At 31.7% G+C, this 72,089-nt stretch overlaps 3 protein-coding genes across 3 annotated transcripts; 2 read left to right on the forward strand and 1 right to left on the reverse strand.

The window, feature by feature from the left end:
* Positions 1-954: 954 nt before the first annotated feature.
* On the reverse strand, positions 955-4,283 carry LOC132758923 (uncharacterized). Its single transcript, XM_060750628.1, has 7 exons — positions 4,215-4,283; positions 3,693-3,858; positions 3,369-3,428; positions 2,864-2,995; positions 2,201-2,305; positions 1,953-2,023; positions 955-1,183 (listed from the first exon to the last, which is right to left on the reverse strand). Exons 1-6 carry the CDS (start codon positions 4,278-4,280, stop codon positions 1,962-1,964), a joined length of 591 nt encoding a protein of 196 aa, XP_060606611.1. The 5' UTR covers positions 4,281-4,283; the 3' UTR covers positions 955-1,183; positions 1,953-1,961.
* A 2,217-nt stretch (positions 4,284-6,500) lies between these two features.
* LOC132758920 (uncharacterized) lies at positions 6,501-17,338 on the forward strand. Its single transcript, XM_060750626.1, has 4 exons — positions 6,501-6,699; positions 15,383-15,429; positions 15,845-16,193; positions 16,992-17,338. The coding sequence occupies exons 1-4, from the start codon at positions 6,501-6,503 to the stop codon at positions 17,213-17,215; spliced, it is 819 nt and encodes a 272-aa protein (XP_060606609.1). The 3' UTR covers positions 17,216-17,338.
* Positions 17,339-18,925: 1,587 nt separating this feature from the next.
* LOC132758921 (uncharacterized) lies at positions 18,926-29,336 on the forward strand. The gene is made up of 6 exons (XM_060750627.1): positions 18,926-19,068; positions 20,495-20,664; positions 21,231-21,456; positions 26,485-26,636; positions 28,227-28,530; positions 29,051-29,336. Exons 1-6 carry the CDS (start codon positions 19,014-19,016, stop codon positions 29,275-29,277), a joined length of 1,134 nt encoding a protein of 377 aa, XP_060606610.1. The 5' UTR covers positions 18,926-19,013; the 3' UTR covers positions 29,278-29,336.
* The last annotated feature ends 42,753 nt before the right edge of the window (positions 29,337-72,089 follow it).

The following is a 72,089-nucleotide window of genomic DNA, read 5'->3' on the forward strand; positions in this document are numbered from 1 at the left end:
TATTTTTTTTTTTAATTGTGTACATTCTTTCTCTACATCCAGTCGAAAATTTGGGTCACACGTTCCCACATTTTTAAATAGATTTAAGGGGACCGGGTCCCAATAGCTCGTAGCCAACAAATTACATGTAATATTTGTTTTAATAATGTTTACAAACGGGCAATTTTCGACAAACAAATTTTGGCAGTTTTTTTCCCGTTCTCGAAAATTTTAAATTTTTATTTAAATTTTTCATAAAAAACATAGAAAAGACAAAATTTGCAGCAAAAAAAATTATTACACTTTTTTTATATCCATGGAACCCGTGGCCAGACATAGTACCGTTACGACTAATACTGGGCCAGATTAGTAACTCGTGGCAGGGTTAGTACTCTTTCCCAAGACTGTATTCGTTCCCCAGATTTAATTATCTGGGGCCCAAAAACTTTTTTGGCACGAGATAAATTAAAAACACACACATGTCACCTTTGTGCCACCGTAAGTACAGGAGCATATCCAGAACGAACATGCATTGCAGTGATCTTATTTCATTATTTGTGTTTAAACGTTTTTTAGTATTACAAATGTTTTGTTTTGTTGTTGTTGTTGTTGTTGTTGTTTTATCTTCTTCTTTTTTTCTTTTTTTTAAGAATAGATTGTTACAATCGGAAACAAACTCTTATAGGCTTTTGTACGTGTTTAGACAAAGATCACGCAAAAGCTTACTGCAGTATTCAAAGTTAACACACAGATTAGAATTCAAAAATCATACACAAACTTATTTAAGTTTACAGCCGTCTTTGCGCATGGTAAAAAAAGTTGTGTTGAGTTTCTATCACGCCTTAATTAATTATCATCTTTTCCTTGCAATATTGATGTGGCAGCCAAAATTATTGGAAAAGCATTAAAAACGACATGTTTCAAACTGTGACTGTTTCAATGAGAAATTTACTGGAAGATAGAAAATTATAGACAAGTGTTTGTTTCAATGGACTTTATTAGTAAAAATAAAATTCAGAAACATGTTTATGACAATAATATTTAAAGATATAAAATCGATGCCTGAGCAGAACATGAAAAGACGAAAATAATAATATAAAAAACAAACAAAGCAAAAAAACAACAACACAAGCAATCAAAACGAAACAGCAAAACAAAACAAACAAAATAGACATGCACGTGGTTTCTTTCTTCTTCTTTCAATCTGAAATTTGAAGAACAAACTAGGTAACAAAAGATATGTTTTCCAGAAATGATCAATTTTACATATTTAATATTCAATATTGCTTATTTTATGGAAATTCAGAAATTGGCGCAACTTGAACTTTAGAAAAAGGACAGGAACACAATTCTAGCTACTAGTATCTGGTATAGAGATCGCATACAACCTTTCGGTCATTTCCGTCAAACGTCGTGAATATGGGAATAATCAAGGAGGTATTCCAATGGTTAGACAAAGTGTGAAAAAGAATAATGTGGGGTAGAAGTTTCTTCAGACATGTATTTTGTATATACATGTACTTAAATTTATATTGGAATGCTGTGTTATATCAACATATTCGGACCTTTTTTCAATAACAGAATATGTCTTCATAACAAAAGAACGTTTGCGTACAGTTAACTTGGCCATTGATTTAAGATTAGGTGTTTGAAGGACTATAAAAACTTTTGTCTTTATAACAATTAGCTGAGATAGAGTACCACATGTAAGCATCACGAGCTTTTATTACAAAGTTATCTTATCATTCAACCTTCATATGTTCATTTTATATGCATTTAGCCTATTTAAAGTTAAAACAATTTCTACAATATATCGAAAGTTAAGATATTTCAACTTGTGGCTTTAGTGAGTTCTTTAAATTTGTAATAATATTGTAGAAGGCATACCTATACCTAAGTATACATACTTTACGTTTCCAAATGTTTCAACAATGGATTTGATAAAAAAATCTGAATTTATTATCAATTCTTACCTTAATCATTTAGTCACTTACAGGTGAACGACCATCATCAGTGATGTCACATCCGGTTATGCCAAATACTTCTGTAAAAGAATGAACACAATTGCTCTTTTGAAGTGTAACCAGTGCTTTAACTTGTTTAAAAGAAAGCTCGTCGGAATTTTTTTTCTTGGTCGGCTCGACGCCTATTTTTATGAAAAATTATGAATTACTGTATGTCTTTTTTGGTTTGTCACAAAATATTAAATATACATGCTTACCCTTGAATTCTTTGATAGTTCTAGGTGCTCTAAAAGCAGAGTAGTTGGTGTCGGCATCCATCACAATATTTGACAAGCTCTCTGTTACAGCCATATCAGCAATTTCTGTCAAATAAAATAATTATATCGTGTACACTAAAAAGTAACTTCTCAGAATTAAGAATTCTCTTTACAAAAAATAATCGGGTGTTTATGTGTTTCAGTCGTTGCTGAGTACCTGGGAATGGGATAGCAAATAACTCTTAAGATTACCGTGTGTCAAGGTGAAAAAACAACAGTCAGCGGTAAAAACATCCAAACTCATTGGATAAGTTTTATCTCTGCAATGTACTTAAACAAATATAAAATTTCCGTATAAAGGTACAACCTTTATTAACAGTACTTTGTTTTAGATATATGTCGTAAATAACTGTTGAAAATGTAGAATTATCAATATATCATGATTATTTAAACGCATTATTTCATGCACAGATCAGTTCTATCTTAGTAGGGCCCCACCCTGCGGAGACTGTCAGAAGGTAAAATGTTGGCTAAAAGCCGCAACCTTCGTATTTACCCGGAAGTGCGGGGCAGACAAAGTAAAAAATATCAGCTATCCTACGCATTCCCCGGGGCAATAGGGATGTTGTTACAATTAACCTTTGTAGCAACAAAATTACTTACGGCTGATGATACTGGAGGACAATGATATGTTGTCGTCTGCTGGCCTCACTGTTAAGGTCGTTGTGTTGCTAGGCAATTCCTGTCTCAGAGTGTCGGCTGCCTTGTTTATGATGCATGTCACGTATTCTTCAACTAAAAAAATGTTAAATCTTTATTTCATGTTATTATGACATAGTGTCACAAAACAAGAAGCCTTACATGATGATATCTAAATGATCAATGATCAATATAAATTTGAATGCGATCGGTTTAAAAGCACATGCATTTTTATATTGAATGCATAATTTAACAAAATATCTCGTAATCATTCTGTTTAAACTATACAGCTAATTAAATTGCGGGTTCATTAAAGATGTAGCAACGGCAATATATGCTGCACTTGATGGATTACAAAACGGACTTTTTCAACTATCTGATTAAATTTTGAAAGATATTTTTTGGAATTTCTGCTGTATTTTCAGTAATGACATTGTAAAAGTAATTGAGAAAATATACATGTATATACCAAGTTTGTCGTCTGATGTGGTCTCTTTCACTGTTGTACTTTCATTATCAACAACATCACCTGAAAAAGGAGTGTGTTTTTAAATTGTTATGTTTTATTTTTGTTACATCTTTTATTATATGAAAATTTAACAAAATCAAAGAGGAAAATGTTTTGTTTGTTGTGTTTTTTCCTTTACATTTTAGTTGTTTATATCCAGCCAATCTGCCATTCTGTACTTTGATTTTCGTTTCTGGACATTAAAACTGTAAATGTTTGTAGAAAATACTACAGTAAGAATTCTTTTATAAAACAATTTATAAATTAATGTATAAACTACCATACCAATCAAAGATGACAACCATTGAGGAGCGACTTTATTTGACTTGCTGGCAATCTTACAGACGACCATGTCGGCATTTCCTGTTTCATTTAACAGGGTTTCTGGGTCAAGGGTCTTGCCTCTTCTTGCATAGTATCTTTGGCGCATGCGGTTTCGAAATCTTGCAAACTGTTAAAGAGTCAATGTTCCTTATTTTAAGTATTAACCTGCATTCAAGTTTCAGAAGCCAATGATTTTATTGTATATTTTTTATTTGAAATGTTAATGACACTGCTCATGTTTAAATTTTTAGTTTCCACTAAAATCTTAGAATCATCTTATCATTTTATCATTGAATATATATTATTATTATTATAATAATATTTTATATATATATTATTATTATTTTATAATCATCAACATAATCGCCATCAATAAATTCCCTAAAGTAAATTATGCCGCCATTTTAAATGATTCTCAAAAAAAAACCCGTTGATTTATTATCTAAACTGAATGTTCAAAAATTCTATTTTATTTCTACTCACCCTTTCGTTGCATGACTTCTTTAAACTTATGAGCCAAACGAAACAGCCTCGATTTTCACGAGCCATTAATTTTTTTCATAATTAAAATGGTTTAGAAACAGCCTTTTGTAATCTTCCGGGTGCAATATGACGTTGCTAATGCGTAACGTCAACATTTGTGACGTCACAATGCTGCGTGTTTTAGTTACCGTTAAATTAAAACATCACCGAATGATAGTTGGCAACGGGATAATCTGGTTCCCTGTCCAATTATGGTTCCCTACCAAGCTATCAATGTCTGCCTGAAGAGCTTCTTTAAACCAATATGATTCATGAGTTAATATCAACATTGATATCTATGCGTAAGATTGATATATCAGACAAAAATAAATTTTCCATTATAAGAAAGTTTGTTGGGGACTTTTTAAAATGCTTATTCGAAAAAATCATTAAAATAGATTTTTAATTGGTTATAACTATGATAAATAAATTAAATATCCAACTTAATGTAAGTTCGAATTACTTAATTAAGCAGTCTTTTGATAAAATATGCTTTTAAAAGATTTTCTACGGGAGCCAAAAGCCTAAAACATAAAATGCATTTCTTACATGGTCAGCCTAGGTTACTGAAAACAGAAAGATTATGCAAAAGATAATTTGTAAATATACTAAGAAAAAACAAAGAAAATAGTTATTTGTGCTATTCTTTGCCCGATTTGAGTGAAAAGAGTTCCAACACTGTTCATTTTGGGGTCGTTTAATTATTCTGGAAAAATAGAGCTAATTATCTGAAATTATATGTACACACGCTATTAGTCTAAACCTTCATCAATGGAACATTATTCTCCAAAAAAAATATTTCCCGCCGTGTCAAAAGGCTTCAGTGGAGTCCCTTTAACAGCAATGATAAATGTTACAACCGGTTTTATGTTACAACCGCTTTTGTGGTATGAGCTTATTATACAATGTTGAGTACAATAATGAATTATTTTGGACGATTACATTAGCGTTTTTGACAAGGCGCTAGGTTTTACAGCCATGTATACTTGCCAAAAGAGCAATGTATTAAGTCGACTTTATTTCACACCACTAAATCTTTTACATTTTATCAGAACCTTGTTTCATCGACTACAGTTTCATCGACTAAGGTTTTGATATAAAATGAAAATAGAAACACATAAGACGTAGTACAATAGTGTTTTGATATAGATTATTTTGGACTAGGAATATAAAAAAACAGGCTAGATAGAGTACAATGGAAGGACTGGAATAAAAATGAAAAAGAGGCTAACTTGATAATATTGCATATAATTATGGTGATTTACATTGATTATTTTGTAACCGTAAATAAAAAAAAATTGTCGACAAAGTACAAAAATAAAACATGCCTTAAAAAAATGCGCGGCTTTTTTCAATATTTAAACAATAACATTTTAAACAGGATATAACATTCTCTTTCTCATTCCCTTTTCTTAAAAGATTGTAGCTTTTTGGGAAAAAACAATCCCTTACAATTTTTCAAATACCCCCAACGGGGTATATGAAGAAAAAGGGCCATATGAATATCCCCAATTTGGGGCCATTACGTCACTAAACCTTTTATTGTTAAATTTTGGGGGTTAATACATTACAAGTTTTAAACGCAAATTTTCTTCTTAATTTTTTTTTTTTTTGTAAAAATTTGTGCCACATTTGAACAAATGTTTTTAATAATATTGTAATGTATTTTTTGCGATCAAAGCCATTCCTACGAATGCCCGGGGGGACATTTCACTTTCAGCTTCCTAAAATTAAAAAGTGTTTTCTGAAAATTAAAGCTGAAATGTGAATTTAAATCAAATTCAAAAAAAATATGTTTTCGTGAATAAAAGTAAGTTAAATGGAATTAAAATTTTAAATCGTGAATTATGAATTGAAATCGTAAATTGGTAAAGCTAAAAACGTAATTCATAATTAAACCGTAATTCATAAATTTCCGATTTATAAGCGATCACGAATTAAAATTTTAATTTCCGGGAAAATAAAAAGGGGAAATTTATAAATTGAAAATTTTCCACCGGTACTTGGTCATTATTGATCTTGAAAAATTCTACCATTGATACGGGCTATATAACATTTTAAAATTGTATAGATATTGAAAATGGGCAATCCCTTCCCCGATATTTCCTGTTTTAAAGATAATTTTACTATAAAAAAATTTAAGAACGGTATTCCACGACAAAAGTCCCAAATTTAACATTTTTTCTAGTTTCATTTTGTCTTACACGAAATATCTTGCAGGATTATCTTTCCGGCGGTTATGAAGAGATGGCCCAAAATGGAAAATGGGTTATTACGAGGGTCGGTTATGGTAGTAGTTCAGGGCAACTATCTTACAATCCGGAATTTAGCTATGACGTATGGCTAGGTAAAGGAATACCCTCCGGTGACTGCTACCAATTTAGAGGCCAACAAGCGGCTGAGAACTTTGCTTACAAAGCAGAAGAACTTACGGATACACTTGCAGGTACATGTAATTTTGTAATCCTGAATAAGAAATTAGGACATTATAATGTCAGCGACATTTGTTCTCTTTAAATCTGGAAATTCCCATTACACAAAGCCTTTTTTTAAATAAGGTGTGATTCGGTTTCTAGCCATTCTCAATATATAATGATCCAGGGATAATCCTTTTTTTAAGAAGTGTTCAAATATTAATGCATCTAAGCCATAGAATTTGATTCTTTATAGGTTTCAAGTAATCAAGATGCATTCATAGTATCATGATATCCAGCATGGCCCGTCTTTAGATCAAACCCATGATCTGAAGCATTGTACACAAACACTCTAAATTAATTTCCAACTGCTTTGATATTTCCGCTATCATTTTAATGAAAAGCATCCTACCTTTGATTACAGGTACATTGATAATTACTGTAGATATATTACAAGTACATCCAACCCATTAGTCTGGTTCATTGCCTACATTTACTACGTGTAAACACAGGCGTTCGGCATATTTGTCTTGTGAACAACACAAATGTGCCGAACGCATTTGAGTGTAATGGGAAAGAACTCCAGACTACAAGTACAAATGTTGCTGCAATGCAGCAATCGAGAAGCTCCGCGCAAAAAAAAATGTGCTCATTACAGATACCTTACCCACAATTATTCCTACGTCACAGGTCATGTTTATATTCAGATTAAGGTATTTACTATTATTTAGGATTTTTTTCCGAATGTTTTGTTAAACCATTTTTTTGCATAATTATATACTTATCTTATGCACTGTCCATAATTTTAAAAAAGAGGGAAAATATTTATATATAAAAATGCTTTCACTGATGCGCTACCTGGTAAGGAAAGTAATTCCATTGAATACAAACAAGACTTACAAGACTTGTAAATGTTATGTGACACTGACTGTACTGTGTTATGTTTCAGTAACGAAGATAGATGATAGAAATATCAAAGTCTGTTATAATTGTAAACAAATATACAAAATAGTAACAAAAGGGACTAATATTATAATTATAGTAATATTACATGCATATTTTTTATGTCAAAGTTAAAAAAAAAAATGGTTTCTTTCAATACTGAAAGTAGAACACACTCTAGAATGAAAAAATGGGATGAATTTCCAAAAGAACAAATTCAGGATTATTTTTTTGTTTGTTATACACGCGTTACATGGTGATACAGTATTTATCAATATAATAGAAGACTGTTACCTGAAATTTTAGGTAGGTATGAGGAAATTCACTAATATTTCATATTCGTAAGAGACAAAGATATGAAAGCTATTTGACATTGGTAATATATAAAAAAAAACTATTGTTTAATTAATTTTAGGGAGATCAATAATATATTTTTTTGTTGAATTGCTTTAAAACCATTCATAAAAAAACATTACACTTCATGTTCAAACTGCAGATTCAACGTTTCCTGTTGTGTCCATGTCTCCTTCTCGCCTCCCCCGCCTCCCCCATCATGATATCATCATATTAGGTCGCTTATGGCTTGACGGTGATTCCGCTTTTGTACAGTTCCATGTTGTGTTTAACTAAAGTCTGTCCATCAGTGAAAGTAGGCCCCAAGAATTCATATTAACCATATCAAAGCTCTTATTGTATGAATACTGACTGAACCATTTGAAAATACACTTCCAGGTTTAATATTTAAAGTGACAATTATAACAAAAATAAAATTATAAAATAAGAATAAACTTGTCCACCGCTTGAATGTGCTACATATTCTCTTGATAGACCTCAATAAACTATTCCTGTTGGCAGAAGTTTTATTGCACATTTCATGAGCGGTTAAAATCCTTTAAAGTCTGGTTTTAAGTGCCTTAAAAAAAGCGTATTTTCTTTGCAGCAAATATAAAAAATCTTTTATAAACTTAACCTCGCAAATTATAATTACTGTATCTCTGTCTTTTAAGCAGCATGGCCTTCGCTATATATATTTTTGTTTAAAGAAAAGCAATCATGCATTTTATAGGTATTAATCTATGAACTACAATTGAATAATGAAAACACAATCAAACTTTGAGAATCTACTTTTTAATGTTCAGTGAAGTGGTGTGTCATGTAAAAAATAGTAAATATTATTTTTTGGTACTTTTTTGTATTACTTTGTTTATCACCATGTCATGTGGAGGTGATTTTTTTTCTCAAGGTAGATAAACTATCTTTCCTAGGATTTCTGTTTTTTGTTTAAATTTTTTAACAGTATTTTCTTGCAAAAAAATAGCATTTGTTTGCCTAAAATAGACCTTTAAAACTGGATTTTGACTCTCATGAAATGTGCATAATGATTTTTGCAGACTATGTCATAGCTGTATTATTTCGTGGTCTTTCGATAATTGGTAGCCCATTCCAATGTGTAACACGCTTATCTTTATTGTTATCCAGTGGTTCTTAATTTTGTTTTTAAAATAGTCCTTTAAACATAGAAATTGAGCAGAGTGTACTTGCATAGATGGTTTCATCATATTGACTTGGTGATGCTTTGTTCTGAGTTTTGAATGGTTGGCGCTACTGTCACTTGTGCAAGACTTTGTTGAAAAACAAACTTGGCTGACAATGCGGATCAACGTCTATTGAGGGTGATAACGCGCGTTAAGTTTTATTTTCAGGCTACAAATGGCATGCTTTTCGCTGTCGAGTACATGACCCCCCGAACATGTCACTCAGTTCATACCATTATCAACAAAGTGGTATGCTGTATCCCATGACGCTAATGAAATGATACATTATATATTGACATTTATCTCATATGTTATATTATTTGAGGTTCATAAAACAACCAATATAATCTAACATGTTATTATAAATCATATTTAATTCATAATATAAATTATAATAATTATCAGAAGCAAAATTGGTTAATCATCTTTTTGACACTGACTTCTCTTTATATTGACAAATTTTTCCATCACTAATAGTATACTTTGATAATGCTGTGTGTAATGTCATTTCAATAAATGTAACAAATTATTAATTTCAGTACTATACTCATATTTCTTAAGGTGAATATAATCATGTATACTTAAGTGTCTTCAAGCCTGGAATGTACTGATGGGGAGGGACGTATTGTGCTCTAATGAAGAAATGTTTACTAGACTTATAGTTTTTTCTTTATTGCTTAAAATGTGCTGTTAGATAAAAGATATGCACATTGGGCCATTTATCGTTCAGATATTGGCCATTCTATATAATGGTTAATATGGTTGATCTTATTCATTTTGTTTTACTGTCAGAACATTTTATTGGAGGCTCTACATTTCGGATTGTTAAAGGAAAACCTTAAAAACCATTCTTATCAATGACAATACCAGCAGGTATGACGACTGAGTTCATTATACGATATATAAACCATATTTATTACATACGTTGAGCAGGTTATTATCGAATAATATCTCTAGGACTGTTCATCATAATACTTATGGTCATTTTAATATCATTGATGATAATAACAACTGCAAATTAAGCACATTTTAATTGAACATAAAAATTATACATATATTACATGTAAACCATATATAATTTGAGATCAATAAGACACTGTTTTTGTTGCTTTGTGATGAATATTAATATTCAATTCTCTACCGGACAGAGACAAGTTGCCTGCTTCTCCCGAAGCAGAATCTCGATAAAATCACGGTAATTCAAGAAAATTATTCCCTAAGTTTTTCATTTTTACTTCGTACTGGCTGACTTTGAACGGCTTCGGATAATATTAAAGCTAAATATTTCTTGAAAGAAAATAATATATGCATCAAGTCTTTTTATTCTCATATTGCATTATACAACTAAGTGAAAATTGATCAGGAAGTTAATATCTTCTTTTTTTGATCTTGGGCTTTTTTTACCGTCACTACACTCAAACCAACTTTATGGATTTGCAAACGCTACTAGCTGTGAAATATAGTTATACTTTGCGGAAAATGTTTTTGTCTTAACTGAGTGTCGCGGCTTTTCCTATTTACGGCTACATTGGCGTTTCCTTGTCGTCCATTTTCCCGCAAATAAGAATGAGAATAACATTGAATAGCGTGTTAAGTCCAGTGCTATGAATGGTGTTATAACTAGCGTGTTTTTGTGTGTGTTTGAAACTCTTCTCCAAATCCCTCCAGAGGTGCACGTCGTCGAGAAGGCCACATCAGCTTTCAACTCGCGCAGGTCACAGATCAAGTCATTTCAAGTACCACGAGGTGCATTTGCGTTGACTGTCCGTAACTTACTCTGGAGGTCTTGACGCTAATGAATGCCGTATTTGTTGTTCGTCAGTGCGGGCTTCTCAGCGAAGTTAATGCCTTGACAAAAATGTCGTCTCCTTACGAACTAACTAAGAAAAGTAACTTGGGTCTGCAATGGAAGATTCTGCTTGAAAAGAACGTCCCCCGTATGCTATGTACACATATTTTATCGCGCATATGGGTTTATTCCGTGCCGAGAATGAATGAACTTAAAACACACAGTTCACTCTTGTTGAAAACTAAAACAAAAAACAACAACATATTTAATCGTTCAGCTAGTAATTTTTTCAAGTGTTTTGTTGTTACACTTATTTTACGTAACTGTGTTATGGCGTCTAATATTTCTTCTAGAACAACAAACTTTATATTTGGGCGTTCTTGGTCCTTATTTGATTGTTTATTTCTCGATTAATAAATTTAATTCACTTTAGCGCGCGCAAATATCATTTCAATTAAAATTTCAGTATAGGATGTTGAATTTTGCTCAGAATTCCCCATGCTCGAACTGTAGAGTCATTCTTATCGTATATATAATGACGTTTTGTTTAATTGTTTTTGTTTTTTAAAGTTTTCCCTCTGATTTTTAAATATTTTTTCCCGTATTTTTCATCATATCTGTATTGAAAACTTTAATCTATAATATCACGAACTACTCAAATTATGAATTCGTTGCCTAGAATTGAATAAACTTTCTAATTACACAATACGGGGTCATTCATTTGATTGAAGCTGATCTTGCGGTCTTTCTCTGAAAATAATTTAATCTATCTGTTAAAACATATTCGCGATCAATTATCTTTTTCTGTATTTATTCACTTGTGCATGTTTAACTTCGCGATTTTTGTTGTAATACTGATTTTCCGAAACACCATGTTTCTATTTGGTGTTTCTATCGAATCTATGATCAGTTTTTAAATGGGAATCACCTACCATGGGTAAACGACTACTAAGTTTTACTTTGGTGCATGTTTTTACCGCCAAAGATATTTCAGACAAGTTTCTATGGTGATTAAAATGACGTAGATAACTAAACTGCTGGTTGGTCATAAATCCCTGACCTGGTCTATATTTTCTAATTATTGAGGATGTAGGTGGATATATTAATGGATTTCACTACAAAATATTCCTAAACAAAAGAGCACATGTTTTAAATTTATTCCTTTAACAATAAAAGATCAGAGAGGGATCTGTCAATTGCCTAAGACATATTTTTAAAAGAGTACTTTTAGTAAATGTTAAAGTGCAGTTTTGTATGCGGAGCCTGGGGTGCAGTAATTGTTGGGCTGGCGTGAGTGTCTCCTCCGCTTTCCTTCTGGTCTTGGTTTTTGCTGTAGATGTCTGGCAGGGGGGTGATGTTTAAGCTCTTCGCCTGTTTTATTGTCGTCTCTTTCAATTTGATTGTTATTGACGCTTTATGGGTTTTACTTACATTTGTGTGAGCTTTTTCTTGCAGGTGGCATAAAGTGTATAGCGCTATTCTTTTTTGATGGTTTGTTTCCAATTGCTTGTCATGTGATCTGTATAGTGACTTGTTTCAAGTGACGCTTGTCATTATGCTCTTATTGATAGGTCTTGTTTGGGGCAGTGAAGCCTTGTGCATTTGGTCTTATGATGACGGCTTGTTTCAGAGTGACTTTGTCATATGGGCTTATAATTAGGCCTTGTTTAGAAGTGACTTGTATATGGTATTAAGTGGTTGTTTAATTGACTTGTGATATGGCCTCAGATTAGCGTTGTTTCAAGTGATTCGTGCATTTTAGTCTTATATTGAGTCCTGGAGATACTCATCTAAGTTTTGCACACAGTGGTCATTTGTATAGGGTTGAATTTGGAAAAGGTCAACTGATATAGAAGTGGTAGATTTTCGTATATCAGAAGGTATTTTGACAATAGTATCTTTGAAGTTTGATTATGATTATGTACGAGATGAAAATATAGTATATTGCTTGTTTCTTTTTTGGAGTGTAATATATAATGTATGTGCTTAAGTGGTGAAATTTTGGTAGGAGGGTGAATTTAAGGTATTTTGATAGTGTAAATGTGTTTTTTTTTAATTAAGGCGATAAATGGTTTAAGAATATAATGTTTTTCAATACATATATGTTTCATTCACATTAGTGAATTTTTAGTTAAATGTATGGTATTTACTAACAGCATACTGATATAGCGGGCTTTTAATAGAGGCGTTCTTCTCGCGTAGACTAGGTACCATCAACTAAGGGTGTACTTATAAGCTATTGTTGTTCCCTTAGGTTAATCAGCACGCAGCATGATCCATTTTCTGATGAGTAAGCGACAGCTTTTTGCCATATTTTGATGTGTTTATAACTAGATATTGAAGACGCATCGTATGTAATCCATGCGTTTTATAGTGAGACTATGTAAGAGGACATTGTACGATCGTATCCTGGAGCAACTACCGGTGCGTTTTGCATAACGTTTCTATTGGTCCTATTGACGCCTGCTGCATCAACACAGCTTGGTTTCGCTGTGTCAGTCATCTGGTCATTGGCCAACACTTCGCGGCGTATCTGAAATAGGAATAGATCCATCGTCTCCGCATGTTCTTCTAGAGCTCTACAACGCACTGTGTCCTTAAATTGTTTCTATGTATCGCGTTCTTTCGCTCTTTGAAGGATAATAATTATGCTGAGAAGTTATAGATTGCCAGGTAGATGAACGAGCATTTGTGAAAGACACTCCGTGGCTACCTGTTTTGTACGAGGTGGGCTGCCAGCACGTAGTAATTAATCAGAATGGTGGGTGTTTTGTGTTGACGTGTTCTGGCTTTTTCGTTTTTTGCAAGTCAGGAGTCAAACATATTAGAGATGTCAAGTTTTCTTGTTGATCAGCGGGGCTTGTCATAAATGAACACCTGCCTTGTTACCCGGCAAGATAATCATGAACTCCGCAAATGACATCTGTTCCAACATTGCTTATATATTACATTTTTGCTGGTTCCGGGCGTTCTCGTCTCTTCTCTGACTGGTCTAAAAATGGTATAAAACCAATTCAGCTAAATAGGAGTACCGCAATCAATTGGGCTATTTTTGTGCTCCTCACTGAGTGCGTGGAGACTAATACCCCACTCAGATTTAACGCGCAACGTGCGCAGCGCTAGTATGTATACTACGATTTAACCCTGAGCTAAAACATGTTTAACAGAATAAGGTCTCCAATCTACTGGATTAAGGGCTTTAATGAATTGATATACCTGCTGAAGGAGTTTTCATACAGTACCAGCAGACTTATTTATTCAAAACGTACGTATCCTAAAAAGCCTTGATTACCCTTGTTTTTACCTTCTTCGACGGTTTAATCCGACCTCATAGTGCGGCAGTATTGACGTCTTCATGGGAGTAGTTTTGATTTTTGAAAAAAATAACAACAACATTCAATGAATTTTTTCAGAGAATTATTTATCTTTTACAAAGTCAGCAGATATGACCATATCAGTGCTTCTATGATGTAGTTAATGTACTGATGAGTGATGAGTCAGCTTTATGAGAAAATCAAGGTTACATTTTTTGAACTGCTTTTGATTTATCGCTTCTATGCACTCCGGTGCGAGCGAGATAAGGATTGGACGAACGGGTTATTAACATTGGGTCGGCAAGCCTCCCCATTACATTCAAAGTTTTATGAGCTTTGATTATGCTTTCGAAATTTATTAACTAAGGATGCTTTTCCGGTTCTCATTCATTAATATGAATAATGGCTAGGATTCATTGTTCTGTGACGGGGAAACAATATAGAATCGATTAGGAGTTCTTGAATGTTTCGAAATACGATACTTTAATCAATGATTAATACGAAAGGATTTATTGTGCTGCTTCCAAACGCATCCCCTGAGGCGCATTGGACATAAAAAAAGTAAACACAAAATAGCTCCGCGCTTCATAACTCTTTGATTTAACATTAAGAATAATAAGAGAAATATCCATATTCTTTAACTTTACAGATTACATTTGATTAGTACTTGCATGCGTAGTATATGGGAAAGTACAGGCGAGGCGTCTTGTGGGCATCTTTTATCGGTATCTCGGTATGGAGCACGTGAAGCCATGCTTTTAGATATGCGCGAGTTTACAGGGTCTCCTGTGAGGCGAGTCATCAAGAGAGCGTAAGGCGAGCACAGTATTATGTATTCTTTCATTATCTGCTGGTATTTCATATATGATTCATTGGTAACTGGTTCGGCCGAAGCGTCTCGTAAGCTAGGTTTGTTAACAGATCATAAATACAGCCCAAAAGTGTAGCCTGCGGTGGTTGATAAGATTACCTGATATAATTATATTTATCCAGGTAGAGGCCGCTTCACTCAGTGTGCTATGTAATATAGGTGCCGGTCTCTGTATATTAGTTAGAAACACAAACTGGTGTTTTTCTTCTCACTTATACATAATGGAAAGACTGTCATGTTTTATCTAGTTATTTGTTATAACAGTTATTTTGAAGAATAGTGGGGCCCAGTATCTCATGTTGGAGAGAGTAGTAAATGTTCGCTTGTTGTATTATATATGATTCTACTAAGGTATTACATTTCTTACTACATTTATTTTTTAGTTTTTTGTCGGCATACTCGCACACAGACTGGTGGAGATTTGTGATTTAAATCCTTAAGTGTGGTTACTCCTCTGCGTACAGCCTTGGCGGAATGACACTCGTTAAGATAGATACTGTGGTCTGGCGCGTTAAAAACCAACATGATCCTTACACGCGGTCTCAAGCAACGTACAGTACCAGCCTGCCTTAAAATCTCTTGTGTCGCTTTATTTCCAAATATGTAGATCATGTTTTATGGATAAATTTGCATATTTTCAAGTGCAAGATCTTTATCTATTATTTCTATGTACTTTATGATTATATATGGCACTATACCGGTTTATTGTGTTTTCTTTTATAATAGGACTACTTCGGAAGCACGGTGCTTCACGTGGCGGCCGATAAAACATGGTACATCGTGAAAGATATATATTCTCGTACAAATGGCGCACTGTATACATTCAATTTTATGTTTACAACCACCGATCAAGATGTCAGCAAGGCCACATGCTCTATGTTTGTATCAGAAAGCGATGCTGTTACACATGCAGCATCTTTGAGCGGCACGACGACACAGGTTGCTGTAGCTACCACAGATGCTAAAACAACAGCGGCCCAGACAGTTACAACTAATACTCCGCCACCGTCATTCACACAAGGAAACTCCGCACGAGTCATTATACCGCATTCACCACGGACACGGGCGACATCAGGTACTTTCTCGCTTCACGTTTATTATTAATGGGGTATTCTAACATTCCTTACATATACAAAGAAGGCCGGAAGTGTGATATATTTCACAGCAGTTCTTATTTTCTCTCACCGTATTTGCAAACCAACATATTGAATTTGAAAAATCTGATCCACAAGAAACAACTTTGATTTAAATTTTGCTCTTAAACTATCTAGAAAGATTGAAAATGGTCGTTCAGATGTTCGTATTTAATTGTTCAGGCCGTAGCCTTCGGGATTATATTACTGCGCATCTGAACACTGTACCGTGCTCTATAATAACACAGATCACTAAAATCAAAATATAATTCCTAAACATTAAGTGTACATTAACTATTAATTGTATCATATTTTGAAGACCTTTTCATTGAATAAGACCCATACATGCACAGGTGCGGGATTCGAGTAATCAGACACAAGGGAGGAAATATTGACTGTGATTGTAACACAGGGATATTAAAGAAATCGTATTTCTCTCCCTTGAAATTAATTAAAAACTACCACTGTTCAAATTATTCTTAATTTCTATCTTATCTTAAAAATTATATAAATTGTAGTTTCATTGCAAAACCTGAGAGAAGTACTCTAGATAATGTTGTTAAAATTTTCTATGTACATGTATAATTTTATGATATTAATGGTGTTAATTCGTACTGTACAAAACACAATAAAATAAACTAAACATAAATTTGCCGGTCACTTCTTTCACACAAAGATCTTAAGTCTGTCAAATTCAGTTGAATGAACGTTTTTCAAGATTGTTTTCCCCCTCTTTTCAGGACACTTTGTTGAATCACAGGATATGCGTAACAAATATGTTGGCGAGAACAGACTTTGGAATATTACTGACGTCAATCTGCTGCAATGCATACGCACGTGCCTTGCAGACGACAAATGCGTGTCTGCATTTTTTCTTGAAAACAGTTCCACTTGTACAGGACATGGCGTGATTTATGGAAGTGGGGATGTATTGGCGCGAGTTTCGTATTACGTCTATTCATAGGAACATTTTTTGTACCAAAATGATTGTATTTTGTAATAGAATGAAAAATGTGATACAAAGTACACTTTACATAAAAAACAAAAATCTGCAAAATATTCATTAAAAAACACCAGCTGTAACGTAAAAAGCAAATAAAATGTTATTTGATTTCACTATTTTGTCGAGTTAATACACTGAAAATGCGTAGCATTTGAGCATTTACCGGCTGTTAAAAACAATTTTGGTCCTTTTAATGATATGGACATGTGTGTAAAAGTCTTCGGTTTCTTTTGTTAAACAATGACAAATGACAATACAATGATCAGAAAATGAAGTTCATTGTTACGACGTAGGTTTTTTAACGTTTTCGCCATTCAGCCGAGTTATCCGATTTTTGTTCGTGAAAAACTCCTTTTCCCAAACAATAAAGCTAAAGTCATATGTTTCTTCCTTTAGAAGAAATATTCCGAATATTGTTTTTCCCCGCAGGCCTAAACACTGCTTTTGAGCTTTGTACATGAAATCTTATATTAGTTCTATAAAAAAAAACATGGCGGATAGTGTACCCCATAGGTGCCTCTTTTGAGGTCTTTTGACGTCCATTTTGTTATCATGTGGTATTCAATTCACTATGCCGATTGGCTTTGGCAGGCGGTGTACGGGTAGAAATAGAAAAATCTTCTTCATTGTATATGTCGCCGTCCAGGAATTGCGACAAAATAGCGCAAATACTGTATAATGTATTTCATGATTAAGCTAGTAGCTTATATATACATGTACCATGTCTACTTTTTCTCATCTTAATGGAGGGTACATAACATAAGTTAAACCTACCAAAATTCCTTTTAGGGCAACACTTAATCTAAATGTATTAAGATAATGTAAAAAGTTGTTATAAACAGGAGTACAGTTAGAGGAACCGGAAGCAGATTTGTCTTAAAGAATATTTACTGATAATAGCTTATTAAAGTTTTTAGAAGCACATTGTCAGAAACAAAATTTTAGCATGACAAATTCTGTATAACGTCATAACCAAGACTCATTTTTACATGACGTAAACTCTGTAATAAAAACGATCATATGACATGCCGGGCCTCTCGCTGCTATTCCCCTTGGACTAGAAATTACGCGAAACAAAGTGCGTAGCAACGCGAATCAAGGGATGTTATAACGCGAACAACGGTAAAGATACATGAAGACGTTATATGAAATGAGCATCTTAAATGATCCTAATCCATTCTTATGACATCATAAAATAAATGTTTTCTCCTTTTACACAGAAAATATGTATTAATATCTGAGATTAAATGTGACTTTTTTGAAACGTAAAAACTTCCAAAATACCAATTTGTCAGGGATTAAAAACTTAAATATTTTTCATTTTATTTTGCACCTATCAATAAATGGGTTTTCAATATTTTGAACCAATATTAACGTATTTTATTTATTTGTTTCGTCTATTGTTTCACCTGGAAACAATTTTGAAAGAAAAAACTAAATCATAGCATATTTGGCAACATTTGTTGAAGCTTAATCTATATTTTACAAAGCATGATATAAATGAAAACTTCCAGTACAAATAAACTTTACATTAACGGAAGTGTCTGTTTCCGGTTAGTAAAATATTGTTTCCTGCTCGAATGTTTTTTTTTTAATCTATCACCTTTTGACGTAACGATATAAATTATAAAATAATTTTTTATTTAGCAAATGAATACCACATTTCTCTTTCGTAAGAAATTTGCAGTACCTGAAGTGTACAATTTACAGTGAGCACAGTCTGTTTTTGTTAAAGAATTAATATACAATTTGATATACAATGTTTGTTGTGTTTAAACACTTTGGACTCTTGTTGGTGTATATTGGCTTAACGGGTAGGTAGTCTTGATTTGAAATTGTAAAACTGTAAATGAAATTATTCTATGTCGCTAATTTAAAAGAAAAAACGCAGGCACTGACGATGATATTTTAACGAAGTAGTCGCAATGCGAAAGAAATTAAGTAGTAATTTAGTACATTAAAAGGCATACAAATTCGAAAAAAAAGAAAGAAAAAAAACAACACATTTTTAGTATGATATTAACTAGCGCCAAGTTAATTGTTCGTAAAGACATAATCAAGTCATCTCACTAAGAGTCGTCTGCAACCGTTCCAGCCCTTTTTCTTTCCGCTTCAATAATCAACGTTCGTGACAAAAAGAAGGAACTCATTTGGAGTGGCCTAAAAGTGCTTAATCTAGGTCCCAAAACGTTTTTATTTTTGTTAAACAAAACAAAACAAGATTTCATTTTATAATTGTATATATTTCTTTGGTTATAAGAAAAACAACACAACAATGGTACATCAACAATATCACATCAAATATGAGGGGGAGATGTGACAAGTCTTGGTAATGATCAAGGCCGGAATATTGGGCATACAAATTATTGGAACAGTTAAATTGGGGCAAATTTCTGGGACAGATTTTATGGGTCGTTTCATTGAGATTTTATACATTGGTTTAAACATATTTATTCCCAAAAGAATATATAATTTACATACAAACAACAAACAAAATATTTTTACATAATGGAAAAGGCTGAGAATGAAAGACGAGTCTTATTAGACACCGCGTGCAATTCTTTTTATCATTATCTAATTTTATTTACCTAATATCTAACGTGTCAATGAGCCAGTCTATTCTAGAAGGCAGGAACAAGGGGTATGACTAAAATACGCAACGGATATTTTTTTTTTTGCGCTACCGTCGCAACGGAAATTTTTTTTTTTTTGCAAAACAGGTAAAACGTATGCTTATTCATGAAAATAATTAAAAACAGATTAACTGAGGGAAAAAAGTAAGTTTGTTTAAAAATCATCATAAATATTTTCTATACGTTATTTTAAAGGATTCTGTGACGATTGTGCTCTTTTGCCTTGATTTTTTATTATATTTAGTGGTTCTTTACGTAAAGTAGTTCTTTCATAAATAAGTCAACAATACGTAACTAAGAATCTATTATATCTAACAATTTATTTATAACTATATTATTTTACATTACAGACATATTTTTGCTATTTGTAAAATAACAGAACAGTTTGTCCTTGATGCGTAGCATCAACATTTAACTTGTAGAATTCTGCTCCACAAGCGAACTATATGAAACTATGAACTATTTTATACTTTCCCGACCATATGTGTTAAAAATGGTTGAGCAGTTTTCTAATTGGAAAACGAATTCATAGTCTACCATGAAATTAATATATCAATAAACCTACAATGTACCAGTGATGAAATGATCATTTTTATTTTTTACCAAGATTGCGAGATGATTGCGAACAATACATTCACAGTGACAAACACATATCCGACAGGAAACGGCGTATGGAGAGCCCATGTATCTTGCTATACCAACTTTCCCGGCCATGCATATGCACCCAACAACGCATGGATAGTCACAAGATATGGTGTACAAATAACCAACTATCAGGTAGGTTGGTGGGTGGGTTGGTGGTTTGGTAGGTAAGTAAGGTAGGTGGGTGGTTTGGTGGTTTGGTAGGTAAGTAAGGTAGGTTGGTAGGGTAGGGTAGTTTTGGGTATGGTTGTTAGGTATTTGTTGATGTAGGTATTTCTTTGATATTTGCCGAACAAAAAATGACGTACGTCTGTCTTAACGATACTCAAGACGAATTTACGTTGTTTTATAAAATGACATGCGACAATATATACTTTTTAAAGTAACGGGTTGTGTAGGTAATTTTCAGTTATGGAATTCAATTAGATCAGAGATAACGTTATTTGCGTTGAACGTAGTAGGACTATAAGTAATACAATACAGGACAAACATGCATTAACGCCAGACAGTGTAAAATTTCTCATATTGGTCCTTAGGTTACTTGACATGTTAAAACCCAGCTACGACTCCGTCCGGATGTTTAGCCGTACAGTACCGGACCAGTCTTTACAGTTTTTAAATCATTGTTACATGTATGTTTTTGTATTAAATGTGTTTGGTTGTTATTATGTAGCCTGAAAACAATTGTTAAAATTATGCAGGACTACCTTAACGGAAATTCAATCGAAATTGACCCTGATGGTTTATGGGTAATTTCAAATGTCGGAAATGGGAGCAGTGGTGGAAGCCTAAGTTATAGCTTTGAATTCAGTTATGACCTATGGTTTGGCAATCGGTCACCATCAGGGGATTGTCATCAATTCACGGATATTGTCCAAGCAGAGCAATTCGCATTGAACAACTTGTATCCCCCGGATGCACCTAGCGGTAAGCTGTTTTATGCATAATCAAATCCCAGACAACAGCAAACATTTGTATGCGCTGTGCATTACATGACTCTTTTTATGCTTCTGTTTAACAGAAGCTGAGATGTTCTTTAAAGCGACGTTACAAATAACAGTATTAAAATCGTGACATTTATATAGTTTTTTTATAATTCTGCACGTTTGTAACGTCGCTTTTCATTGGATAATCGTGACGTTTATATTATTAGTTATAAAGATTATTGACAGGTTATATGGCCCTATATAAACGGCTAATTGTAAATATAACCCGAACCGCTAGGCGAGGGTTATATTGCAAATAGCCGTTTATATAGGGCCATATAACCTGTCAAAAATCTTTATAAAGAATTTTTATTACATGCTTTTCGGTGGTTTATAGAAATATATCAGTGATATAAAACTGGTAATTTCACTGTTTTAAACAGTGAAATTATCAATTTGATAATTTCAATGTTTTGAATTTAAGCCCCTTACGTTGTTTCAGTGAAATACCAGCGTGCACAGTACTAGGAACCAACTTAATGACGTGACGTCGTAAATGACGTCACGTTATATAATTATTTGGCGCGCTTTTCATTCAGTATTAGGTTTAATGTCTGTATTATTAGTTATAAAGATTGTTGACAGGTTATATGGCCCTATATTAACGGCTGTTTGTAAATATAACCCGAGCCGCTAGGCGAGTGTTATATTGCAAACAGCCGTTTATATACGGCCATATAACCTGTCAACAATCTTTATAACGAATTTATAATACAGCAAACATAATTTTTTAGAGAAAAAAAAGTAAGATTTCTTTATGAATCGACAACAGCCGTGTATATAAAACTTTATAATACTGCACGTTTGTAACGTCGCTTTTCATTGGATAATCGTGACGTTTATATAGTTCTCTAAAAATGATGTTTGCTGTATTATAAATTCGTTATAAAGATTGTTGATAAGTTATATGGCCGTATATAAATGGCTGTTTGCAATATAACCATCGCCTAGCGGCTCGGGTTATATTTACAAACAGCCGTCTATATAGGGCCATATAACCTGTCAACAATCTTTATAACTAATAATATAAACGTCACGATTGTCCAATGAAAAGCGACGTCACAAACGTGCAGTATTATAAAAACTATATACACGGTAGGGAATCACGTGACTTTTACGGTTACGCGTACAGACAATATGGCGGCCTAAAAACCTCGCTTCACATGAGTTTTTTAGGTAATTCTTTATTATATCCCTATTACTTACATACGAGACCTGTTGCAGCCTACGCGGAATAAAGAATTTTTGCCACCAATACCTTATTTTCCACCCATGTTCTCATAGCTTTTACAAACACTCAAAAATTCAGCAGAAATTTTCAATGTGGACAATTATTTTTCGGGTAACATTCACGCAAAATTTGTATTTTTTATGAATTTGATTAAACTACGTCGAGTTAGCAAAGAGAAAATGTTCATAGAATTTCTTTATTTGAAAATGTAAATATTAGGAATGTTAAATGTTGACTGGTCATTTTCTATTCCAATAGACGAGAGAAAAATGATTTGGGTAACTCCCACGCGTACTTTTATTGTTGATAACTCCCACGCAATATGTTATGTGCAAGCAATATCTATGCAGGTTATAGCCTAGATAATTATTGAAAAAAATCATGATTGATGCATTTAGCCTTAAACGTTCATAGAATTTTGATTAATATTAAAAATACCGCCAATATGTCCTTGATAGAATTAACCCAGCAGGCACATCAACGTTGAACAACGTTGAATTATGGTTAGATTTCAACGTTGGATTAAAGTTTAAAAAATGTTGAAATTCAACGTTGGCACAACGTTGAAGTTTCAATGTCATGTCAACATACTTTAATTTTAATATAAAGCAGAGTACTGTAACAGAGTTTAACAAAAAAATCAAGACACTATTAAATACTTCAGCTATTTTATTTCAAAAATACAGTTCAAGTTTAGCTTAAATTCAAACGATTTAAGAAGTCCTTTTAGTTTGACAATTTAGCTACAATCTGTTCAAATCTACATCTAGTACTTCTTCTTGATCTCTCTGGGTATGTCTTAAGTGTTTCATGATGGTGTTTGAATACTTCTACTGCTTCTGCAAATAAAATAAGAAGTTACTAGTTAAAATTGACTTGGTCAATCTCAAATTATATATATAATTAATCAACTTAGTGATATGTTTTATCTCTAAGATTTACATAATAAAACAGCATAGAAATTAAGATACAGCTGAAGTTTCATATTGACAGCAAATTATGTACATAAAACAACAAAATCTTTTTAAAAAGAAGCTATTTAAGTCTGGCCTATGATTGGTAAGAAAAACTGCTCCCATCAGTTACTTCAGCATTTTCCCAAGAAATATGCATTCAAGGCTTTAGCTAAGACCATTGTATGAAGCATCCTGTACACAACAAATATGTAAATTTTATATTAATAATGTTACAAAAGTATTCTGAAAAATAATATATTATTAATTATTATTAAAAGTCTACGCGGCACAGGACGTTATAAATGTTGTGGTAAAACATTTTATAGCTCAGCAAATCGGAAACGTTACGGGTTTTACTGTTAATATTAAGATGACATTAAATATCCAGTAGTTGAAATATATATACTTTGTAAAGAAATATAAAATATATACATATTAAATATAAGAATGTCAATTTAACAAACCTGACAGTCCTTTCCATGTTAAATTTATGGTATACAAGCTACAGCAGCAATACTCTAAATTTCAGCCAGGACCAGGATCTAGAATATTAAAGTAGATTTATTATTCCCTACAAATTCACGGCAATTAAACTGAAAATTTAACACTCAACTTTGTTATTTAATCTCAAACAGTTGAATCAATTTTTGTTTTGATAATGCAATGGATATAATGTATTTTTCAAACTAATTCACACTTAATTTTACTATCACTAAGATATAAATACAGCTAGATTGACGAATCGTCTTGGGGCGTAAATTATATGGGCCGAACAACCCTTCCTCTGCTCATAGGTTACAATAATATGATAAATAAATTTCAAAAAGGCAGGACTTGTAAAAGCATGAATTGCCAAGGAAATCAATAACTTCGCAACCCAAATCATTCAATTAGGTCGCGTTTTGATACAAAAGTCTAAAATATTAGAAGGAGGTTTTGTATTTCTGTTTTGATAGGCATAATTACAGTTGTCATTTTTCATAGTTTGCAGATATGGAAGGTTCCATCTCGGATATTGTTTGTGATAAATGTGGGAAACATTTCATTCACGGATAGGTCTCAATTATTGACCACATAAAAAAGTCTACGCGGCACAGGACGTTATAAATGTTGTGGTAAAACATTTTATAGCTCAGCAAATCGGAAACGTTACGTGTTTTACTGTTAATATTAAGATGACATTCAAACATAAGTCCTCTAGATTTTATTACCTAGTTTGTAAAATAAAAGACCCATTCTAACATTCTTTAGGTTGTTTTCTTTTTGTTTTAGATTTAAAAAAATCATAACATAATAATGTTAAATACAGACACTAATTTGAAAAATAATTGGTAACATACCTGTAAAAGACTAAGCTAGTGATTTGAATGTCTTTAAAATCTTAACATAACGAATAGCAGTAAAATGCCATACCCGTGACGTTTCGATTTGCCACAACATTTACAAGCTCCTGTGCCAAGAAGCCAGTTTATGTGGTCATTAAGACAAATGTTTTCCAACATTACCCACAAACAATATCCGAGCTGGAACCGTCCATATCTGCAAACTATGAAAAATGACAACTGTAATTGTGCTCAAACGGAAATCGACCTCCTTCTTATATTTGAGACTTTTATTTTAATTTCTGCGATTAATTCATCTATATCGAAACTTAATTTAATATATTCACGTGAGTATATATTCTGCTATCCATAGGGGCTTAATTCTATCAAGGACCTATTGGCGGTATTTTTAATATTAATCAAAATTCTATGAACGTTTAAGGCTAAATGCATCAATCATGATTTTGTTCAATCAATATCTAGACTATAACCTGCATCGATATTGCTTGCACATAAAATATTGCATGGGAGTTATCAACAATAAAAGTATGCGTGTCTGTTACCCAAATCATTTTTCTCTCGTGTATATAAAAAATGACCAGTCAACATTTAACATTCCTAATATTTACATTTTCAAATAAAGAAATTCTATGAACATTTTCTCTTTGCTAACTCGACGTAGTTTAATCAAATTCATAAAAAATACAATTTTTGCGTGAATGTTACCCGAAAAATAATTATCAACATTGAAAATTTCTGTTGAATATTTGAGTGTTTGTAAATGCCATGAGCACACGGGTGGAAAATAAGGTATAGGCGGCAACAATTCTTTATTCCGCGTAGGCTGAAATTGGTCTCGTATGTAAGTAAAAGGGATATAATAAAGAATTACCTGAAAAACACATGTGAAGCGAGGTTTTTAGGCCGCCATATTGTCTGTACGCGTAACCGTAAAAGTCACGTGATTCCCTACCGTGATATAAACGTCACGATTATCCAATGAAAAGCGACGTTACAAACATTCAGTATTATAAAGTTTTATATACACAGCTGCTGTCAATTTATAAAGAGATCTTACTTTTTTTCTCCAAAAAAGAAGCTTGCTGTATTATAGATTCGTTATAAAGATTTTTGACAGGTAAAATGGCGTATATAAACGGTTGTTTACAAAATAAATAACACTCGCCTAGCGGCTCGGGTTATTACAAAAAAAAAACATTTATATAGGGCCATATAACCTGTCAACAATCTTTATAACTAATAACATGAACCTCACGATTATTCAATAAACATGACGTTACAAACGTGCAGTATTATAAAGTTTAATATATACAGCGGCTGTCAATTTATGAACAAAACTCACTTTTTTCTCTAAGAAAGATGCTGGCTGTATTACAAATTCGTTACAGATATTTGTGATTGGTATAAAGATTGATATATTAAGATATATTTCATTTCAGATACATTAATAGCAACAGATACGTTTGAAAGAACCACCTTCACAGCTGATATCAATCAAGGCGCGTGCCATTTCTCATTTCCGGGAATCACATTCGGTGCCAATGAGGCTGTAATCCTTGTGTCGTTCACGGTTCCTATCGATTACGTAAATGTAAGTTCATTGTCAAGTAAAATATAGACCTTTTTACGACGCGGTCCGTTGCTATGAAAAACTGACCGGAAGTAGTATTTTTCGCGCATGCCCTACATAGAAATGTAGTAGAAATTCATAGACAATTCCGAGTTAGTGTAAAGTAAAAATTAGAAAATCATATAAAATAGCTTTCAAAAGAAACACAAAAGATGCCTTCAGATCTTTGTGGCCAAGATTGTCCCAAAAAGGCATGGGAAAGACGATTGTTTAAGAATTCCCCCTGACATTGAGATTAGTGTTGTAAAAAAATGTTAAAAAATATCGATCCAAGCATTTTAAAGTTTCATACAGCATGTTTTTATTTACTTTTGGGGTCATTTTATTTAAAATGTCATCAATGTAATCGGTAAAAAAATCAAGTAATCATGTTTTAATCCCCTTTTCTTGTCAAGAAAAAGCGAGAAATAATTGCTAAACATAAATTATAGCAATATCAGTCTTTTTTTTCAAGGCCGTATGACGAATTTCCGCTTTATTGATGGACATTAAATTTGATCATGATCAACACTAAAATTATAATGTTTTCTTAATCGAATGGTCGATTCCCGAAAAGTGTTCAGCACTGATTTTCTGAATGCGCCATTTTCTTTTAAGACAATTTACTATCATATGTTTTTTATACATGCATGTTCTTTTGAAAATTTAAACACTAATTTTTGTAGCAGATATAATTATATCTTTAATATGCGTTGAGCTAATTTTTTTGTGGATTTACCAACAATAATTGCGTTCCAAAAATAAACAAAATAACAGACATTGTCGAACAAATAAATACGTTAGTCACATCACTGCAAACCATGTCCAGAAAAAAAGAAAGAAAAAACAACAACAACAAAATAAAAAACAACAACAAAAACACACAACTGAAAATTTTTACACAATAGTAAGAGCGTAAATAAAGTATAATATTTTGTGCCTGTTTCACCCGAAATCATTTTAATGCGTCATCGATGAGCTTACATAACCACAAAGAATATAATAAATTATTATAAGAAATTCATTTCAACGGATTCTATGTTTGTACGACGTAAACTTCCCACCCCACCGGCGCCAAAAAGACAAAGAAACAAAACGAACAAACAAACAAAACAAACAAAAAATATACAAAGTTTCCGTTATTGTTATAACTGTAGCAAGACATCCCTTTAAACTTTTATTTATTTTATCTTCTTTTTTATTGTTGGGGGTAAATATTACGGCTTTTAAGTTGACGTTTAACACTGAGCGATTGTTTTGACCGGGTTTCGAAGCTGGTAGTTAGGTCGTCCACAAATATACTTCCAATCTAACCGTATCCGGAAAACCGAAAATTGGACTTCTGTAAATATTATTTTCAACAATGGAACTTCTATGTCCCCTTTATTCGACTATGCGTCAATCTATCATCTTTTGTAAAGGAGAAAGTTCCGTTTATGTCATTTGAATAAAAATCGAAATTTAATAGATTAACTTTTTTTTATTTCGAGTTAGTTTATTCTATGATATTTTTTATGAACAGAAATAGTTTCCCACGGTATTGAATCATTTGAAGAAATTTGTATATTTCAGGACTCCAGTGAAAACATTATTCTCGATGCAGCAGACGATCAGACTTGGTACATTATACAAGAGATGTCTTACTATAGCGATTCCTCTGACTACACCGTTCACTTCCGGTTTAAAACGGCCAATGAAGATTTAAGTTCGGCTGTTTGTTACTTGTACGTTTCGGAATCGGACGCCAGGGCTGCAGCCCAAGGACAAACATCCCCACCAACAACAAGCTCGATCAGTACGAACCCTGTCACACCGGTACCACTAAATTCATTTCCGATCATTGACCTGAATATAACACGTCATAATAAAAGCGAAGGTACGTTGCAATAACTGGGAAATAACGAGGTTTTTCGTTTTCAATTTCAAGCATTTTCAACCTAAATATTTGAATTTATTTCTGATTAGCTGGATGGGTCATTAGCTCAAAATCATTCGAACATTATGCAATAGTACCAATATTTAAATCGACATATTCTCGGCACATATTGTCTTTAATTTATTTTAGGTATACCAATCATTCCCATTTTACTAGTTATACAATTTATTTTGCTTCGACGTTTCACAATTTGTCGCAACAGACAGACATTTCAGAATTTCAGACGTGGCACCACTTTGTGAATTGATGCATTAAGTTTTACTTTTCACAAAAATATGCAACTTAATTATTACACAACGAGCACATACCAAGAACATAGAGAAAAAATTGATATGTGCTTCGGATATTCAACTGTAATAGAGAACGATTTTCAATGCTGATTGACTGTTCACATCATTTAGCGGCGTCTTTGATGTGCAGCATCAACATTTAACTTGTACTTCTTAATTTTTTATTTTAGGAAAGTTGATAGAACTTCAACAAATGCGGAACAAGTACGTGCATGAGGGACATTTATGGGAAAAAGTGGGTGTAAGTCTCGTACAATGCGGACGACTGTGCTTAGCGGACAGCAATTGCATATCTGTTTTTCATCAAGCGGATGAAGCCGCGTGTACAGCACATCACGTGGTATATTCAAATGGAATTTCAGTTCCAGGTGTTACTTACTATAAAGTATTACAATAATAAACGTAAACGTTTAAACGTATGCCTAGTTAACATGGCATTAAATAATAAAATGTTAATTAATGTCTTTATCATTTTAGAACTATGATTTAAAACACAAATTTGTATATACTTGATATATATGCATACCATACCCTTGGAAAATCATTAGATATATCCAAAATAGGTTTTACAATACTAATTATTGGTAGAAATAAAAAAATCAATAAAAAATTCAACATTTATGACTAAACATACTGATACTAGAATATACACAGGACAGAATCACCACGTGTACTTTTAAAGTTCATTCGCCGCCACCCTAATTCAAATAACCACTCATAAAATTCATAAAAAAGTATATGAATTCGCGAAAAAGTCGTGTAGACCTTTTTTCTCGAAATTTTAGGTACGCGAAAATTTCCAAAATCTATAGTATTCATTTCGGACATTTGTGTAACATAACCAGTTTTGCAATACTTTTTGTTGTCTGGAAGAAAAAAGCCATATCGGGTCCAAAACTAAAACAGGACATTTTCTACATTTTATATGGACACAATTTTGCTAGTAATGACTTTTTTAATCGAGCGTTATGCTAAACTTGATTTTTAGCATAGTATGAACAATAATGTAAAATGCATTAGTTATAAGACTGGTAAGAAAAGAAAAAAAATGAGGAAAAAAGGTCACAGTGATACGTGTATAGGATTCAGTAGTTTCAAAATAATTTTCGTATAGAAATAAGAAAAAAATCAGATTTGAGGTATGTTATGATCAAACATATCCTTATATTATATTTGTAATATTGTATTGTTGTTATTATCAGTTTTAATAAAACATAAAATGATCAAAATAATTTAGGATCAGTTTCAGGTGATAAGTGCTTGTTTCTGAAGACCATTCAATTTCAGTAGGAGAGATAGTTTACATGGGCGATTGATTCAAACCCCAAGTGAATTTAACGTTTTATTTCTACAAATATCATTACATTTTCTTTTTTAGATTGGTTCAAACACCAAAAAACAGAAAACGTTTTTTATGCCACCGCAGCATCATTATCTGCGATGCGGTGGCATATAGAGATTCACCTGTGTGTGTGTGTGTGTGTGTGCGTGCGTGTGTGCGTGCGTGCGTGTGTGTGTGTGTGTGTGTGTGTGTGTGTGCGTGCGTGCGTGTGTGTATATATAGTGAACTTCAAAAATCTTCTTGTGAAAAACCACCAGTCCAATTTCAACCAAACTTGGCAGGATTGATCCTTGGGTGAAGGGCTTCCAAAGTTGTTCAAAGAATTTTATTCCATGCAGAAATCTGGTTGCCATGGCAACCAAAAGGAATTATAAGAATAAATTTAAAAAATCTTCTTGCAAAGACCCAAAAGGCCTAAAGCTTAGATATTTTGCATAAAGCATTGTCTGGTAGACCTCTACCAAGATTGTTCAAATTACAGCCCTGAGGTCAAAATCGGCCCCGCCCCGGGGGTCATTGATTTTCACTATATGTACATATAGTAAAAACTTAAAATACCTTCATGTAAATACCCAAAAGGCCTAGAGCTTAGATATTTTGCATAAGGCATTGTCTGGTAGACCCTTACCAAGATTGTTCAAATGATAGCCCTTGGGTCAAAATCGGCCCGCCCCGGGGTCATTGATTTTCACTATATGTACATATAGTAAAAACTTAAAATACCTTATTGTAAAAACCCAAAAGGCCTTGAGCTTAGATATTTTGCATAAGGCATTGTCTGGTAGACCCTTACCAAGATTGTTCAAATGATAGCCCTGGAGTCAAAATCGGCTCGGCCCGGGGGTCATTGATTTTCACTATATGTACATACAGTAAAAACTTAAAATACCTTCTTGTAAAAACCCAAAAGGCCTAGAGCTTAGATATTTTGCATAAGGCATTGTCTGGTAGACCTCTACCCAGATTGTTCAAATTATAGCCCTTGGGTCAAAATCGGCCCCGCCCCGGGGGTCATTGGTTTTCCTTACATGTATATAGTAAAAACTTAAAAAAATTTTTTTCTAGCAATTGACAAATGCTAGAGGTTAGATATTTTGCATGAAACATTGTGTAGTGAACCTCTAGCAAGATTGTTCAAATTATAGCCCTGGGGTCAAAATTGCCCTCGCCCCGGGGGTCATTGATTTTCAATACATACATATAGTAAAAAATCTTATTGTCTGAAGGTACAAGGCATAGAGCCTTGATGTTTGCTATATAATATCATCTATAGGTCCTCTACCAAAATTTTCCCTTGGTGTCAAAATTGGTCCTGCCCGGGGGCAGTGATTCTCATTATGTACACATAGTAAAAACAGAAAATAAAATAAATGTTTTCTAAATGGAAGAAAGCTACAGCTTAGATATTTGACTTGAAATGTTGTTTAGTGGACCTGTATCAAGATTGTTTTGAATTAAACCCTTGGGTCAAAATTTTGCCGTGCCCAAGGGGAAAGTGACTTACTTTCTTGTCCTTTGATGTACAGCAATGAAATTTTGACCATGTGCACAGTTTAAGTTGTAAAATTGAACTTTGATATCAGGTGACCTAGATTTTGATGATGTGACCTACTTTCTTGTCCTTTGATGTACAGCTATGAAATTTGAACCATGTGCACAGATTAAGATGTAAAGTGAACTTTGATATCAGCTGACCTAGATTTTGACAAAGTGTCTGTGTTGTCCTTTGATGTAGTCATGAAATTTAGGCTGTGTGAAATATGACCTTCAGCACCAAATTCACCAGACTCGAGTGCATTGATATATTCCTACTCTGATCTTTTATTGGATTAACAATAGATTTAACCACTAATCTGATAATAAGAATTTGATAGGTCAGGGATCTATGCATTATGACAATCTTCAATTGCATAGAAACAAAAAAAATCTGTTCCTACACTACTATCACAGGGACTTTGGATTCTTTCATGTGAGGAAGCTATTTAGCTAGCTTACGGAACGTCTGTGGTTCTACTCAGGTGCCCGTTCGTGCCTTAAATAATGCATGGAAGGGCACCTGAGGTCTTCCTCCACAAGTAAAGCTGGAACGTCGCGATATGACCTATACTGTGTCGATGTGACGTAAAACCCAAAACAAACTAACAAACAAAACTATTTAGTGTTGTATTAATGCGGTGGCATAGCATTTTTCTCAAATGCAATCTTGTTTTAAATATCTTTACATTTTTCTTTTCAGACATGTATTTCTTTGGTTTTGTTTGATATTATTCCAAAACTATGGTTCTTTCTTAACACTAATACAATTAGATAAACATGTAATGCGTAAAAGTAATTGTAGCAACGGACGGAACACAGATTTTTTGTTGTTGGTGTTCTATATATCTAATACAAAAGCATAATTTAAACCGTCAATATTTTTTCAAAACAAGATGGTCAACTTTGTTATTTCTTTGTATTTGTGTCAAGAATATAAATAAAGTTTCATAGAAGCCTTTATTAACATTGTCAATGTGTTTAGGACGTATACTAATAGGACGTACACGTCATAGGACGTATACTAATAGGACGTACACGTCATAGGACGTATAAATATAGGACGTACACGTCATAAGACGTATAAATATAGGACGCACACGTCATAAGACGTATAAATATAGGACGTACACGTCATAGGACGTATAAATATAGGACGTACACGTCATAAGACGTATAAATATAGGACGCACACGTCATAAGACGTATAAATATAGGACGTACACGTCATAAGACGTATAAAAATAGGATTTATCCTGTCACTTGTATCAATTTCGGCCCGATAACAAGGTGCCGTATATTTTTACTGATCTACGGCACTTGATCACGTGGTATGCATGTTTGCCGGACTACTTTTCAAGAAAAAAAATATAATTATTATTATAATGTTGGACTTTATGTTTGGTGGTTAAATTTGTTTTCGCCTCAGAGTTTCCAATAGAAACGTTCTTTACAGGCCGTTCCAGTGGTATGAAAAAAACTGTCGTTAAATCTTCTGTGTGTAGAATAACGAATTTTGGAAACGTTGATAAAACTTTGTTTATTTTATTTCACTCTATAATTTTTCAAGCGAAATAAAAATTATTAAAAGTAAAATAAATGTAAAACTTAACTCGTTGGCGACATTAAAATAGCGTACTTGATTTGATTGTTTTGCACGTGCTGTTTGGCGCTACATTGTGACGTCACGTAAACAATACTTTAAACGTCTGTACAGCGTTAACGAATGAATAAAAGATATTGGTGTTCGAATTCATTTTCTTAGTTAGACCATTTTCTTTCATTCTAGATAGTTTTCACGACAAAGGTAGTTTGTCTAATAAAATTCTTTAAAAAAAAACGGTGACAGGATAAATAGAATAATAGATTGGTGCCGTGGATGGAGAAAGTTTATCTGGCTCTGCTCCGGAATTTATTGGGTTCGCCTTCGGCTCACCCAATAAATTCCTCCGCCTCGCCAGATGAACTTTCTCCATCCACGGCACCAACCTATTATTCTCTATGTACACGTCATAAGACGTTTAAAAATAGGACGTACACGTCATAAGACGTTTGTGTTATCTGCCCTGATGTTTGACAACTCTCTCGGAAGAAAGATCTTAACACAGGTCATGCGTCCCTGACGGAGTATAAGTGCGCTAAAAATGTCATTCTCCCGCGCCGTTAATCTTGAAAAAACGTACCAGTTTTCTGTCTTTGTTACATAGCGCCCATCTTAAAGATATATAAAATAAAGTGGTAGAAAACTTCTTTTTTAAACTAAAATCCAAACATAGTAAGAGCCCAACTGACCTTCCGAAATATAGATGGACATCTTTTTTTGATAATGTTTCATCTTGCTTAGATTGAATTAACATCACAGATGGAATTTGAAGCTACAGGGATGATGTTCAATGACCTGCGTCATTCGCCCAATTATATTTATAACAAATTTAAACAATCCTTAAACGAAAGCAACATTTAAAAACATATTTATACCGTGATGTGTTTGCTGCTTAGTGAGCAATTTACACGTCTAGATTGTGGTTGTCTGAAAAAGTAGAATATAAGAACTGGATAACCCATATGAGGCTTTAAACGTCCTTTTCCTACTTAAATTTATGTGTCCCTTTAAATAACATTATGCCCATTATTAAAGTAAAATTATGCTGAGTGTTCTGGTAAAATTTAAATAACTTTCCATTTCGTCACATATTTGTTTTTAAATTCATATTAAACACTACCTGAGTCCGTTACCTAAATATATACATGTGTCTATAAATATTAGAAACTATCTGCCATGTTCATTTTCTAAATGGAGTTTAGCAGATTTTCATAATATTATTATTTAGGTAGTTTTTATATTTTATCCTAAACATTTGTGATTATCATTTATTGTTCAACCGATATTAAAATAGTCAATCTTTCATTTGAAATATACAACGAACTTATATCAGCTTCAAAGTGAAAAAGAAATGAGCATAATGCCACTTTAACTTCAGAAGACTAAAGTATAAACTAATGATTCCCCCGATGCAAAATCAGGTCAGCAGCTTAAAATTATTATAGAACATATTGTTTTTTGTATAGCTATCAACGCTATTAAAGTTTGAACTTACGTATCTATGTTTAATACATTAAAGACTTAATAGGTCGAATATAGCAGACTGATATTAAATAACATGACCGTATTATTACAGTTAATCTACTCAATGTTAAATTAAACCGATACTTTATTTCTTACTTTCTTACTTAATTTCTATTCATAACTTGCATAATTGGTAAATGTTACTAATGAATTATAGCATCATAATCCAATAAGTTATATTTTATTATGCCTTATAAATAATTGTTTTGTTAAATTTACACAAACAGAAAGTGCATGATTGAAATCCATTGGGGAGAGACTTAGACCTTGTTCTTCCGGGCGCCATCCCTTTCCCCGCCGCTCGTAGAATTATACCAATATAAAAATGTGATTATAGTAATGTTGAGTTATCCCCCTTCCGCTTAAACAAAAAAAGTCGATTACGCCTATCACATAAACAGATATACCGTAAACCTTACATGATAAAGCATTTTCAAAAGAGGACAACCAGAAATCAGATTAAGATGGTAAAAATGTGGTGTTGAGAAAGATTAATCTAGTTTTTTTCAATGAACATTAATCTTTTCCACGTCGGACAAAACCGTGCTTGGGATTGAATTCTTGGCCCATTTTTTTGATGACAAAGAAGTGCGTTAGAATACCAGGAAAATTAAAGCCTAAAACCTTTTAACCTGATCAAACAATTACCGCAATAAAAGTCAAATTTAATCGAGCACATTTAAATTGAACTGTGTCAAGTTACATACAAAATCTTTTGATTAAGAGGTTTGGTTTGATTGAAAATGTGCTGGTCTCTAAATCCGGATTAAAATGGATAAATCCTAATTAAATAACACCTATATCAGACCATGACTAGAGAAAAATACGTCAGCAAAGCAAACGCAGGGTACCCTAAGACAGCAACTTATATACGTTTTGTTTAAATATCGATATATTTTTACTATAAAAGGCTGAGTAGCTTTAACATTACAGACAATTATAAATCTAGTGAAAACTTTCTATCTGGGGAAATCTTTCTATCTGGAATGCAGGACCGTATTAAAGATGACTCTATTTCACCGGATGTATCAAGACCGCGGTTTCTCCTCCAGCGTTATGACTCGTTGTCCGGATGTTCGGAGAGCAGTAGTACAAGCTCGAGCTCACGTGGTAGCTTTCTGCAAAGTCCAGGTAGACCACATGATCCGAACGGCCGGCGCACGCGTACTAACACGTTTAATGGTCATCTTTCCAAGAGGTAAACTCTTATTTTGCTTAAAACATTAAAACAATTTTTAGTAATTATTTTTATTATTATATTCAATTTTGACATTAACGGAAATATCAATACCGCACACATTTTTTTCGTTCGTTCGTTTTATTTATTTATTTTTTGATTTAAACATATTTTATTGTGGATTTTTAGAATCAATTGAACATCATATATTTTTATAATAAATACAAAAATGTTAGCAAAAAGGGTGATTAATCAGTTTTTACTGTCAAAAGAAATGGTTTCTCTCAGAAAGATTTTAAATTATCTAACTAATAATAAATAGTTAAAAAAACCATTTTTGAATGATTAATAAAAAGTTTGCGGTAATATTCAATAGGAAGAAAGCTAAGAAGAAAAAATGGTTATAGAGTCCGCTATTAAGATATACTTGAAACGTGAGGCACAGTAATTTATTTATATAGATAATATAAAAGCTTAGGATTCAAATTTTTTAATGAAGATTTTAAAAAATATTTGAACCATGGTTATTAAAAATAAATAGGAATTATTTTCATAGAGAAAATGATATTCTTAATTGGCGTCCGCACCGAATAGCGACGCCCTTTATTGAATGCAAATAGAGTTTGTATTTTCTTTTATGTGTACTTTCAATTCCGGTAAATTACCAAAAAGAGGTCAAAATATGCAAACATAATCCTTATGGTGATAAAAGTCTGCAGAATGCAAACAATCATTGATAACATGTAAATTATTTCTTGAATCTTTAAATTTTTTACTTTTCTTGCAATCTTACTACATTTTTCTCAAGTTTGATTTTGGCTCATCTGGGGGCATGTAGCTTAATTAAAATTAAACAATAATGATATTAGTTTTTGTATGTAAACACAAAGATTAAAGATTACCTTGCATTGTGCTTTACTTTCGAAAATCACTCCCTTAACGGTGTTATTATATAATTTATTATTGACTTAATTTTTAAATACATATCTGGGAACGGGTTATAGTTTCCATTAATGCTAGATTAAAGTGTAAAAAGTTTGCTTACATCATTATTTTGATAGTTTTATGACTGGTCAGCCCGGTATCAGTGAGATATTACCTATCCATAGCTTTAACTATCCCCTTTACATAGAGAACGAATTCATATATAGACACTTTTCTGATTAAAATTTTGCATGTAATCAAATTGAGTGTAAGAATCATACGTTGATTATTTTGATATTTCAGAAGTAGCGAAGATTCAACCTCAAAAACTAAACCTATAAAAGGTAGAGAGCGATCAAATGGTATTAAAAGTGACGGTTTACAAGATAATGACGATAATTGTATTTTTTGCGATACGCTTGTCAATGAGAGACAGTATTACCTATGGAATTCACAATATACAAAGTCATCTCTATGCTCGCGATGCTCGTATGATAATGACGGAATGCGATACATATCATACTGGGGTACCCCCTCCTACCAAAGTGGATCTTGGCGTAAAAGATACAATGCTGGAAGAGGCATCGATATAGATCTTACTCCCTTACTCGAAGTTTTAGAAAGAATTGATCAGATTGATACAAGTATTAGTGGTCGGAAATATCAGGCGTCAGACAAAAGTAATAATTCCTCTGAAAAAGATCTCGACTTAGACAACGCTGCTAGAAAAGAGTCATACAAAATGGCTGAAAGACGACGTAGGCGAAAAACAAATAGATCAGTAATTGGAGATACTAATGACTTTAATAACAACATTAAAACAAATGAGAACATAAACGATTCATTTGATGATAGCTTATCAAAAAGAAATAAGGAGCAAAACGAAAGAACCGATGCTCACTTGAGCATCAAAGGGGCAACCCAAGAGTTCCATGTTAGTGAAATATGTACAGATATCGAAGATGTTGATGTAATTGAGCCTCTACATGTTATAAACATTACCGAACCGTCGCCTTCTGAATCTTATTTACATCATGAAAGTATTGAAGAAGGTATTGGAAATGAAAATCTTAAAATATCACATAAGAGAAATGGATCCCTCTCACCGAATTCCATTCGGGACACTTTATCACCACAAACCTTACTAGAATATAGACAGCAACGCCGTAAAAGTAACTATGAAGAATTTTTAGCCGGCTTGGAACCATTGTCACAACTAAAACGTCGGAGCACAGCTGCAGAAGATCTCAAATTTCATAAAAGAAATACACAAAATAAAAACAATACAACGGAAATTAAGACCAAATATGATAAAAATGATAAAAACGACACAAAACCTGTAATAGAAAATAACTCCAAAAATGTTCAAGGAAAGACAAAACAGAATGAACCAGTTGTTACTGGTCAGAACGATATTTTCAAACCGGAAGAACTAGATCCTATAACCGGGAAATTTACAGATCGTAAGTCAAAAGAAAAAGTCAAACATTTCAGACCTAAATACAAACTTAAACGTAGAAATACTCCATACATGGAAGGAAACAATATATTTCTTTCAAAACCAGAAGGCTCACATGAAGAAAAGAAGAATATTTTACAAGAATTTGAAGGAAATTCATGTAACCAAGCTTTTGAAATGAAAATCATTCAAGACACATACAAAATGACAGATTGTTCAAGTGATTACGAGGAAACTTTCGCAGATATCAAAACAAGATTTGAAAAATTAAGTAATGGAACAAAGTTACAGCAAACTCAAACAAGATACCTCCCTGACAAAATATCTAAGGGACATTTTCGTTCTAGGTATATGGGATCGGCAGTGGTCGCATCTAAATGTTCTGATACTGATGATGAATACATTGAAAATGGTAATGGCAAAGACTCTAGCAATCGCAATGATGATAGTTTACACCAAAGAGAAACACCAAGTAATGCACATTACATGAAAAAATCTGAAGATGACCAGAGTTCTGAGAGCGACAGTGAAAAATTTGAATATGATTTTACAGATAATAGTAATACAAGTGATGACAATTGTGATATGAATGATCACCAAAACAAGAAAAATGATAACAGTTCTTGCCTAAAAATTGGAAAAGAAAGATTGAATCTACCATGTAATACAAAGAACATTAAATCAAATGAAACACTGAAGAAGAAGGAAAACATTGATAAGCAACAAGACTATTTTCCTTCTGATGCAGTTGACGTTCAAACACCATGCACAAAGCACCTTACAAATGTAACTGCAGTGACAGAAAAGAAAAATCAAAATACTGAAAGTAAAGAAAATGTTCCGACTGAAATAAATTCAGAAATTTTAACATGCAATGGTTGTTTTTCAGAAAGGATTGAAAAACGGTTAGAAGATCAGAATCACGAAGAAAATCATACAAATTGTAATAAAGATTCGGATGAGGACAGGTTTATGTCAAGCACAAACAGATTAAGAGATGATCGTAGTTTTACGAAAAACGTAACAGATTCCATACACATCAATCGAAGTAGTGCAGCGAAAGCAAGAGAAAGAAAATACCGGACGAGTGAAAGTGAGAAAGATGAAAACCCTCACATCGCAAGAATAAAGAAAAAGCTAAGTAGAAAACCAAAGTATGAAAATGATAATGCTCCCCCTCCTGATGAAATAGATGACGTGATAACAGAACTGAATGGCTCTGATGACGAAGAGATTGAGTTAGGTTGGAGATCCAGAGGCTACAACACTGATTTCTATATGTCAAGAAGATCAATAACAGGTGGGGAAATCATAGATAGATACAAGAGAGCAATTTCTAACAGACGCTCTAAAAACAATTCACGCAACGCGTCTAGAAGACAGAGTAAAGGTCAAAACGTGTCAAGCACGTTTAATGACATTATGACTGCTTCTGACTCTATACACGGAAGTGGACTCAAAACATCAAATTTACCTTCATCAGCACCTTTGACAAGGACAAACACACAAAAAGAAATACATTTAAGCGGAAATGTTCATGGTCATCGATCAGAATATATAAATAACGGAAGTGGTTGCACTGGAGTAAGTGCACTAGCGCTTCAGGCAGCTCTCAACCGAGCTGCTAATTGCTCAAAGAGAATGTCACAACGACTTAAGACACAGCTTTCACAGCAAAGTGATTCTTATGATTCTAGTTCATGATACACATAATTAAAACAAAGTCATAAGAACATATTTTTATACGTTTTTAAAAGTCTTCATGAGACAATCGGAATGAGCAAATTTGGCACAAAAGTTATAAATATAAATCCAATTGACTAAAAACCTCGAAAATATTTTCGTAGCGCCATGTGATTTTCGTAGCGCCAAAAAACATCTGTGATAAACAAATTTCGTTTCATCTTGATAAAAAATTGTTCAGTTTTAAATAATTTAACGTAAGCTTAGGTAGCGGGTAAATAATTTGCAAGTTCTTTATACATTTTAGCAATAATTTCTTCCTGCATTGACTTTACTCATTATCTTAATATACCTGTACTTTTATGTCTTAATGATCGCCGTTGTAATGTCTTTCATTAGTTTCATGAATATATCTTTCGTTTGAAAGGCATTCTACTTGCGGAGATAAGGACTTTCATACATAATTTCATTTTTATTCAATTTTTGACATAGATATGTTCTAAAAGACGAAATATGATTTTGTCTTTTATAACATATTTTTGTAAAAACAAATTCTGAGTTTGATTTCCTTTTCTTGTCTGTTGTTAATTAAAACACTGCACTTGCTCTTGCTTATACTTTGTACTACTTGTTTACATGTTATATCACACATTTTGTTTATTTATGATAATGCTTTTAAGGAAATATTAAAGGTAAAAAGTTATTTGCTCTCTTTATTGTTTCAATATTTCTTATTCAGCGATTATTAACTGACTGTATGTTTTGCATAGGATTGGTTTACATCTGGAGAATTCAGTCATAATTATCCCTTACCATGATTGATATCTTAAATGGATTTGTCATTCAATCTGGACAAAACCGTTAATCATTTCTAGGAAATATAGGTCCTGACTGAATAGCGAACCGTGCATACCACGAACATACGGATGAGATGCAGACAATAAACAGTTGGTTGGCAAGAATGCAGACCATCATTAAACGGCTAAGATGTTCTATTTAGGCCTCGATTATTTGATAAGAATCTATTGGATAATCCAGTAAATATTTTTTTAAATGCATACTAATTATCAATCTTATATATTTCAAAGAATAAGCGCATAACAGATTCACTAAATCACTTTTAAGCGTATACTATTATTTCCGAGGTTTTTAATTATTGTATTCCTGTTGAAATAAATAAAAGAACGAATAACCAGATTATATTTGTCATGTCTATAACAACAGTACAGTTGTGAGTTACGTAGCTGTGCATCTAGTGAAACCCATTTGAATTTTGCTGGTGCCAGTTATGCTGTCTTTGCATGCACCTTTATCCTTAGCTAAGCACATATCTTCTGAAGTGCATCTTCAGTGGCACAGGCGTCATGCAGCGATTTTGTTGCACAAGGGCTTCTTGAAAATTGGAAGCCAATTACGACAATATCAAGCACCGGGCTGTGGCTTAATTAACAAGATCATGATAGGTTTTTTTCCAATGCCGCAATTTCTTAAAACGCATTGACATGTACATGCACTTCCGATTTTACACAACCCTGTATATTGTGCAATGCATTAAAAGCGAGTTATTGCGACAAATTCGTTAAATAAGGGTGTTTTCGAAAGTTTGGTTATCTTATATGTTTCAGCAAAAGATATATTTATCACTGATTTTTTTAACGTCGTTGAAATGTAAGGTGTTTGTATCTGAAGACGCCACTTTTTCGTTTGTAATTTCTGTTCTGTGGTACTTTATGTTCAATTAAACATATTCATGTTAATATATATATACAGTTTTGAACACTGAACACGGGGTGTCATATATACATTTAGTTTCTCAGTTGTATGACAATTTGAAGCATGTAACAATATATCTAATTTATACAATGTGCATTTGTATTCGTGACATATCATTTCTTGATGATTCCGTGTTTATATTTTTATATGTATCAATTTATAAATATAACTGTAAAAACATATTCTTCCTTGGTGAATCAATGTTTGAAGTTCGTTTTAAATGCAACAACATTTATATAATATATATGAAACAGTGTACAAACGATAAGACATCTTTAAATATAAGAAGAAACAAACACTCTGGAGCATGTATGGTTACATACATTGCTGTGGTTGTATTTTTGTCTATAATGTTCTGCCTATTTTCGTGTCAAATTATGTTTATCCACCAAGGCAATATATCCATTTTTACAATATACATATAATTGTGTAAGTGACATACTCTTTCTTGATGATTACGTGTTTATATTTTATACTTTTCCATTTATACATACAATTATAAAAAACAAATTCTTCCTTGGTGAATCAATGTTTGAAGTTTGGTTTATACATGCAACAGCGTATACATGTATATAATATTTATATATCATTTTTGTGGCGTATTCTTTCTTTGGTGAAACAGTGTACAATGTTTGGATAAAAATATTTTTTATAATTCGAAATAACAGTATATACATATGCATACAATTTAATAACATGATTTTTCTTGATGAAAGAACGAACGTATAAAGTTGACATTAAACTAACAATATACTTTCCTGTTTTTATCATACTTTTTGTGTTGAAAAGTGACCAAGTTTGGATTTTTTTATTTGGTCTATATATTTAAAAGCATCAAACCATTACATTGTGTGATATTTACCATAGAATTTGGACAAATCGAACTTTCTGAACAAGTCAATCTAGTAGGGGTAAGTAACGCAGTTTTGCAAAGTTTTATATATTTATTAATGAAGAACATATGATATAAATAAAGTTGTTGTGACACAAAACATCTGTTGCCCACGACAAACTTTGCCATGTGTTACAGATAAAATGTCAGTTCATGTGATAGATATTAATCTTATATTTATATTTATCAGTAGTATCTAATATTTCGATTAATATTGTATTCTAATATCAGTGAGGGAGCTAAAATGAAAAATACCACATCAACATTGAAAAGATTTTAAAAATAATAGATAAGTCTCTTCAGAAAATATAATATCTTCCAGAACAATTTTCTTCTTTGGTTGGCTTGAGAGTATGGTGAAATTTAATATGTCTATATTCCTTGATGAATAAAAGTCTTTAACATTTCTCAACGTATATGGCCCTAACTTTGCATTAAAAGTGATAAGACATCGTTTAATAAAAGAAGAAGCAAACATTTCTATTGGACTTTCTATGATAACTTTTATTGAAGGAATCGTATATGCCTATTTGCCTATTTGCCTGTATAAGTATGCATTTATCCTAAAAGATAAAATTTTCTCATTTCTCTAACGAAAGGAAATTAGCCTTTATAGCCCATTTTTAGAACTTATATTTGCCAAAATATACATCCGCATTTCAAGAGAAAAAGTCATCAGTTATGTCGTAATGGTAGCCATCATAAACTATATGACAAGTTACTTATCATCTCAATGAGAGACAAATAGTTTGAGATTTTACAAATATTAACATTTGATTATCTCCCTTGAATATGTTTCAGTTGAAAAATGATAATAGTTAACATTGAAGTTAACATTTTAAGCATTATAAAGAGATATTTCTGTTAAGCAAACTAAAAAGTTTTATGCGTAGATCTTTATCTGGCTTTCGAATATGAGGTAGAATATGTGTGAACAGTATTTAATTTGATCATTTTCTAACATAGCACCATTTATTTAAAAACATTACAAAATAAAACAATAAATTAGGGGGAAAATTCCAACTCATAATAGCTCTATTCCAGGAGAAATGTACTGACTTTATAAGATTTAGTTTGAAGTTTTGGTTTATATTTATATGGTGTGATATGTTATCTATAAACAAATACTGTTGATGTATTGGAATCAAGCTTTGTTGAACCCAAAACCTGCTGCAGAATTCGGGAAACAAACTTGTCATACATTTAATTTTGCCACTGTCCGTAATGATCTTAAGATATTTGTATGTGAAGAAAGAAACCGTGAGAAATTGGTCGCGTTTCTTAACAAAATATAGCAACAGTGAACAAGAACTTCTAAAAACTATCAAAATCAGCGGAACCATTATGTGTAATCAATTTATTTCCATCAATTTCGTTATTGTCATGAGGAACTTACAGAAAGATGCTGTACACACAAGGTCCTTTTTCTGGCCATGTCAGTGAAATTACATACAAATTCAATTGACTGTTTTTCATTGAAAATATCTAAGGAATCAATAACAATTCTTGGCATGATAATTAAACTCTAATTGCCAAAGGCATTGGAGGAGATTTTGCGGCGCCAATTAAGTAGCTATTCTGGTAACAATTGAGCAAGAAATGCAGCTAGAATGCTACAATATCAATTGCTATCTGCTTCAATTCCAATTATATCTTATAAAACAACCTCTCACAGCAAATGTACGTAACGAAACCGTCGTTCCCTTCGGACATTTGTCACGTGTTCAATTCATTAGAAGAGAGTAAAGTAAATAATTCAGTTTGCGTCTGTTTAGAGTATTTATAGATATTATAGAAGTAACATTATGACCATTGTGGAATTACTTTATAGCATGTTATATATAGTTTTAGAAAGACAACTGGTCTGTTAGACATGAATTGTAAAGGTTTTCATATTTGGGGATACTAGACAAAGTAACAGTTGGTTACCAGAAAATATTCATGATCACATTTTGAGCTTTTCTCTGCTTTCTCCGATGCCGATGTTGACGTTGCAATATAGGAGGAAACTTTCTTGCTGGATGGTTGACTGTCAAAGACTTTGCGCATGTGTCTGAGAAACCTGTTTCTCGCTGACAGGGCCGGCAGTTAATATTTCCTTTAATGTCGAAGAACTAAGTGATATAGAGACTCCGTTGTGAACCTATCCACAAAAGTTTTTGGTTAAAGACCTGTTCATCCTTTTTTTCTAATTTTATATGCACTTTGTTGTTTTTTTTTCATTAAGAGAAATAATTTACAAATCTTACTTTTACATCGTTAGGTGGGTTACCATAAGTATTTTCTCTGTTATATTCATATCAATATTTCACGTTACCATCGACAATTTATTGATTATTCTGTTATGTGTATTTCAATATAACAATCTAGACTGAATTACTTTGCTTGTGTATTTAACAATATGTTACATTATTTTAGAACTTTTTTCTATCTTTTTATAAGGATAAATAAATATATAGTGGAAGCTGCTAAAACAGGTTTGTAGTTATTTTTGTACATCAGACGAATTCAACTCCAAGTGCCCCTTCCTTTGTAGTTTGATATTCTTAATGTAATTTAGCAGCGACAAGTTTTTGTACGTCGACATCGGCATGCTTGAAGACTTAATCAAGTGATTTATTTTGTTCTTGTGATTTAGGATTTGGCTTCTGGTTCTCTCTCTATATATACATACATATATTTGCTTATGGTTTATATTTGAATTAATACTTCATGCAGTTTTGTTAACAATTTCATATCAGTGAAGAAAACTCAAATTGTTAATGATATATATACCATTGTATAAATTCAGTTATATTTAGATGTAATGTCAGAAAACATTTAAAATTAACTCATCTTTTTTATTCAAAGTTTAAAGCAATATTTAATTCTATTTCACCTTTGTTTGCATTTCGTAAATCAAAACAGGAGCACGGTTTTTATTGTTCGCAAAGAGCCAAAATAAACACAGTTTATATATACTTACGCATTCTTCTGTTTACAGACCTGTTTTAAAACTTTACCGTTTATCCTTGATATATGTATTTGATGACTTCATGTACTGGTAATAAAAACGCATTGCTATATATATTTATGAAATAAAATCAATGTGATCTTTATTTAATCTTTGTTTGCATAGTGTTAATACTGCACAGAATAAAAATAAAGCGAAAGGATTCATATTATTTCGGCATTTTTACTAGATTGTAAAGGGCTTATTTAAGGTAAGTACCATGTAATTATAAATACTTTCTTTACATTTTGACAAGTTATTGCTTCTGAATGTCAGACATATCTCTGAATTTTAAATTTATTTAAAAAATAACCATAGAAAATACTGTTTTATTTGAAATTTGTCATCAGTATTAAAACAAGTTCTATTGGAAACAAAAGCTTTACTAGTTATACAAGAGGTTGGATAAAAGATATCCTGTCCGATAGCTTACTGCATTTCCTTATGAAATTAGGACATAAATAAGTTATAGTTATGTACAGACGCCTTGAATGTAAAAGGCAAAATAGTTGACCTTAACCTCGATCTTACGAAAGGATGGTGCAGGGGAAACACCTGCACTTCTTTAAAAGAATTGTCATGCAGGATTGATACATATACCTGTATTTATCGAGAAAACTAACGGCCTAATATCATTTTCTAAAAATCTAAACTACATATCTCTATCTAAATCTAAAAAGAAAAACATAGTTTTGTTTGTTTTAAATCATATAGTCAGTTTTTTTGACATACTCGCGCCGATTTTGCGACTCCGTAAAAATGGTATTGCACGACCGTGTATATATTTTCAGGTGAAGTCATTTGCGTTATACAAATAGTGTAGAGAAGCAAAATATTAGCGTTATGCTTTAGGCGCGTCAATGAAAAATTATTCTTTTTTCACTTACAACGGCCTTTATTTTTGTATTTGATAAATGGAATCTCGCATTGTATAACAACTCGTTCAATAAAATTAGTATTAGACTTACACTTATTCCATATTCTCTATTCCTTCGTACTTTAAGAGTCTTTAAGAACCTACAAAAATGGTGCTTCTGTTTAATAAATAACAGTTCTAAGATAGTTTTTCTGCCTTTGCAATGTGGAAAGTCTGTGACCTATGACAGGAAAAATAATATTATGTATGTGATAATCCTATTTGAACTTTATTTTGGTACTGTTTAATGATTTGATATGAAATGTTTTAGTGACTTTATTCGAGTGTCAATGGATTTTAAGAACGAGTTACGAAAAATTGATTGAGAGTTCTTGCGACGTTATCCTGTTGCGTTTTCGAGTTTGATTTTATGGCGTTGTAGAATGCATTTGCTGCGGTTTGTAGAATGCGAATTTCATCTGATTGTGATTTTTTTATCTGAAATTAAAAGTGTTTTTGGTTGAGATTTAAGATATTTTACTTACTTGTGAACTATTAGAGTAGTTTGGATGTCTTCTAGGTAATTGACTGATTGATGTGTATCAAAAATAAGATAAAATGCATTATTGTTAAATTTTGTGACACCGTTTTTAACCTTCTTCAAACTAGACCTAAAGTGATATGACATGTCTGTGAAACACAAGATGGGGTAACTTTTATTGTCTTGATTCAGCTGTTTCTTGATGATGTGACTTGATTTGGTTCTGTCATTTCCTATTTAGCTGACTTGGTTTCTTGTTGAATAAAACGAATCTCTGGCTTTATAGCTGCTGAACGTGGCAACTGACAGTTGAAAGTTACAAAAGAAGTTCTGCATTGATTACTGTTATCTATCATACATATACATTCATTATATACTGGTATAAAATAGGTTTTACCTATACGTCCTGTCATAAATTTAATATATACTCGTATTTCATGATATTAAGATTTTGAAACAACTTTACATTTAAGATTGATTATTCGAGACAGCAAATACAATTCATTTTCTAACTGAATACAAGTTTAATCTATTTGACATTCTCTTATTTCAAGTTCATGATTGAAAATGGTTTATTAAATAGTATGTATTCAAAAGAAGAAACACAATTACAGTAAATAACACGTTTTGTTTACTTTATTTAAGATTTGAAAGTCTGGAGTAGTTTGTTTTATGTATATTCTATTTAATCTTGTATATGTTTTAAATGGCGCAGGTATTAAAACTTGTGAAGAGCATGTTAATAAACAAATATGGTTTGTCCCATGTTATATTTACTGAAAAGCTTTACGAATACGTTAATACTTTGACGTTAAAATATAACTGCAAGTAGCTCATATTGTCATATATTTTATCATCATTAGCATGTCAAGTCTGTAACTTAAAGTAAATATCGTAAGCTAGAAGAACCATTTTAGGAATAAATCGAGTCATGTATCGAGGAGAATAAATGTCGAAAGTTGATAAATCGCGACAGATAAATATCGGGATAGATATTGAAAAGTTTGATAGAATATTTCCATTTATTATACTCGTCTGTTAAAATATTTATCACTATGGCCTTCTGGCATTATTATGATAAAATAGCTATTTAGATTGAAATTTCAAAATTACCCTAACATTTGTCTAAAAATATTTCTTTATTTCGGAAATCACAGGTCTGTTAAAAACATTTTGTTTTGATGTTCGTAAGAAAAAAAGAACATTTTCGGTTCTTTCAAAATGACTTTGTTCGAAATAATAAAATAAGAGGTCCTTTGCGCTACGGTGGCTTCGGTACACATAATCTTGCATTGGTAAACATATCATACTAGCAGAATTAGAGGGATCTGGTATTTACATACATGCACTATAATGATAGGGGATTCAAGCCTTCGTTAATTAATATGCGGGATAACAAATATATCAAGCTTTGCCAGAAACCTAACGTTGATTTACGTTTAAGTCGTGACAAAGCGAATGGTCGGAAGCACGACTAAACTTATCGCTTTAGAACAAAAAAAAACATACCCCTAATGGCATGACACTTATCGGATTCCATACCTTTACTTTGGGTAGGAAGAAAACGCCTGAAAGGAAAACTTTTTTTGCATTCTTACATATCAAAGCCATAAATTTAATTTGACTTCAGAAAACCAAATTTTTTAATGTAATGACGATTTTTGTTTGACATATTTTGTAACAACTTGTTACATTTAAAATGTTTTCAATCTTCACATTATCTGTTTTAAAGAATCTATTAACAAAATGTGAATTTATAAAGGCTGGAGTGTTATAATCTCGTGTCCTTTATAAGCTAGTGAGTGGCATTAAGTTTTTTCTTTTACACTTGAAGCCAGCTACTGGATGTGCCAAAGAAAAGGTTCACATAACCTTATCAAATCAGTCTCGGAAGAGATACTTGAAAACAAACAAAAAAGAACCAAGCGCTAATCAGATACAAAAATGTGTAAAAAGAATGTATTATTATTAATGATGATTGGTGAAAAATTAATTAATTGGCATAATATAAATAATACAGGTAAACGTGAATTAACTGGCATAATATCAACAATACAGGTGTATATATTTTCTTGTATAATGTTTTAACGATGTAGCACTTTTGTTAAATGACAATGTATATCGTTGACTTTACAGTTTCTTGTAATATAATTTCAATGAAAAAAGAAACATTGCGAATATTGTTAATTTCTGAAAATATGACATTTTCATTATATCATTTAAAAAGTATCAACACCAAAGATATATTATTGATAACAACAAAAACATACATAACAAAACAAAAGTACGGGAGACCCATCTCCATTGCCACTACAACTATCCAAAATATAATTCACTTAAGATTTGCCTGAGTCAAAATGCTAAAATAAACAAACAGGTTTTCAATGTTATTAAATCGCTCGAGTATAAGTAAATTTGTTTTATATATCTTGTTCCGGATTTTAATTGCTTAAGCATTCGTAAAGAAAATTATTTAAAAAATAATAAAAAATAAATAAAAATAAATCAGATTATATTAGCCTATTTTATAATAGGTCTGTAAATTTAACTACTGCTGTGTTCGAATTTGATAATAGCATTATTCTCTGTTATAATTTGTTTCATTTTATTGTTTGGTTAAAATATTTAAATATTCGTACCTGTACATTTTGGTGAAATAATTCGAATTAAAGCATATCTATTACAAATGAATGAATAAAAAATTCTTTTATAAAAGATGTGTAATATCAGTATAATCATAATTTTATTTGTCCAAAGTAAACAATTCTGGAAGTGGAATTTTATTAATTGTATTTAACTGATGTGTTCAAATTTTATAATAGCATTATTCTGTGTTATAATTCGTTTCCATTTTTTGTTTGGTTTAAATATTTGAATAATTGTTCCAATACATTTCACGAGTTGAAAACATCAACCATTACGATATTTTCTTTTTTAAAAGATGTGTAAAAGTATATTATTAACTTGAAGTGGATTTTTTTATTGACAATTTGATTCAATATTAATTTAGTTTGCTAACTTAAATTCACTTGGTCATCACTGCTGAAGGTCTATAAATCTACATCTAATGACTTTTTTCATTCTAGAATGTGCCCGAAATTATAATATGTGTGGGGTACAAACAGTTGAGCAGCACTTTCAAATTAGAAACTGTGCTCACATACATTTAGCTTTAAATTACAAGAATAAGGTCGTCATATAAGATCATTTTCAACTTTTGACAGCCGTAAGACATTAACAGTGTCATTGTGACCTATAACTTAAAGCAACTAAAAGGAAATGTATGTGCAAAAATATTTTTGTCTACATGCAAAAAATAGGGAATGTTATCCTTAAATCTTAATCTTTACAGACGTTAACAATTTCTTTAGGTTTACATGCGTAAAGCTTGCTTCGAATCGCGAGTTTCAACAGAAATAAAATCAACTTGTTGTTTCATCGTTACATTGTACTTAGATTAAATAATTAAAAACCATTAAACATTTCATGATCTTAAGGTTTAAACATGATTATCACAAAAACTAGATGTCACCACGACCAAAGATATTTTACTTATTTTAAATTATTCACCTTCAACTTTTCTCCACCTAAAAGTTTTTTATAATAATAATGGTTGTTATAATACTACTACTACTACTACTAATAATAATAATAATAATAAAGATAATAATAATAATAATAATATGCTATATATTATGCGACAAAAAGCATTTGTTCGATGTATATTATATCTTAAGGGAGAGATGGCTTAATGGTTAGGGTGTTCAATTACATACCAGTGGATGTCGGGTTTGAACTAATCAGTCATGACCAGAAGGGAAAATTCAAAATAATTGACCTGTGTGTTGTTCAAATAAAATATGATCTAAGCAATCATAATACCAGAACAGAACAGAAATCTGGGACTTAAAATTGTTTGATTAACAAACTTTATGCCCGTTTTGGAAAATGTAGAGGAAATGTTTCCATAAACTTACCAAAACATTAACCAAAAATGTGCTTATTGAATTTAAATAGAAACTTTTATTTTGATACAGGTACTACTTTTAATATATATGTGTGTATATATTACACATGTGTATATCATTTATTTTAAATTAAGTTGTTGACATAACATAAATTGTTCCCTTTTAGAAAAAGTATCCATTTCTCCGGCATATTATCATTTAAAACATTCAAACAAAAATGAAGTGTAAAACAGACTTTCATTATGATACTAAATTCACTCTTTATAAAGAAACTAACTACATTTCTAGTGATCTTTAAAAAATTTATTTAACATTTTAAAAATCTAACAGTTATAAACACACTTCGATTACGAAATAAATGCATAAAACAACACGGACGCTCTGCCTACTGCGCTATAAAGGCACATGAAAATATGGGTTTTAATTTGTGTTTCATTTATTAGGCTTCAGTCTGCTTTACCTATTTTTTTCGCATTGTTATTAATTTTTATGTAAACATAGGCTCAAGTTATCGTCCTTGGACAGTACTTCGGCAAAAATGCCCCCAGGTTAATATTTGAAAACAACGTGTGAAATATATCTCCAATATTTAATGCATATAAAACGTTTTTGAAACGTTCATGTTTTGCAAAATTAAAATAATTCTGTTATATACATAGAATGAAAAGTAGAAAAAACTTTAAACTCAAAATTTTCCAAGAAGTTATATATTATCCTTTTAAAATTTCATAGCGGACTTAAAAAGACGTAAACTGATAACCCTTCAGTTTGCGTTACTATTGTTGTATATAAACCAATTCAAGACATGTCTGTGAAAAATAGCCTCCTTATCAATAGAATAAGGCAATGGCAATTTTTTTTAAGTCTGCCCTTTAATATAAGGGCGGACAACTCTTTGTCCCTTTATCATAAGAGAAGGGGAATCTTGTGATGCGTGTATGTGGTCGCACGGTCACTTTCTTTCAAACATGTCCTCGATGCATGTATGTGGTCGCATGGTCGAAAATCTCTAAAGTATTGACAATGTTAACAAAGGCGTTTTGTTCCATATTTTAAAATCCTAATTAAGAGAAATAAATTATTAATAGCGAGCTCGACGAGCTGGCCCGAAGGGCCTGCTCGCAAAGCGAGCTTTACGGTAACGCGAGTACCTGCTAAGTGATGGTTTTGAAAACTTTCGTCCGAAGTACCGAATTGGACACATCGCAACTTTTCGAATTTAAAGATAACGATAAAAACTGAGGAATTCTGACTGAAAACGGATGTGTAGACTGGTCACCCGCGCACGTCTATGGGAACCATAATAGGGAACCAGAATAACGGAAGCTGTGTATAAAATATCGAATGACAGTTTTAAAACGGAACGTTTAAAGTATTGTTTACGTGACGTCACAATGTAGCGCCAAACAGCACGTGCAAAACAATCAAATCAAGTACGCTATTTTAATGTCGCAAACGTTTTAAGTTTAACATTTATTTCACTTTTAATAATCTTTATTTCGCTTGAAAAATTATAGAGTGAAAACAAAATAAACAAACAAAGTTTTATCAACGTTTTCAAAACTCGATATTCATTTAACGACAGGGGCGGAGCCATTTTAAGCACAGTACGTGTGACGTCACACGCACTCGTCACTGCATTTGAAATAAAAATGAGCAATTATTTCATACTATTTCACGTAAAAAGTACATCGAGCTCGCTTTGAGGCTTTGCCTTTTTCATATTATGAGTTGAGAAAAAAAATCGTATTTAGGAGGAGCTTCAAAAGACTAAATACAGAATAATAAAGATTTTAAAACTTCGTACAGGCAATCATGCAAAGTTCTTTTAAACCCTTACGTCATTTGCAATGTTATCAGGAGTGGTTATTCTAACGCACAACAGTAACCTACTTTTGGAACCCTTACACCATTTGCAATGTTATCAGGGTAGGTCACTTAAACCGATTCTTTAAAGCGCAACAATCACCTCCCTTTTGAACCCTTACGCCATTTGCAATGGTATCAGGGGAACTCACTCTAATCAATTCTTTTTTGAGCGCAACTGTTACCTCCCTTTGAACCCATGCACCATTTGCAATGTTTTCAGGGTTGGTCACTCTAATCAATCTTTTTTAGCGCAACAGTTATCTCCCTCTTAACCCTTACGCCATTTGCAAAGTTTTCAGGGGAGGCCATTCAAATTGACTCTTTTTTTAACGCAACGGTCACCTCCGTTTTGAACCCGTTCGCCATTTGCAATGTATTCAGGGGAAGAAAAGCTAACCCACTCTTTTTTTAGCGCAACAATAACATCTCTTCTGAACCCTAACGCCATTTGCAATGTTATCAGGGAAGGTCACACGAATCAACTATTTATTAACGCAGCAGTAATCTCCCTTTTGAACCCTTACGCCATTTGCAATGTTTTCAGGGGAGGTCACTTTAACCCACTCTGTTAAAGTGAAACAGTAATCTCCCTCTTGAACCCTTATGCTATTTGCCAAAAAAATCGTACGAAACTATTAAGCCTGTCATGATGTTTTTGTATCAAACGAAATATGTATATAAAGTTAACTACTACATGTGACAATTCCTTTTTATCAACTACTAGCTTTTTTTTTATTTAATACTAAATTATGTCCAAAAAATGTCTTGTTCTTCAAAAATACTTTTTTGTGTCCTGTTTTAGTTTTAAAAAAAGCATATTGGCCAATTATCTTAAACATATTTTGATTCTGTTGAACTTTGGCAATCAATGCAGGAAAAGTGATGTGATTTACTTCTTGTGCATGAACGTAAAGTGCATGGAAGTGAATATACTTCACATTCAGTGCAACTTTCAGCAAGTGTAATAAAACAACATTATTTACACAGTATAAAATTCACGTTCGCCCTTTCTAAAGATGTAGTGAAATATTTGTTCCTATGGCATAATGTGCCATTAAAACTAACTCTTGTAAATATCAATGAAATGCCATTCAACACATTGTTTTTATCACTAGTCTTGATAGAATGCATTAATACAGACAAAATATCCCATTCATTATTTATAATACACTGCAAAAGTATTATTGTCCTGCTGTCGGTATTTATTGTTGGAAAGTTTCAGCAGGTACTTGATTAGTCATAATGTTAATGATCTTGGCAAATTTTATATTTATATCCATTTATTAACTGAAATTGTATGAAAGTAATGCATATAGTTAAGAAACTTTAATTTTCTCTTATCTTTTACATGGAAATTTCAAAAATACAAAATAAAAAAACACAACTTTTTTAAAGACAGCTTATCAATAGAACACAAGTCTTCCTCCTTCAGGTGTTTGGACATAATCATAATTGTCCATGTACTAAATTTGGCAGTATTTTTCATAGCGTTCCGTGTTTTGTTTATTTTTCATTTCTCTAAAAATGAAGAAGTCATAAATTGACCATTGCCTCTACACATTGCTAGAAAATACTTTGAGAATTATGCGCCACATCAAATATCTTCCAGTGCATTTACAGTGACATTTCCGTCTCTTTTATTATTGATGATCACTATATTTCAAATACACGACAGTTTTGATATCATATTAAAGCTCCTCTATGGATTCTCGATTCCGTAATATATTGATCTTTATCTTTTGAAAAGACATACAAATTGCTTAAGGAAGCTTAACAGAAATAGCAAGGTACATGTAAGCATGTAAAGAAGAGTATAAAAGTATATCTATGCTTACTAGACTGTGATTTGACCTTTATTGATAACGTTTTTATCGGATTTATTTATTGCATTTTTAAACTATATTTAGTTCCTCATATTGAAACGAGCTTTATTATTTTATCTCAATAGATAATTGTCTCGCTATATGCTTAATTTAATTGTCATATTTATTTAAAACCACCATGAAGTATAAAAAAAATAATTATATTATTTCACTGAGAAATTTCTTCACTTTAAATAGGTCAACACAAATTGAAGAAACCTTTGTTTTAGCGTTAAAACAAGTCAAATAACTTATAAAAAGTAAGTCATAAAACTTTGACTTTGTATTTTGTATAGATGAAAAATAGCGGATTGTGTAAGTTGTAGACGGTTTAGTTAAACCAATGTTTTCAGTTCAAATATGGAAAAAAGCTTTGAAATATCTTTTCATGATACTTTAGGAGTTTCTTATTTGGGGATGGTTTAGATTTGAATCCGTATTTGATTTGTGCTTCTTTTTTGATATGTAAAGTTTACAACAAAAACAGTATCATCGTTAAAAAGTGAACGTTTTCTTATATTACCTCCAAATGTGCAATAAAAAAAATAAACGGACAACAATATGATCATTTTTGTTTGCTTAACACGTGAATGAAAGTTATGTTTGAATAATATTTTAATGTCTAAGTAACATGGAAACAAATTGAGAAGGACTTACCTTTTCATCTTTTAACCAAATAACAATAACAATACAAACAGCAACACTTAAAATCAAGACAGTTATTTATATTTTCTTTATTCCAAGTGCTAATGACTTGGATCATTATGGTTAATTATATTACGGGATCTACTGTAACCGTTAACAATTAATCAACTCCTCAGTTATGATATATCTGCGTTAGCAAAATTTAGATGTGGCGTAGCACCACTTCGACTAGAAACTGGGCGTTATGAAAGATTACCTGAATCTGAAAGAGTGTGTCCATTTTGCAAAGACTTGGTGGAAAACGAAATCCATGTGTTATTGAAATGTCCAACTTACTCTGTTGATAGGAATTTACTTTTAGAAAAGGCAGTTATGTTAAATACAAATTTTGAATTACTTAATGATATTGATAAGTTTATATTTTTGTTTACCCACCCAGAAATGATACGTACATTAGCAAAAACCTGCTGCAATATATTAAAACTTCGAAATAATACTCTGTATAATAGCAATGTTAACACAATATAGACTATGAATTATAAAATTTAAACTTAAAATTATTGGTTTGCCTCCAGTCAAATTTTAAATATTTTAACAAACTCTCATATTTTTAATTTTTTCTTTTTTATGTATTCTTCTTACCATTTAGTGAAAGTCGGATGTTTGTATATAAAACTATTGTAATAATTGTCTTCACAACTGACTTGCTATGACATATTTTATTTCTTAACAAAATTGGACTGTATTTTATCATGTTTATATCAGTTTAAATATGAACTATCATGTTTTAATGTATACTGAGTTGCATTCTGTATTAACAAGGTAAATTCTGCCAATTAGACCACTCCATAATCAAAGATAACCTCTAGACAAATAATATTATAAAGATGCACATTTTTACTTTTTAATAGTGAGCTTTCATTTAAGCTGTTACCTTTTAATAGTGAACTTTTATTAGAGCTGTCATTATTGGCAGATTTTACAGTGGATATTATGTGATGTTTTAATATGCATTTAATTTTAATGTGTAATATATTTGCATATATATGTGCGTATATTTCATATATACACATACATTTGCTCATAACATAACAGAATATGGTTTTAATTGTAAAATATGTAAAATATCTTAAGTCTCCTGTAATTCTACTTAAAGAATGGCTATGTACAATGTAATGTTTATCTTTTATTTTGAAATATATGTAATTGTACACAGATGAGACTAAAATAAATAAATATATATCTAAAAGCTGCTATCAATCATAACTTGCTTACTAGCAAATGGAATACAAAAGCAACAGCTAGTCTTGATATTTTGGTTTGAGATGTGATATTTTTGTATTGCTTTTAGAATGCTATTAAATTAAACCGTTAAATTGTCAGACTAGATATAGTACATGTAATAAATATGACGTAAAATAAAGAAGCTCATCATTAAATAAATAGAAATTGTATGCTAATAGCCATTCCAAATATATGTTTTATATGCAGCAGACGACATTAACATAATTTAATATAGCGTTATTTTCTCAACATTCGTTCTAAATATGAGATGTTTTGAATGGAAACTGAGTTAAACTTCAAGTTGTTACTGTAACTACCTTTCTAAATCCTTCTGATAAAAGTGTCTCAAAAAGAGTAAAGGTTCGTTGATTATCTATCTATCTGGCATAGAAGTGAACACTACATGATGTTGCACTGCTACCGTGTGTACTGTTGGTCTAATGACAATGTTGTGTTGTTATTATTGTGATAATTAAACTTTTAAACTTTGTTGACAACAATATTACATTTCCAGTTGTCATGTATGATCTGAATTGACATTGTATTAGTTTACAATTTATTATCTATATTTTTACAGACAAATTTGCTTTTATATCCCTCAAATTAAACATATAACACGAAACAAGGCTTCGATATTCCTTCAAATAACTAGATTAATTGAATCAAAGATGCTTAATGATCAATTTGTAAGATATTTGAGTTGGTTGTTATCGCATTCCTTATCGCAACATTGGTACTTGTTCCTTTTGATGTCTCAATATATTTTGGTCCGCAGACATTAAAACATTAAAATGTATTTTTGTTCAAATGAGCTAGGAATCAACGTTTACATCACTACTTAGACTGTATCATATGATGCGGATCAAATTGATTTTTATATTAGTAGATTTTGTATTAGATAACTTATGTATTTTATGGTGTGGAAAGAACAGCCTCTGCTTGCTGATACAATAGTAAGTAAAAACACGTGGTCCATAATTATCTTTACAGACAAATTTGCTTTTATATCCCTCAATTGGAAATAAGATATATATGATTGTTATTGTATGTTCTTAATGTGTAACCTTCTTTAAATAAAGATATTATTATTATTATTATTATTGTGATGTATCATTTATCGTATTAGTTCATTTTCGATACAAGCTCATGTAGATTTAGAGTATTTGTATTTTTGCATTTGGCTTTATATAATTATATTTATCACACACCCGTGCCGATTTTACGACTCCGTAAATATGGTATTGCACGGTCGTGCATATATTTTGACGTGACGTCATTAGCGTTATACAAACATAGTGTAAAGACGCGCTAACTGTTAGCGTTAAACTATAGGCGCGTTAATGAAAAAATGACTCTTATTTTACTTTAAACGGTTTTTTTTATGTATGTGATAAATAGAATATTAAATTTGTGTAAGTTCATTACTGAATTTATTGCACTCGTTGAATAAAATAATATTATGCTCGCCAGAGGCTCGCATTATATAATTTTATTCAACTCGTGCAATAAATTCAGTATTGAACTTACACTCATTCACTATCCTCTATTTATCACACACCCGTGCCGATTTTGCGACTCCGTAAATATGGTATTGCACGGCCGTGCATATATTTTAACGTGACGTCATTAGCGTTATACAAACATAGTGTAAAGACGCGCTAAATGTTATCGTTATACTATAGGCGCGTCAAAGAAAAATGACTCTTATTTCACTTTAAACGGTCTTTATTTTGGGTATGTGATAAATAGAATATTAAATTCGTGTAAGTTCATTACTGAATTTATTGCACTCGTTGAATAAAATAATATTATGCTCGCCAGAGGCTCGCATAATATAATTTTAATCAACTCGTGCAATAAATTCAGTATTGAACTTACACTCATTCAATATCCTCTATATATATTATAGCATATAACATATATATATATAAGTAAAATCTCTAACTTGCCGTATATAAGCAAAAACGCTATTTAAATTTGCCGTAGCTTTCGGCCTTGCGGCCTTCTTCAGCAGCATTTATTTCACATACAAATATATCAAACAAAACAATGGAAGTGACGTAACGTCAATGAACGACGCCCGTATGGAGTTAATACAAAATAATAACGCGGCAGACGGCAACCATCGCCACGGCGGGCGTCGTTCATTGACGTTACGTCACTTCCATTGTTTTGTTTGATATATTTGTATGTGAAATAAATGCTGCTGAAGAAGGCCGCAAGGCCGAAAGCTACGGCAAATTTAAATAGCGTTTTTGTATATATATATATATATATATATATATATATATATATATATATATATATATATATATATTATATATATATATATATATATATATATATATATATATATATATATATATATTAGCACTAATCCCCTCAATGAGAGACAAATTGTTTGAAATTAAACAAATATTAACATTTGATTATCCCTCGTGACTATTATTTAATTGAAAAAAGAGTAAGCAAAACATAGAGAACAAATATACGTGAACATTATAATAAGTAATGCCATTTGGAGCTATAATCTCCATACGGATATTCGGATCGGTTATCATAAAATCGACTCGGGACATCGAATCATGATCCGACAGTTCAGATATCCGGGTTTCTGATGACATCCCTAATTATAATGAAATATTTCTTTCAAGCAAACTAAAAGGTAAATATGCATCTTAAACCTTTACCCGACTTTCGAATATAAAAACTAAAGAATATATTTAAACCGTATTTATTTGGATCAATTTCTAATAAGTCACTACCTTTTCGAAGACATTATAAAAGAAACCCATATATTAAAAATATTATTTTCAACACATAATCAATTATTTCCGAAAGAAATATGCTTAGTCTATTAAGATTTAGTTTGAATATTTGTTTTAAATTGGTGTCAAAGTACAGATGCGTGTGGCATAAAATCTATAAATAAATAGCAAATATCTGCTGATACATTGGGAACAAGCTTAGCTGAACTCATAGCTTGTTAATCAAATTTGATATTCTTTGAATTCGATATTGTATGTTATAATGTTCAGAGATTTTGATGTAAAAAGCAACAGAATAAAATAAAAAACAACAACAAACTAACTAATTAAAATCAACAACTTTGTTAAGTTTGACACGTTTTCTCTGGATATATATACTAGCAAAGCCATTTCATTGCTAGCTATCTTAGAATTTAGCATTAGATATGTGCTAGTTATTTTATGTAAACAAGCAAGCAAGTTAACACACAATATTCATGTTAAAACATTATATTTTCTGTCATTCACATGAATATCTTGATGCACAGGGACAAACACTGTAATATAGTTTGTAAAGTAGTATACGTTCATAAGAAATGTTCAGGTACTTGCTACATTAGTTACTGGTAGTGACTGGTGAAAATTCAGAAGTTAGTGGGGATAAAGTTAAGAGTTGCGATAGCAAAAATTTAAATGTAAAGAACTTTTTGAGATACCTGCAGACGACTTTAAAGTACAATTGCAACATGTTGCGGTATTTTAGAGATACAAATAATGAACAATGAACAAGACCTAATAAATAATTTCAAATTCATTGGAAGGCATTATCTGCGATAATTTTTTTCTCCGATTTCGTTATCATCATGGGGAACTTACTGAAAGATATTGTAGTCACGCGTTCCTATTTCTGGCCACGTCAATAAATTTACATACAAATTCAATTGATTGTTTTTATTGAAAGTATCTAAGGAATCAATAACAAAACTTGGCATGATAATTAAACTCTAATTGCCAAGGGCATTTGAGGAGATTTTGCGGCGCCAATTAAGTAGCTGTTCTGGTAACAATTGAGCAAGAAATGCAGCTAAAATGTTACAATATCAATTGCTATCTACTTCAATTCCAATTATATCTTATAAAACATGCTCTCACAGCAAATGTACGATACGAAACCGTCGTTCCCTTCGGACATTTGTCACGTGATCAATTCATTAGAAGGGAGTACAATAAATAATTTATTTTGCGTCTGCTTTCAGTATTTATAGAAATTATCGAAGTAACAAGATGACTATTGTAGAATAACTTCTAACGTTATCTGATTTTACTCAATTATGACAGTTTGCATAAAATTTCTGATGCTAGATAATATAACAGTTGGTTATGAGAAAATATTCATGATCACATTTTAGAGATTTTTCTCTCTCCTTTCTCCGATGCCGATGTTGACGTTGCATTATGCGGGGAAACTATCTAGCTAGTTCGTTGACTTTCGTAGGCTTTGCTCATGTGTCTGTGAAACCTGTTTTATCGCTGATTGTGTCGGTTGTTAATCTTTCCTTAAATGTCGAAGAACTAAGTGATATAGAGGCTCCGTTGTCAACCTGTTCACAAAGGTTTAGGTTAAAGACCTGCTTCTCTTATTAATAACTTTATATTCACTTTGTTTTTAAGAGAAATAATTTACAAATCTTCTTTTTACAACACTGAATGAGTTATTACAAGTATTTTGTCTGTTATGTCCTTATCAAAATTTCATGTTACCATCGACAATATTTTGATTATTATACAAAACTCAAAGGTCTAGTTCGAACATTTGTTGAGTACATTTTTTGCACATAAGTACAAATGTCAATTTATTATGTGTATTTCAGTATATCAATCTAGACTGAATAAATTGGCTTGTATATTTAACAGTATGTTGTACTATCCAACGCTTTCATGAATATAAACACAAATAAAATAGAGGCAGCAAAAACAAACTAGCAGTTATTTTGTAAGTGAGTCGAATGTTACCCACAACTGTCTCTTCTTTTGTATTTTGATATTCTTTATGTGGTATGGGAGCGACAAGTTTCTGTAAAGGCATCTGCTGGTTTGAAGATTTGACCAAATGCTTTATTTTGTGCTTACGGTTTTTGATTTGGTTTCTGATTTTTCCAGATATAGATACAATGTATACTGTATGGATCTTCTCAGTGGATCATATTTGATTAAGTATTTTATGCAGATTATTTCTTTACAATTCTATATCATTAAGTAAACTAAAGTTATCAGTGACATATATACAATTATATCTAAATATAGTACGAGAAATATAAAGTTCTGTTTTTTTTAATTCAAGGTTTATTCTATTTTACCTTAGTTTTGCATTTCGTTAATCAAAACAGGAGCACGGTTTTTATTATGCGCGGAGAGCCAAAATAAACATATATACACACGTATTCTTCTGTTTACAGATAAGTTTTAAAGTTTCTCACTTGATATATGTTTTTCATTACTTTATATCCGGGTAATAAAAATCCATTTGGTCTTTTTTTTCAGAGTGTTAATATTGCACAGAATATAAATTAAACGAAAGGATTCATATGATTTCGACATTTTAACTAGGCTGTAAAAAGCGAATTTAAGGTAAGTTCCATGTAACAAAAATATTGTTCTTTAAAATTCGACAAAGCCACGACAGTTTCAGACAGATATTTGAATTTTTAATTTGTCGTTAAATTTGGATAGAATATACTGTTGATGTTTTAATTTTTTGATTAGTATTTAAGCCCGCTTTATTAAGAAGCTCTACTAGTTAAAAATAGTGCAACAAAAGGAAAGGTAAAACATATATTTCTGTATTCCCTTATAAATTTAGGACATAAATAAGTTATATGTAGGTCCTGGCACCACCTGGAATTTAAGTCTTAATATCGATGTTACAATGCCGGTAAAGAGAGATCATGCAGGGGGAATATCTGCATTTTTGAAAGGTTTGCCATGCAGAGTTGACACATATATGTCGAGGAAACTAACTGCTAATCCCTTTGGTGTGAAAATCCAAACCACTTATCTCTGTTCGAATCTGAAATACATTGTTTACTAATAATTTGTTCGTCATTAAGCATTTAGTTAGGGAACTAAATACTATCAATGAATTTAGGAAGTTTTCCCAATTATGCCTCTTTTTGATTATAACAGTTCTGAGATAGTTTTACTGGCATTGCAGTCTGGAAAGCCTGAGAACTATGAAACGGAAATAATATTATGTCTTTGAAAGTCTATATTGAAAGTTCTTGTGACTTTATTTTGTTGCGTTTTCGAGGTTGATTTTATGGCGTTGTAGAATGATTTTGCTGCGGTTTGTAGAATGCGAATTTCATCTGATTGTGATTTGCTATCTGAAATTAAAAGTGTTTTGGTTGAGATTTAAGATATTTTACTTACTTGTGAACTGTTATAGTAGTTTGGGTGTGTTCTAGGGAATTGACTTGTTCATATTAAATGACTGATATGTTTAAAAAATAAAATTAAATTACATTCTTTTATCATTTTGTGACAACAGTTTTTAACCTTATTCAAACTAGACCTGAAGTGATTTGACATGGTTGTGAAACACACAGGATGGGGTAAATTTTATGGACAGGATTGAGCTGTTTCTCGATGATGGGACTTGATTTGGTTCTGTCATTGTCTGTTTAGTTGACTTGGTTGCTCGTTGAATGATGATAATCCTTGTTTTTAGCATGCTTTTGCGAGATGGTGAACATGTGAAGTGGCAGTTCAAAGTTACAATAGAAAAACATGCACCAATTACTATTATCTAAGATATATTCATTATATAATTATATGTACTGCGTTTAACCTGTACATTCTTTCACAAACTTAATATATACGCGTATTTTAAATTATTTAGATTTTGAAACAATTTTTTTAAAGATTGATTACACTAGACAGTGAATACAATTCAATTTCTGACTGACTACAAGTTTAATCTATAAGTTTCAAGTTCGTGATTGAAAATGGTGAATTAAATTTTATGTATTTCAAAAAGAAACACAAAACAATAAAGAACGAACACGTTTTGTTTACTTTATTTAAGGTTTAAAAGGCAAGAGTACATTCTATCTTTTTATGTGTTTTAAGTGACGCAGGTATTCAAACTTGTGAAGAGCATGTTAATAAATAAATACGGTTTATATATTGTGTCGCATGCTATATTTACCGAAAAGCTTTACGCATACGTTAATACGTCGATGTTAAAATCTAAATGAAAGATATATATGGTAATGCTTTGTTAGATTTTAAATTATTTCAATCTTCACACAATCTATTTTAAACATTTCATTAACAAAATGTAGCTTTATTAAGACTAGTTAATTCCTCCATAGTCGGTATGATAAATACCCTGTCCTTAAGGGTTTAAAAGTAGTCACTGACATTCAGACATTCATATTTTTCTTCCACATTCATTATGACATTTGTTAATATTTTTCTTCCACATTCATTATGACATTTGTTAACTTTTGCCAATAGGACATTCTTAATTTATTTTTTATAAAGAAAAAACAACATCCAAGATATATTACTGACAAATTACAAAAAAAACCCCAACTAATTATGTAATAAAAAAAGTAAGGAAGCCCCGTCTCCATTACCACAACAACTGTCTAAAATTATTTGTTATTCAGTTAAGATTTGCTTGAGTTCAAAATTAATGCTAAAATAAACAGAAGCGTTTTCAATGTACGGTTTTACCGCACGATAAGTAGCGAGGTTTGTTTAATCGCTGGAGTCTAAGTAAATTTGTTTTATATACCTTGTTCCGGATTTGAATTGCTTAACATTTGTAAGAAGAAAATTATTTAAAGATTAAATTAATGAGATTATATTAGCCTATTTTATATTAGGTCTGTAAATTTGATAACTGCTGTGTTTAAATTTGATAATATCATTATTGTCTGTTATAATTTGTATAGTTTTATTGTTTGGTTTAAATATTTGATTATTCGTACCTATACATCATGGTAAAATAAATTCAAAATAATGAGTTTAAAATTAACCATATCTATTACGCATGAAGTAAAAATCTTTACGCTTTTAAAGAGATGTGTAATGTCAGAATAATTTTTACTTAATTTTTCCAAAGTAAACAATTCTGGAAGTGGAATTTTATTCTTTTTTTTCTTTATTGACACCTTGGTGCAATATTAATTTAGGTTGCAAACTTAAAATAAATTGGCCACCGCTGCTGAAAGGCTGTATATTTTTATCAAATGACTTTCTTCATTTTAGAAGGGCCCGATGTTATAATATGTGTGGGGTACAAACTTTCAAATTAAACACTGTCTTCACATACACTAAGCTTTACAAGAATAAGGTCGTCATATAAGATCACATTCAACTTTTGACAGTCGTAAGACATTAACAGTGTTATTGTGACCTCTTACTAAAAGCAACCAAAAATGACGTTTGTGCAAAAATAGTTTAGTCTAATTTTTATCCATTTTGCATGTTTCATGTTATGTTCCTTATTCCCACTTTTAAAAGAAGATGGAAATAACTTGTTTATTTTAATTCACACCACAACGCTTGTTATTTCAAGTAAGAAATAAAACTCAAATTTCAATCGACACAAAGTAGATCTATGTAGCTTTCATTCTAATATTTTAAACAAAATGTTTATCCCCTACAAAGGAAGGATTACAAAGTAGGAGTTTTGGGGAGTCGCCATATTAATACTTTGTATACTCTCTCTTGTGTCAATAGAAAAAAAGTCTTTGATTTTATTACGATACAATCCAAAATAAGTTAATTTTTACCGATTCTTTATGGTTTTAATCCCCTAATCTTTATATTTGACAGATGCTTATAATTTCTATGGGTTTAGTTGCATAGAGCGTACTTTGAAGTACATGAATTAAAAGAAACAGGCAAGGTTTTTATCTATATCTGCAACAAAAACAATTTGTTGAATGTATATTTTATAAGGAAGATATTGCTGAATGGTTATCTTATTACACACCAGAGGATGTCGGGTTTTAGCCCTAATCTGTCACGACCAGCAGGAGGAAATGCAAATAAATGACCTGCGAGTTGTTCAAAGCAAATATGGTCTAAGCTATCACAGTAGCTGAATAATTATACTATATCATATGTATTATTGTCATATAAAAATAACTCTGCCATAATATTTACATCACAATTTACATACTAGGTAATGAAACAACATTGCCATGAGTTTAAGATTTCTACTGGAAGCTATCATCTTACAATATCAGCGTCTATCAGTTGTGGATATTTATTAATTTATTAACTAATAATAAGATAATTGCACATTTTAAATGTGACCTCGATGGGAAACTTGTCTATCGCTGATTTGCTGATCTGTAAGACCCCTACCACCTTGATTGTCAGGCGGTGTAATGTCAATTTAGGCATAAAGGCCTTGATCGTTGAACTAGATCTAGAAAGTCTTGTATCACTGCACCAGGATATCTAAAAATGGATTTAAAAAAAGAAAGAAAGAAATAAAGTCTCTACGTATGCATTTTATATGTTTTGCGTTAGATTACGGTAAGAAGGGTAAATGTAGCTGAAATTAAGGTATCTCTTTTGATAGGGTATTTTCTCGAGTAGATCGTTAAATGTCGTCACACGGTTGAAGGACTGCTTGACTGCTTGATAGCAACTTTTTGGCCTACTTCAAACTTTTGTAACGATTAAACTCAGCAGGTATGATAAGACTTGAAATACATGTATGTAGTCTTACCAGGGTCATATTTGCATGCTATTCAAGTTCAATCTATTTTTTTTCTTGCATCACATTACCTTTTTTTTTCAAGTAGAATAAGTCGAATAAAGAAATTGAATGTGTTTTGTCCATATTGTCCTGTGATGATAATTTGGCCTTAACGGTACTTGGGAAAGTCCAATAAGATGTAAGTCTGCATATTATTTGAGATTGAAAGTGTCAACAACTATAAATTTCTACTTCTATTTTATGTTTCTTTTTTATTTCATTTTTGTTCCACTCTAGAAATCTTAAAAAAAAATCATTTACAAACAATAATAAACACAACTTCGATTACGAAATATTAATAATTTGAATAAATGGATCAATAAATATCACACTTCATTTCATTATATTTCTTACATTTTTGACGTTTTCCCCAAACTTAACACAACTGCATGTCAACCGGAGTACAAAAATATATTATCTCATGCATATGTTCCTATTTGAATCAAAACTGGTCAAATAAGAAAAAGATACATAAAACACTCAAATGTAATAGTATCTAACTATGAAACATGAAACAACACTGACACTGACGCTCTGCCTACTGAGCTATCAAGGCACATGAAAATATAACATTTTACTTTGTGTTTCATTTATTAGGCTTTAGTCTGCTTTACTTTCTTCTTTGCATTGTTATTAATGTCGCAGCTCAAACGAAACAAAGGGGTCGTTGACTCTGCTGTGAGTTCTGGACCTGGTGTAGAGGGGTCTGTAAAAAGACAAGTATGCGCTACTCAAAATATTTATTCTTCCCTACAACAAAACCGTGGCCTGCGCCAACAATTTCTCAATTCAAGTGCAAAATATGAAAATAACAAAAATCGATGAATGGCAAAATATATATGAATAATAATAGCATCATCTGCAAAAGTCTATTTACCTGTAAAAAGACAAGTATGCGCTACTCAAAATATTTATTCTTCCCTACAACAAAACCGTGGCCTGCGCCAACAATTTCTCAATTCAAGTGCGCATGCGTTGTGCAGATTAGCGGGGAAATTGAAATATTAGCGAGAAAAGTTAATCGAAGATATTGAAAAGGTTATAAAGTACTATTATATATAGGTAACGGCTATTGGATATGAGATATGAGCTATGAGTGTATGAATTAAAGAAATAACTACGGAAAACAATAAGGGACATGGACATTAACATATAAATATACAGAGACAGGCATGGACACGAACAGATTAAAATATACAGCACTTGGCAATACGGACAATGTATACTTGACCCTGTGACATTAATTTTTATGTAAACATAGTCTAAAGTTATTGTCCTGCAAAAATGCCCCCAGGTTAATATTTGAAAACAACGTGTGAAATATATCTCCAATATTTAATGCATATAAAACGTTTTTGAAACGTTCATGTTTTGCAAAAGTAAAATAATTCTGTTATATACATAGAATGAAAAGGAGAAAAAACTTTAAATTCAAAATTTTCCAATAAGTTAGATATTATCTTTAAAAAATTTCATAGCGGACTTAAAAAGACGTAAACTGATAACCCGCTTGTTTGCGTTACTAATGTTGTATATAAACCAATTCAAGACATATCTGTGAAAATTGACCTCCTTATCAATAACATAAGGCAAAGGCACTTTTTAAATTCTGCCCTTTAATAAAAGGGCGGACAACTCTTTGTCCCTTTCTTGTAAGAGAAGGGGAATCTTGTGATGCGTGTATGTGGTCGCACGGTCACTTTCTTTCAAACATGTCCTCGATGCATGTATGTGGTCGCATGGTCGAAAATCTCTAATCTAATGACAACGTTAAAAAAGGCGTTTTGGTACAGATTTTAAAATCATAATTAGGATAAATAAATTGTTAATATGAGTTGAGAAAAAATCTTATTTAGGAGAAGCTTCAAAAGACTAAATACAGAATAAAGAAAGTTTTTTAAAACTCCTTACATGCAATATGCAAAGTATTTTGAACCTTTACGCCATTTGCAATGAAATCAACAGAGGTCAGTCTTACCGACTTTATCTGTTGCGCAAAACTAACCTCTCTCTGGATTCCTTACACCTTTTGCAATGTTATCAGGAGAGGTCACTCTTACCAATTTTTTGATAGCGTAACAGTCACCATCCTTTTGAACGTTTATGTCATTTGGAAAAAACAGGGTAGGTCACTCTAACCAACTCTTTTTTGAGCGCAATTGTTACCTCCCTTTGAACCCATACGCCATTTGCAATGATATCAGGGATGGTCACTCTAATCAACTTTTTTTAAGCTTAAAAGTCATCTCCCTCTCAACCCTTGAGCCATTTGCAGTGTTTTCAGGGGAAGTAATTCTAATTCACTCTTTTTTTAAATGCAACAGTAACCTCCCTTTTGAACTCTTACGCCATTTGCAATGTTTTCATGGGAGGACACGCTAACCAATTCTTTTATGGCGCAATAATAACCTCCCTTTTGAACCCTTTACGCCACTTGCAATGTTATGAGGGGAGGTCACTCGAATAATTTTCTTTTCTTGAGTGCAACAGTTACGTCCCTCTGAACCCTTACGCCATTTGCAATGTTATCAGGTGAGAATCACGAATCAACTCTTTTTTTAGCGCAACAGTCTCCCTTCAAACCCATGTGCCTTTTTGGAAGGTTTTCAGGGAAGGTCATTCTAATTGACTCTTTTAACGCAACAGTAATTTCTCTTTTGAACCATAACGCCAGTTGCAATATTTTCAGGAGAGGTCACTCTATTTGACTCTTTTTTGAGCGCAAGTAACCTCCCTTTGAACATGACGCTATTTGCAATGTAATCAGAGGAGGTCAATTTAATTATTTCATTTTATAGCTCAACAGTTACCTCAATTTGAACCCTTAAGCCATTTGCAATGTTTTCAAGGGAAGTCATTCTTTGTCATGGTTTGTTTATAATAATTTTTTGCCAAAATATTTTAGATAACAATGCTCTATTTCGGTTCTTTTTTCGGATTTTAGGTTTCTTTCGTTATTTCCAAAGGTGTTGCAAATTTGTTGATTCGGGGATTTCGTATCAACAAAACGTTGTCATTTATAAACTTTCAATTATTTTTTAAACAAACTTCAATCACTTAAATATTTTTCTTTGAGTTAAATCGACATTCACAATAACAGAAATAAAATAATACATGACGGTAAAATGAACTGAGACGAAAAAATTTGAGTAAGAAATAAAATGTTTTGTTTGTAGTTCTTATTTACTTCTTCTTTACTTTTTATTTACTTCAGATTTTAGATTTTGTTTCTATTAAAATACTTTGTATTTGCAAAAATATGCACATGATTTTAATTTTTCAAAAATTTAAGCGTAAAATTCAATACTAGGCTCAACATCTTAATTCTTATTATTCTTTTCCATGTTTTCTAAGATACGATATGCAAATAAACCAATTTTAGTTCGGCCGAGTATCTTTTTAAATACACATCTTGATAAACTTAAATGCTTGCATTACATTAAAAATATCCGAATAGCTCTGATGTTTACCTTAAGCAAAACCGTCAATAACACCAAAGGAGAGTATGTTGACCAAATTCAATAAATGATGCTTCAAGATACGGATCAAATAATTTCTTTGATTATTGTATTGTAATTATAATTTATAAAAACATTTGCTTGCATTTATAAATGTGTTTAACCTAATTTGCATACACAGAGTGTCTGAAATAATATAAACTTATAGTAAATAATGAAATAAAATTAACAGTGTTTTTACGTTAAGCTTACCGGATTATAAAGATTGGAAAATACTGTAACAGACAATTGATCGTATCAAAAATAATGATAAATAACAACCTCAAATCACGTGGAATACCGCGGAAAGCACATATTAATGAGTGACTAATTGTATATAATGTAATATTCATCGACAGAATGTAAAAAATATCGTGATATAGTACATGTGGTAAAGTATTCATGTTGATAAAAAGAAAAATGATATATGCAAACAGAACATCTGTGAATGTGAAAATCATTTACAGATTACAACGTGCAATGTTTTTAAAAAAACAAAAATCGTACGAAAATAGTACGCCTGTCATGATGTTTTTTGCATCAAACGAAATATTTATATATAGATAGCTGCTACATGTGACAACTTATTTCCCTTTTTAACAACTACGAGCTTTTCTATTTAATTTTAAATTATGTCCCAAACATATTGTCTTTTTCTTCAAAAAGATATATATTTTTGTGTCCTGTTACAGTTAAAAAAAACATATTGGCCAATTATCTGGAACCTATTTTGATTCTGTTGAATTTTGCTAATTAGTGCAGTAATAGTGATGTGATTTACTTATTTTGCATGAACATGAAGTACATGGAAGTGAAAGTACTACTGTGTTAAGATTTATATTAGGATAGATAGTTTTACATTCAGTGCAACATAACAACATAAAACAACATAATTTACACTGTATAAAATTCATGTTCGTCTTTTCTCAAGATGTAATGAAATATTTGTTTCTAAGCATTATGTGCCATTAACACTTACTCTTGTATATATCAATGAAATGCCATTCAACACACTGTTTTTATCAACAGTCTGGTCAGGATAAATGAGTATTAATAAAGACCAAAATATTCAAAAAGATTCCATTCATTATTTATAATACACTGAAAAAGTATTTTTGTCCTGCTGTCGGTATTTATTGTTGGAACGTTTCAGCAGGTAATTGATAAGACATAATGATAATGATCTTGGCACATTTTATATTTATATCCATTTATTAATTAATATCATATGAAAGTAATGAATATAGTTAAAAGACTTTAATTTTCACTTATCTTTAACATGGAAATTTCAAACATACTAACAGCTTTTTAAAGACAGCTTATCAATTAAACACTAGTCTCCCTCCTTCACGTTTTTTGAACTAAATCATAATTGTCCATGTACTAAATTTGGCAGTTTTTTCATAGCGTTCCGTGTTTTGTTTATTTTTCATTTCTCTAAAAATGAAGAAGTCATAAATTGACCATTGCCTCTACACATTGCTAGAAAATACTTTGAGAATTATGCGCCACATCAAATATCTTCCAGTGCATTTACAGTGACATTTCCGTCTCCTTTGTTATTGATGATCACTATATTTCTAATACACGACAGTTTTGATATCATATTAAAGCTCCTCTATGGATTCTCGATTCCGTAATACATTGATCTTTATCTTTTGAAAAGACATACAAATTGCTTAAGGAAACTTAACAGAAATAGCAAGGTACATGTAAGCATGGAAAGAAGACTTCAAGAGTATAAAAGTATATCTATGGTTACTAGACTGTGATTTGACCTTTATTGATAACGTTTTTATCGCATTTATTTATTGCATTTTTAAACTATATTTAGTTCCTCATATTGAAACGAGCTTTATTATTTTATCTAAATAGATAATTGTCTGGCTATATGCTTAATTTAATTGTCATATTTATTTAAAACCACCATGAAGTATAAAAAAGAATTATATTATTTCACTGAGAAATTTCTTCACTTTAAATAGGTCAACACAAATTATAGCGTTAAAACAAGTCAAATAACTTACAAAAGTAAGTCATAAAACTTTGACTTTGTATTTTTTATAGATGAAAAATAGCGGATTGTGTAAGTTGTAGACGGTTTAGTTAAACCAATGTTTTCAGTTTAAATATGGAAAAAAGCTTTGAAATATCTTTTCATGATACTTTAGGAGTTTCTAATTTGGGGATGGTTTAGATTTGAATCCGTATTTGATTTGTGCTTCTTTTTTAATATGTAAAGTTTACAACAAAA

Source organism: Ruditapes philippinarum, unplaced genomic scaffold (genome assembly GCF_026571515.1).
Source record: "Ruditapes philippinarum isolate M1 unplaced genomic scaffold, ASM2657151v2 ctg4934_1_1_1_1, whole genome shotgun sequence".
Lineage (NCBI taxonomy): Eukaryota > Metazoa > Mollusca > Bivalvia > Venerida > Veneridae > Ruditapes > Ruditapes philippinarum.

Bases quoted from the DNA above. Each gene is read 5' to 3' on its own strand.
- LOC132758923 (XM_060750628.1), bottom strand. From the start codon at position 4,280: ATGGCTCGTGAAAATCGAGGCTGTTTCGTTTGGCTCATAAGTTTAAAG. The intron at 3,429-3,692 runs GTATGGTAGTTT...CTCCTTTTTCAG, and splicing joins ATGGTTGTCATCTTTGATTG to GTGATGTTGTTGATAATGAA. The intron at 2,024-2,200 runs GTAAGCATGTAT...ATTCTTTTACAG, and splicing joins AACTATCAAAGAATTCAAGG to AAGTATTTGGCATAACCGGA.
- LOC132758921 (XM_060750627.1), top strand. From the start codon at position 19,014: ATGTTTGTTGTGTTTAAACACTTTGGACTCTTGTTGGTGTATATTGGC. The intron at 19,069-20,494 runs GTAGGTAGTCTT...TTTTTTACCAAG, and splicing joins GGTGTATATTGGCTTAACGG to ATTGCGAGATGATTGCGAAC. The intron at 26,637-28,226 runs GTAAGTTCATTG...TGTATATTTCAG, and splicing joins TTCCTATCGATTACGTAAAT to GACTCCAGTGAAAACATTAT.
- LOC132758920 (XM_060750626.1), top strand. From the start codon at position 6,501: ATGGCCCAAAATGGAAAATGGGTTATTACGAGGGTCGGTTATGGTAGT. The intron at 6,700-15,382 runs GTACATGTAATT...TTGTTATAACAG, and splicing joins ACTTACGGATACACTTGCAG to TTATTTTGAAGAATAGTGGG. The intron at 15,430-15,844 runs GTAAATGTTCGC...CTTTTATAATAG, and splicing joins ATCTCATGTTGGAGAGAGTA to GACTACTTCGGAAGCACGGT.